Source organism: Anticarsia gemmatalis, chromosome 14, assembly GCF_050436995.1.
Source record: "Anticarsia gemmatalis isolate Benzon Research Colony breed Stoneville strain chromosome 14, ilAntGemm2 primary, whole genome shotgun sequence".
In the NCBI taxonomy this organism is placed as follows: domain Eukaryota; kingdom Metazoa; phylum Arthropoda; class Insecta; order Lepidoptera; family Erebidae; genus Anticarsia; species Anticarsia gemmatalis.
This window is the reverse complement of record NC_134758.1, coordinates 5785329-5844074: the sequence shown is the minus strand read 5'-3', so window position 1 is coordinate 5844074 and position 58746 is coordinate 5785329. Positions and strand designations below refer to the sequence as shown.

The following is a 58746-nucleotide window of genomic DNA, read 5'->3' as shown; positions in this document are numbered from 1 at the left end:
CAATTTATCGATAGCTACCCGGTTTGTATGAAAATTGAATCAGCGCCTCCAGCGGGCGGCGTAGGAACTATTTTGCAGAACATTTGAAACGTCAAATTCTCGATACTCGTTAGAACCGACTGTAGAGAATCTCACTAATTGTCTATTTGCTGCTATAACCATTCCCAAACAGGATAAAATTATTGAAAGTAAACATCAATCAAGTAATATTGTCGTTAGCAACAGATAAGCAATGTCATTATTATTCTCATGCCAGTGACATTAAAATTTAGGTGATGACACGTGACTAAGTAATGTTATCACTTATCGGCGAGTTGTTTTGAAGTGATGAGCGTTTAAGATACACACCGTGAGAGTAAAGTCCATTGTAGATCGACAACTTAGTGGAAAGCCTTGGCATGCAAGATCTATCTTGATTACTGTTAATAATTCTGTGCATTTCCAAAATAAGTAGCAGCAGCTATTGTATCAAACATGCTATCTATACTAATATTATAAACCTGAAGAGTTTGTTTGTTTGTTTGAACGCGCTAATCTCAGGAACTACTGGTCCGATTTGAAAAATTGTTGTGTGGTTGTAAGTGGTTGGACTGTTAAATCGTTGCACTCACAGGTCGGTAGACGATCAGTGGTTTAAGCAACATTAGTGCGGATCTTCTATCGATGGGTGGCCTTGTCACTTGTGGCATCTAAGCTGAGCGTCTTCGTGCTTCGGATAGCACCTAAAATGTAGGTTCCAGTTATTATCAATCAAGATAACAGTCGTTTTGCCATGTCAAAGGCCTATAAGCTTGAATAACTTTGCCAGTAGATTTACCATACGATGAATGAATGAAAAACTTATCAGTTAGTTGTTTTTAAGTGATGAGTGTTTGAGATACCATGCGAGTAAAGTCCATTTACAATTCTAGTGAAAACATATCGTGCCCTTTGACTTGACGTGATTGTTAGATCTTTATCTCAAACACATTGTTTTTATATCGCCAATGTTATGTAATAATAAATAAATAATTATCACTTGCTCTATCGGTGAAGGAAAACATCGTTTTTTTGTCAGGAAAATGCATTACTGCATGTCCCGCTCCAGGCAGGTAACGGGGGTCTGTCAGGCCCTCCCGCCAGCTAGGCGTTCCGGCTTTTAAATTTGGGCATAGCGACTAAAAACCTGACGGTGTTCCATCAACAGTCACCATAAAGTGGCCAGGACGCGGTACATCCAATTGGATACTCCGCGTCCCAGCCGGTGATGGCCCGCCTTGAATGCGGGCCAACCTTCGAGAAACATTGCATGCCTAAAATTTGTTTAATACATTTATTGAGGGGATGCAAAGTCCCCAATCCGCACTTGGCCAACGTGGTGGGCTCAAGGCCTAACCCCTCCCCCGTTTGGGAGGAGCCCCTTACCCCGCAGTGAGACAGTAACAGGTTAAAAAAAATGTTACGTAAGTGTCACGATGTTTACTAGTTCCAATAGTATTATTATCGAGTGGGAATAACAAACTCATAATAAAAGAATTAATAACAATGGAATGGATGTAATGTAAACATATTTTTATATTTTAGTTAACTATTTAAAGAGTGCGGTTTTACTCATTTGTTATTTATATAGGAAAATCTATCCTTGCAAAGGAAATCAAGGGAAACTAGTGCCTGTATAAAAATTGTATAATCATAATAGTTGATTATGAAAAATATTTAAAGATTACTCAATATTTAGATACATTGAGCTACTTACTACAGACATAACTATAGTTTACATGTATTGTGAGGAATTCTAATTTCATCCAAAACCTAGTTTAAAATAGAACTCAAGTAGAATTTACTCATTTATTTAACTACAGAAGTCCAACTCAAAACAGTTTTCTTCTATGATGAACAAACAAACTTAATCTTACACCCTACCCAGTGTAAAATCTCCTTTAAATAAATCGTATTACGACCAATGACAATGAACTTTGACACACTTATTATCTTTCACACAATTGTTTAAAATAGTCAAATCGAAGCGTGACTGCGATATAAATATTTTTGATGATAAAAAATAGGCCATTACGATTGATATATTATAAAGATTGGATTCTGATACAACAACAAACCGTTACAATATTGAATTAAATGGAACAATAATATTTACAACAAAGAATATTTTTATTTATTTTGCGGATATTGACAATGATATGTGGGTTTTCTACGAATTGGTTTAAATAGGGCAACTGCGAATTGCATTATGTTTATAGTATGTTACTGAGATAATAAAAACTGCTAGGCGGGACGCTTCCCTACTTCTATCGAGTACCGACAGACGGGTGGCTATCGACAAATTTGTCATGAAAATCTGATCAGCGCCCCTAGCGGACTCCGGAAGAACTACATTGTTCAAAAAACTTTATATGTCAAACGCCCGCTTGTCTGACTGATTGTAGAACACCGCACTTTACAGTCAAATCTTATTACAATCGGTTAGTTATTTTTACTATTAAGTTTTCTAAAATTTACAATATTATGTACATAGATGATTTTTACGTGTAATACTAATGTACGCGCACTTCCAGTGCGTACGCGCTCTTACATTTATAAATAACAACATGTGTTTATGCAATCAGATGCTGTCTTAGCAAAAATTCTGTTATTAATAACTTATGACTAACAATAAGCCAAAAGTCAGTAGTAATTAAACAATTTTGTAGAATTAACATTTTAGTATAACCCGTGGACGTTACACGAGTTGTAAATGTGATGATAAAGTACTAAAACGTGATTGTTTTTGTGTTTTCATTACTGTCATCGTAATTACAGCTCGTTAATTAATTAGAGCCAGTATCTGAAGTGAATGATTAAATCTAATGTTCTGGAAAGTTTTGATAAACATACAGAAATGTCGAGCAAGAATTGTTAGATTTAGGACCCTAGTTTTAGTTGACAATTGTCAGCAAATAGCTACCAAAACTAAAACATTAAATAACGGCTACAAAAAAGTTGCTGCGGTAAATGTGTGAATAAAAGAACCATGCGTGTTGCATATACCATAGTTTATATCATGGTGTAAGGATTATACCAAGCCCTTCCATTAGATCAAAATAAACAATAGCTCCTTGAAGGGACCACGCATGGTCCCATTATTTCACACCTGCATATTATTTCGAACAACCTTACACAAAACCACAAACCATACCCATTCACGCACCCATCATTTGCATTTTTTAATCAACCCGCAACTGTTCAGTTTCCATCTACGCCTTTCATAACACGGAAATTTCACACACTATACATAGACGCGTATTGTATAGCGTTTATCTGAAGGTGCACGACGTCACCGCGAATATATTGCCGCTCTACATCAGCGGCTGACGACATTCGTGACACTCGCGACATAGCTCTCACTGCTCTCAGGTGAAATTCTGTATTACAGTATAGTGGCATTGTTTATGTAATGCATCGGTGTTACGAGGCCTGTCACACCGTTGGTTTATGCGGGATTATAACTGATGGGAATTGTACTGGAGTACCGAAGGTGTATTTCGTAAGGGAAAGGTTGTATTTATTATGCAAGATGAAGAATGGCATCCTAGCGACATGTTTGTATTGTTCACGTGAAATACTAAATTTAGCGGAATTGTTCAATGAAAATGGAGTTTGAATATACAAATATAACAAACAATAATTGACCCGAAACTAATATGAGTGCCCGCATGATGATGTGTGCACAAATGACAAAGCAACCGTGTTGGTAAAACCCCGACCACGCAGTCAAAAACACACAAAGCAGTCAACTTTATATTTATATAAAATGCGGAATAAAAGCATATTAAAGAGTGTAGTTTGCAAACAAATCACTTCGTCTCCATTTTATTACAATCTCTGTAATTTGTAGAGAACAACGATGTTTTCACTTCACTTCGAGATCGTCGTGGAAAAAGCATTACTCTTGTTTATTTGCAAGGAGTCAAGATAAAAATGTATTTTTATTCCGCTATAAATGTTACAACGGCTGGTTATTTTAATTAAACAAGGAAAAATTCCATTGTCAACACTAAAATGCTTGGGATTGTTTACGTTGCTACTCGTATTATTGTTGTGATAATCGAATGGGATACTATTGCAGTAAGGACTGCTATCCAAATAGAGTACACGTAGTTATTACTATAAAGTGTTTAGAACCTTTAGAACTCTCTTTAGAACCTTTTATATCACCTATATTTTACAAGAAATAAAAGGGCAGTATTTCTCTCTTCCTGACTATTTGTTCCGTATGGTGGTACGGTCAGCCTTCCTTATACTCTCTCTCCAATTCGCCCTATCCTTGATGTCGTCTTCCTCAACCTCACATGCCTTCATATTTAGATAAAAGGGTTGTCTATTACAAAAAAAAGCTTATAACATTTTCGGCGTTTTTAAGTAGTGAAATTAAAAATTTGTTTTAATTTCACAACATAATTACGCCGAAAGGCATTATATACAGCCGTAATATAAATAGAAACAAAACAAAAAGCAACTTAACCTCACAGATCATTTACCGATCGGAGTTCAAGAGGCGTTCGCCGTTCAACGCCTATTCTTGTATGTCCTTCCTTTTATGCCTGCTAATTATAACGACAGCAGATTGCATTGTTAAATAATAATACAACTGTTATCTCAAGTCTAGACAGGGTTTTCTTGCCTGGGTGTGTCGTGTGTCTGCAAATATATCTTTTGTGAAGCAAAATTGCTATAATTAACAACGAACGTTGACTTAAATAGACAGCGGTGCTATAATTGTTGTTTGCTATGCATTTTCATACGCTTTTGTCTGGGAAGATAATTGGAAACAGGTTTTCTATTGAAGTAATGAAAACAATAACTCCCACGTTTTACTTTTTAGTTAGTAAATACTTTACGTATCAGTTGTACAATTAATAATGGTTCGTAGAGAAGAATCGTATAAGTCTATCGACTTCTATCTGTACTTTTAGGTGGAGTATTCCTTAGGATTTATGATTGAAAAAGTAGAAAAGCTTTATACTATACAGTTTGCGCGCAAAACTTGGCCTCGCATACAATCCTTAAACGCTGCGTTGCTATATAAGTTCTGCACTAGCTTTCATAAAATATCCTGAAAACATAGTATATAATTTAAGCGTTAGATTTTATAAGAATACAGCAATTTACGTCTTACGTCAGGTTTATGTGAAACAAGTAATCACTTTTTATTTAAGAGCACAAAGAGCCGAAATGTTCTCTTTATGTTATTATTACAACAAAGACGCCTAAATAAACTCTAAAAAATGTATTAAAGAATATTTACTACCCACACAAATTACTACCCTTTATATTGCCTCTGCTTTTATACGCTATTTCGTCATCATTTTTGCGTATTAAATTTAATAATAAGGGGACTTCTTATTTCGTTATAACGTCTTTTTACTGCTACAAAATAATATTATGTTGTGACAAACTGTTTTTAAATTCAATTACATTGTTTGGTAAATAACCAGTGAGATTCGGTAATCTTGGACGTGACAGTATTTAGGACAGGAATTACTAATTTAAACGATAGTTCACACAATGTTTCAAAAATTTTAGTACAGCCAGTCTTCACTCGTTCAGATGTTAACTCACTTACTTCACTTGGCTTTTAGTTCCCTGAAAAGGCGTAGTCCTGGAGCAGATTCTCTTCTATTAGATTATAATGTCAAAGGCGCTAACGAGTCTTCTCTCTCCCAGCTTCAAATAAAAATGTCAGGCAGTTAAAAATGAAGAACGCACCGTCTGTAGGCATCATTTCACTAATGGACTAACCGCCCTCAAATGTCTTCAAGTCAATATTATGCTTTATTTACCATCTCGTATGATACTTGACATAATTATTAAGTACACAAACAAATTAACTAACAAACAAAAGCGAGGGTCCGTCGTACCAACCACGAAATTCTAAAAACAACTCGTTATCTAAATTCTATAAATATCAAATCGTTACAGACTCGTCTTGACACCGAGGGCTCTCCGACTTGTTGTTTTGAACTTTTGTATGTTCTGTTGTCACCGTTGACACAGGTTATCAAATCTATTTATTCAGAGACATCGCCTGTATCGTACTCTAGACGGAAGCGCCAGTTTCTCCCCCGCCAGTCAGCAGATACGACCTAAACTCCGATCAAAATGTTTCCTGCTAACGCGAAAATCCGTACAGTTATATACGTCGTGTTCTTGTTCACGGAAATCGTTGACGGTGAATCGCTCACCATGGATACGATGATAAAAGACATGTGCAGCAGATCGTTGTCAAGATTGATATTCCACATTTGTACTGGAAGCATGCCGATCAGTGATGTACCTTCGGACAGTCTATCCCGCGTACGTGGAAAGAGAGCTTCAATGGCGTTTACAGGAAGAGTGAAGCGACAAATAGCCGATGCATGTTGCCTTAATCCTTGCACTGTGGCAGAGCTCATCGAATATTGTCCAGATACTTGGTGAGCCAACACGAATAAAATAAAGACTATCAGTGAAATAAAGTGCCACGTGGAGTGACTTATGGACTACAAAATCGATGTGAAATCATTGATGACTATATTTGTGCAACGTTTCTGCGTGCTTGATGATCATATAATACCATCTAAAGTATCAAGCTCGTGCATATAGGGGTTGTAACCCTTTGAATGCTGAGCTGAAAAGCCCCCGTACAGGAGCGATAATTCCCCGAAAATGCAAGTGAAGAGCTTTTAGAGGAGTACATTGGAATCGTACTATTTGAAACACGCGACTCGTGTGGATTTCGTCTGGAGAGGGATTTTGGTGCATGTGTTTTTAAGTCAGAAAAAGTATACGATTTTAGTTTTTTAAGAGGTATTTTTGTGTTAAAATAATATTGTTGAATTTATGTTACTTGCTCAATCCGTCCAAAAATACCTCTAAAGGGTATGTTTCATTCTTATAATGATGTAAACGTGCACTGAAGTTATGGCGCTGTAAAGTCTAGTAACATTTTAAAACGAGTTAGCTCGTAGGATTTTAAAGCGGAAATTATTTTCTCTATAAAGTTCTACGGACTAGTTCTTGAATGATACCAATTTATTAGCTTTTAAAATACTTTGTGAGAGGAAGTCAAATGTTTAATAGTTCTTTTTAAGGCATAAAGTGCACTCCGACGTAAAATGAGAAAAGTTAGAAATTGAACGTTTGCATTTTTTCTGTGGAATATTAAAATTGTGTGTATGAGAATGTAAAGTAGGGATATAAGTTTAATTGCAATTGTTTACAGTCAGCTTTTGCGAAGTACTATGGCATAATTTTAAGGAGTTTAAAGCAAAATGAGCTTATTGTCAACTGTGTATATTGTTTTATTGATATGTATTAAACCTATCGACTTACGAAAGGGACTAATGAGGGTAAGATCTCAAAAAGATTCCACGACAGTATCACGGAGCTATTAATTTACTAGATAAACTTGTAATTACAATAACAATAATTGTGAGTGAACAGATGAGTAATTTGTTATGATATATAAATCCTTGTTTTGTTCAGGATAATGACTCAGTGTACACTTTGTTATAAATATAAAAATCTATAAATTGTATATAATGTGCGCCCTACATTTGTGGAAGAGAAATGTTTGTATTCAAAGCTATTTATAGCTAATGACCGAATTTATTAAATAGCGTTTTAACTGAGCTGTTAACAATATATAACGAAAATGAGGTCGCGATATTCACAATAACTTGGCCCATTCGCTATCAGCATTGTTGAATTCTTTAATGTAATAAATTCAATTTACGTTTTTATATCAAAAGGCTTTGTTATTTGCTCCTACTATGGTTTCTATATCCGACTTCTCCTAGTATAATATTCTACTCATCGATTATAATGGCTTAGATAACGCAGACACGTGTCAGTTGGATAAGAGGCTGTTTCTAAGTAGATCGTAGCAGAATGCGATAACTAATAAAGGGAATTTCCTATACACATATCGTATAAGCTGTGAGATCGGATGACGTCATCAATTCACAGGCTTCATTAGAACGATAGGACAGAAAGGTGGGAGCAAAAAGGGCCTAAGTACATTTTGTCTTTTTAGCAAAGGCGTTATATTATATTAATTTATGCTTCTTTGTAATTAAGTGTATACGAGTATTTAATACCCTTAAGCTTATTTATAATGTGATTTCATAATAAACACACAATTTTGTGTTCATATAACAATAACGTCTCAAAATGTTCTTATACTTTAATTATTCTATTATTTATTAAACAATACATTTACGAACTGTATTACTCTTTATTCTACCAAACCTTTATTTTAATAAACTATTTTGGAACAAAAGGTTATGAAATATTAAGATTAATTGAATAGTTGGCAACAAAGAACGCTCCTGTCAGATCCACGCACGCTATTATGACCTTTATGTCGGCAATACAATTACGATCACAATTGGTTACATAAATGACATCATAGATTACTCACCGTGGCACTTCATGTACAGATTTTTATCACGATCGTCCCATATATCGAAAATGTCGTCTATATAATTCTTTATCTAGGTCATGCATCGCTCTAGAGTCGTCTAATCGGCCTTTAATTTGATTTGCGTGCAGAATGGCCGTCCGATAAAACGCTTAGCAGAGGCAAAATGGGATTTATGGTATGGATAACTCCAGCAAAAAGGGCCCGAATAAATCTTCGCCCTAACTTAATAAAGTCTCCGTTGACGGCTTTATCTGAAGCTGTGACCACGAACAGACTTTTTTGAATAAAGTAGTATCGTATTTTACCACAAAAAGCCGGATTTTCTGATATCGGATGCTTATACAATTTAATTTTGTTTGACACCTATAAAACTTATAACAGACGAACCATGAAATAAATTGACGCTATAACAATATTTTTATCGTGTTTGGAATTTTATTACTATCTATTTTTAAAACTTCAATGATAGTGTTAAGCCAGGCTGCCTGTATGTTCACAAAAAAAACATTTTTTAGTTTTTATTTATTGCATATTGCACGTACTTACATTGCATTTGATATTTTGCAATTGACAATGAAAACAATTATTTTTTTTTTATTTGTGCCCTAAGCCAAAAAGATCGCTCATATCTATATTTCGAAGCTAACGTGTGCCTCAGTTCGCCGTATCGGTAGACATTTTTTCCTATGCTGCAAAATCAAATTCAAATGCAATCATAGTATCCGGGTATTCGTTTTGCGATGCGTCTCTGTGACTACGATTGGATATTTCCAATATATGCCTCAAGGCGAGACATAGGAATCTCATACTTTACGCGATGTAAGGAAAGTTTTAAGAACTTTTCCTTCAGCTGAGTTGCAAATCTTTAAGTAGAAATATGCTTATGAGAAATTCCTGTAACATGAAATATATTTTCAAAGGCACTTTTAACATCTTGACTGAACTAGTCACTAGCATAAAATGTTCATTTATACGCCTCTGAGCAATTTAAACAGCTGGGTGTTTTAATAAAAGTTTGCACAAATTATTAAACCAAAACTAGTAAAACTGTGTCGGCACAAAAAGCAGTCGGAATTAAAATGTCTCGTTAAAGGGGTTGGAAATTAGTCTCGTTCATTCCAACCAGTGATAATCTGTGCACGACGTATTGCTGATGAAGCTTTGCACTACCATGTGATATGGGATTAATCGTCCATTCGTTTGTATGAGAAATGTCAACGGAACTCTTGCAAGTAAGGATGTGTTCACATAGAGCGCAAATGAGCATGTTAAAAATGCATCCCAAGATTCTTGCAGGGATGCTTCAGAGCTTGTGTTTTCATTGATACAATAAATAGTAAGTAAAGCCATTGCCTCTATATGTAGGACGCAAATTAGAAGAACAGGAAGAATAAGTATATTTTTAATAAATTCACTAAATAATTCATTACAATTGTGTGCTTATACGACTCACAGTTTACCTAACTAGTTCTTCTAACTCCATCTTTGTTCAATATTTATTACATTTGAGGGAACACTTTCATCAACCGTTTTACTTCATTTATATAAAAAGTTATTCAATACTGAATTAATCAAAGGAATCCTGATTGCACGTGGATTGAATAGCTAGTTGCAATATCAAAGCATAATCGGGTAATTAGGTCGTAGATACAATCGCGATAGTCGCCTGCTAAGGACGACTAATTTACCTACTAACACAGATTCAAAACAGCTGATAATTGCGGCCAGATCGTAGACTAATATTATTACTAATACCTAATTAATAATAAGGTCTCCTCTTACCTTGTATCTATGGAGAAAATTTTGATGCAATAAGCTTGATTTCAAGGCTTTTTCCTTTGAAGTTTTTGACGTCGTCTCATTTGTTAATAAACCTAAGAACACACAAAATGCTCATACGTCATTTTCACTTGTTCTCTTTGAAGGAATACTTTCTGCTCCCTTTCTAAAGTCCGGCATCATTACTTCCGGATTGCCTATCAGATAAAATTTTGACAGTTGTTTTCATGCAACTGCAGTCACCTTAGTTAGCAGATAGGTTATCTGAATCTTACTCCCAAACTGTTAAATTGATCTTCTTTTAGAAAGAGACCTATGCTCAGCAGTTATTTATTTTGCAATCAACACGCCAGCCGCAAAGTCTTCCTTATACTTTTATAAAAACCAACGACATCGGCGAACTCAAACGCAAGCATTAATTCATGAACCATGTACAACTAAGTCTATTTAATTTAATTAGTGCTATGAACTCAATTAATTGGCTTACATTACCGAAGCAAATGTGGTGCAGGTTAAAGTAATGACGTTTAGTTTGAAATTGCTCGCTATGTAGGTACTGGGATTGCTTACGTTTGAGCTAATAATTAGTTCCTTCGGCTTTGAACCGATGTGAGTGTTAGGCGTTCTCAGCAGATTTGATTATTGTTTATTCCATATATTGGTAGTCGGAAAATCATGAAACCTAAAGGAAGTTTAATATTAATGTCTCCGGGTTGTAATAAAGGTGAAGATTTTTTTTCCAGATTGAGTGATGAATATTATCATATAGGTAAACATGATTTGGGCGTGTTGATTATAAAAATATAGTCAGAAACAATTTAAATTAAGATGTATTTAAAATACACATCGCGAAATACTTGCCTTCGTTACTAGCAAGTTATAAGGTAGGTAGAATACATGACCTTACAGAAACCATGTTAAAATCGCTGCTTAAAAGCAAGCCCTCACGTTGTTATTTGATTAATGTAATCCAAACGTCGATAGATATGTTACTTGTACTATTGGAAAAAAATGTTCGTGCAATTTTTCATCAATTGCTAGATCACTTTTATCCAGTTCTGAATCGCTAGTATATACGATACATCCGAGTAGGAGAAAGGGTCGTTATATCTAGGCCCAGATAGGATAAAAGAAATAAAGATAATGGCTTAGGAATAGGCCGATTGCGTGTCAGACTCACATTATTGAAAGTAAAGATTTTTCCCTCGTGTGAACGGAAAATTCTAGGTCTTGTTTTATGTGGTTTTCGATTAAAAATAGAAGGAAATTAGCAATAATAGGAGGGAATACTATTAAACACAAGATTGAGAAGTAATTTAATTGGAAAGCTCCTGAAAAGTAGAGGACTTCGGGACTATTGAATACCATTGTTTTGGTTTTCTTGTATTGAGGTACCCGAGTATTTGATATCTAAAATTTCGTGGAAATAAATATATTCTTTTAAAATACTATTTGGCATGCTGATAAATTTGCATACTGCATACTGCATGTCCCGCCCCAGGGGGGAAAGCGGGGGTCTGTCGGGCTCACCCGCCGGCTAGGCGTTCCGGCTGTAGCTTGGGCATACCGACTAAAAACCTGACGGTGTTCCTTCTGAGGTCACCATAAGGTGGCCAGGACGCGGTACCTCCAATCGGATACTCCGCGTCCCAGCCGGATTTGACAGAACCTAGAAATCGCCCTTAAGGGGTCAAAGACGAAGTAGAATGTATGTAGATGCTGCATTTCTTCGTATCAAAACACGATACTTTAAAAATCATAACGCGCCACCGACGTTCCCGTGTGCCACTTCTAGTAATACCTCCTTCATTTTGCACCTACAATAAAAATTGTCACACACTAAATCTTATTTTTCTTGGACAAATGGCCTAGGTCGTTAATCTTCTTAAGCTAGAGATCGACCAGTGTGCTCGAGGGTACGTAATTTATACAGAATACTAGGTAGCCTAGCCAAGAGGATAATATAATCAGTTAAAAGTAGCTTGCTGAAGAATGTTGTACATAGAACGGATATAACGGAAACATTATGTATAACTATTATTTGCGTATAGAGCGCAAGGACTTCAAACCAAATACATGTATTATATAAAATTTATAGGGATAATAAAATCGTGTTAAAGTTATGTCCCTACTTATTTAATCCTTACATATTAATTAGGTACTAAGGGTACACAAACTGTATTGGTATTTCAATGTTTAGTTTTTTTTAAAATTATGGGTAAAAACATGGGTTATATTAATTAAAAAAAAACAGTATACTTGACCCAAAGCTATATTATTATTTCTTATGTTTCGTAATTGTATACAAAACTGATACAGTCCACGTGCAAAATGAACGGAACAACTGACAAAGAATACATTAATTTATCGCATCAACGCTGTAGTAAACATTGTGTGGTTTTTACCCACGATTTCCGAGAATTTTATATTTTTTCCTCTGATATAAATATCCAGTTTGATTGATGAATAAAAAATATTATGTATCGGCTATCATTAAGGTCGGATATATCACAAAACAAGAGATGAAATCGACAAAGAAGCAAAATATTATTGTGATTTTATTTTTACTGTTATATCATTTGTTATCTGTTAGGTAAATTATGTAAACGAATTGAATAATATTATTATTGTAGAAAAATCGTATATGGTAACTATTTTCACGTATCATACTTAATTATAAGTATTGAAATATATTTTATGCATGCTACGCTTAATAATACTAATCTCACTTTTGAGAAAACGCGGCTTATACCAATCCAATATATAAAAATTGCTAACCTGATTGGAAAATACTGGTACCTACAAGCCAGGTGGACGTATGCGTAACACAGCTTAGCAAAATTCCGTGACGAAAATTGATAAAAAATATGCAATTGTCTATTGTTATTCACCAGTTCTCTATTGCTGATACATAAAGCTCTGGCGAATATTATAGGCTCGCTGTATTTAACTGAAAGTGATTATATTACAGGTTTGAGTTTGTTGCCAAGGGACTTTGTAGACCCTCGACACCGTCGCTTAGCTACCAACGCTTGGTGGTTTAGTGGTTTAAGAAGTGTTCCGACGAAAATCATTTAATTTATAGAGACTGAAGATTGTTACTAACAAAGTTAAATAGAGGTATAAGCTTCAGCTAGATATTTATTATACTTATTACGTCATAATTGCCACTTTTTTAAGACCTCAACAAAAGTAAAGTCTTTCTCAGCGAAGGAAAACGCATTAAGCATTAAAAATTCATATTAATTTTAAAATATAAACATATTATTTCTATGCCTAAAATGAAGTAAAATGATAAATATATTTTTATAAGTTTTGTAATCCAGTTTTTATAGCTTTACTTTAAATAAATACTATGCCTTGAGTGTTTCTAGTTATTTGTACATAGTAATTTTATTAAACGTTTTAAATCTTTAGTCAAAACATAAACGAGCTCAAGATAAAACGCCTACACTCAAACAATAGCAAATATATTAATAGTGCTACAAATTAGATACTATACTATAAGCCTATTAAGGAAAATCGTTTACGAAATACTATTTGTGTACTTATCAATCTGGTATTTGTGTGCCCTTTCCTATCTCGGAACAGAATGTGCTATTGTTGATAGCTGTATCAGTAAGTAGATTGGGGTCTAGGACTTTACTCGATGTACTTTGACAGGAATAATTAATATTGATAGTCTGTAGGGACGAACAGGATAGTATAGACTTGTGTTCTTGGGTCTTAAGTAAAGATTTGAATGGTATTATAAAGTAATGTTGTGCGTAGTTAAAAGAGTTACTATGCTGCTACCATTACGCACGAGGACCGTGGTTTTTATTTTCTATGAGTAAAAAACAAACGTAATTTATACATTCTAGTTGTTTCGTATCACAATATATTATTATGTAGCAAACTAAAAAATAACTCTTTTTTGTTTTCTTCAAAATATCGAATTATGTACATTATAATATTATGTGTCTTGTAGATCATTTTTAAACAGTTTTCCATTGAAATGGTTTCCACTACATAAAACCGCTAGAACAGTTATCTAACATATCACAATAACCATTCAAATTGTATTTCTTACCCTTCCTCAAAACTTACACCCATATGATTTACAGGCTTCATCGTTTAACCATTTTATTTCCTTCGTAACGGTAATAGTCAGAAAATGAAATTCTATACGATAAAGTTCTCGTATAAATATGTATATTGCAAAACAAGCGGGTGTCGCTTAATGTGAAGTTATGGCGCCCATAGGAGCAACCGTTGTAAGCACGTGGTGCAAAACACCGTTATTTATGTAACATTTTTTGTTATAGTCCAACTAACTTGGTAAAGGCATACAGGATTTATCGCGATTATCTATTTTTTTTACAGACAGCTCCCGCTCTAAGAATTGCTCTTGTGTCGCGGGGACTTTTACAAACATACAAACAATGACCACAAAGCACAACCGGACTATATTTTTTCTAATCGAATCCACGACTATTCGGCGTAATGGTAGAAGCTTGGGGACCTCATTAAGTACTGTGCCACGGAGGCCGTCGATTATAATTGATAGTTATATGTATTTCCAGAGTAAAGTAGTTGTATCAAATAGGTCACCGTCAGCTGCATAAACCTGCGGGTCTCTAAATTTTGAATTTTCTTTGTCTCTGCCGACCGTGCCTATAAAGTTCTCTACTAAGTTGTTGGATTATAGTAACGTTCCATACATGTTCCAGTCTACTTATCATATTAAAATAGAGTTTTCTGTATTAAGATGTTGTAAACAATGGCTTGAAATGTTTATTTGGCTTCGTAACTCCTCCCTATTTTATGGGCAAGTGGAAACAAAGAAAGGAAAATTGTAAGTTAAGATCAACAAATTGTTTCATGCGCATACTAAAATACTAATAGTACACATTATTAATGTATATTCTGCAGCGTATATTCATTTCTGCAGTATTTTTCTTTATAATCAAAATTTCATGATATATCTAATAAGCATCTCTTGCTGTTAATACAAATGGCTCGGTCATACATCGTTACGTCAAAATTGCTTGAGCTGTTTTTGAGAAAAGCAATAACAAATACCTCATCCGACCTCTAGTATTAAACACATTTACCATCGCCGTCGTAAGTAAACATGCGATACATCTTCATTTTCGCACATTTACTCTGCTGCGCTCCTTTTGACAGCCGCAGAATATGACGCGGTTTTTTATTTCAACATAGGAGCTAACATAAAAGGTAAATAAAAGCGAAAAAAACGTCCTGTCCAAATAATCCGAGGTTTTAACTCACTAGACATGTCCTTTAATTCTAAAGTTGGTGTTTGTTTTGGTAACCCGCAGAGGATTGAGTTGTGTGCCAAACTTTTTACGGGACTTTTAAACTTTTTTTTGCGACGTGATCACTCGCTGCGGTGAAACTTATGTGGGGGTCCAAAAAGAGAATTATCTTTGTTGGTGAAAACACGATTTTAGAGCTGTATTTTTAAAGTCATTCAAAAGAGTCGCCTGCGTTGAAATATCTAGATTCTTTGAGCTTGAGTTTTTAGTTTTAGATGTAGTCTAAAAACTTTCAAATTTTTTCTGTTCTTGCACTCTATTTGACTATCGGGCAATCGAGAAACTACATATAAAGAAAATGCCGTCTCTAACCAACCAGTAATCATAATTTCCTTAAAAAATACGCGTAATGTATGACATAATTAATCAAAGATAACAAAGTTGCTTCAACACAAATGAGATCAACGTCAATTCTAATATCATAAATAATATGTTATTTGACGTGATGACTAAACTTTCCGAGTTTGTTTTCACCCCAACTTCAGTTATTACTGTATCTTTCGCCTCTTTATATTCATTCGACGGTCTCGCTTAGGGGCCAACATTATTGGCATCGATATAACACGAAGCATCCCGCATGTCATTTCGTTGCCTCCAGGCGCAAGAAATTGCATGAAATACATCTATGATCCTCATCCAATGAAACACAACCTGCCTCACCTCTCTCGACATTTGTATATTGCGTGTTATGCGGAGTTAGATGAACGTAATCGGGAGGTCTAGTTAGAGTGGTTATGTAGTGTGTTCGTGTGTGCTCCCTGCACCCCCTACAGGGCATATTGGACGCAATCTGTGATACCTGACGTGGCTGGGAATTTCATTATAGTCTATTGACTGCTCATGACGAGCGTCTAGATTGAAGTGTGACGTGGAATTGTTTACTGCAAATAGCAGACGCATTGCTATTCTGTTTGGCTCCAAGATTATGAGATGTGCTTGAAGCGATTACTTCATTAACTGTGTCACAAATCCAATTTCATTGTTACATGAGGCACACTGCATGATTGTTACATACAGAATGTTCAGTGTTCATTGTTACAGGACGGTTCAGAATACTCGGAAATTTCGAAAGTTTACATTAATTTTGTGGTTTCATATTACCTATACATGAACACATATTTTAAACCCGTGATATACTACTTATTGGTGATAGTCGATCAAAAGTTAGAAGAGACTCGACATTTTAGAACAAAATGGGGCAACTACACGTTGTATAAATAGCCGGTTATCTCTGAAACCCGACGATAGTTTAAAGGATAAACTGCGTTAGTTTTCGATACGCAGAACCGTTTCAACCAAAAAAACATACACAGCCGTTTCCAACAATTTGTAACTCCACTGAAATAACAACACAGATTTGTACGAAACGCAACAATATCCGGGAGACATGTCAACAATAGTACAATCCACATACACACATACATAATACTGGGTATACATACGAGTAGGCACGTGAACGTCACCCTAGGGGAGACATGGAACAGCATTTCATTGATTCCCACTACGGTCATTGTCCCCGCACTAGGTACCGCCACAAACATTTACCACTACATTATTTTACTGCCGTTTTATTGCATGCATTTTTATACTAGGGAACGGTAAATGGGGTATAATTTGATAGTAAAAGTCTCTAATCGCAGTCGAGGTTCGTCGTTCGAGCGGTGCACTTTATTGAAATAGTTACTGTCACATTTTCGTGCACGGTAAATCTTGTTTTTATTGATTTCGTGTTACTACAGTTTGAAACTTTCAAGTGCATGCTTGTGTCCGTGATTTTAATATTTGATATCCCTCTCCAATGAGTTTTTGTTCTTGAAAATCGAATAAAAATTTTACAACCGTACCTTCAAGGAAGGTTTTTTCGTGTTACATCGCATTGAAATGTCCATTTTTTTTTCTCCAAGAGCGAGCATTTCCTATAGTAGATTAAGCATGTACCTTATAATCCGTCTCATTCTCACCTATAGTCGAATTGATGGGATATTGTGCAAACAGCTCGCTACCCTCACCGGATATTACAGGGGTCAGAATGAAGGCTACTCCGGGCACACACGGCATGGCTATGACACGTAATAATTCATTTTATATCTACGGGAAATATACTAGACCTGATAAAAAAATAAAAACTATATTAAAGAACTAAATGGAAAATACGTGCGATAATACACAAGAAATAAAAGATAAATAATTTTCTAATTCACATCATGATCAACCTGAATCCCAAAATCGAAACTGCTATTATTCTTATCGTTTCTGCTTAAGTTCGGAAAACAAAGACGCACGTTTCATTTTAGAATTGATGTCAGAAACGTAAAATAAGCTCATGGAATCAGCGATTACATAACAGTTTACGTTTCCACATAAATAAACCGTATGAAGTGTTTAATACCATTACAAAAACCTTAAATTTTATTACATTGGGACTTGGCACTCTTTCCCGAGTTTTATTACTCGAGTCAAGTGCCCACGCACCTTGTAAAGTGTTTGGGAAGTGGTTTTAAGTTTAGTCGATTTATGATTTTGGCTGAATTCCCCCAGCTGTTATTACTACTATCAAGTACAAAGAAACTATTGAAACTGTAAGTTGGTAGAGGAAACTTCAATTCAGGATAATTGCTTTCGGCTCAAACTGCCGCTTGTAAAAATTTATAGTTCGTAACTTAGATATGAAACGTCCGATAATTTTGACGTTTGAGTTCAACTTGTACATTTATGAAACCTTAAGCTTTTAGATTTAAACACTTTTGAATGGAGTCGGTAAATTCTCAACGCCTACCTCTATTTATCCACCGAAAAATTTTGCAGACGTTTAAGTACTTATATCACTAAACATCGTTTAAATTTTATGTTCAGCTTTGTCAAATACTTAAAATACAGCTATAGTAGATGTAATAGTATTAATATTTATTTATTTATTAATACAAAATCAGGCGCATCATTGTGTTTATCACTTAATAATGCTTATAGACTCTACAAGTCACAGTAATGCGATTGCTCCATTGTCTCACTGTAACGTAGATCTAAAATGCAACATTTTTATACATTGTTATAAATCCATAAAAGACATTATCATTGTTAACTGTATTAGACGTTCGTTCAAACACTCTGTACAATAAAATAAGTGTTAATTTGTAAACAGTACGGGGGGAGATGGCTCGCGGCGAAGCGTCTGCATCGAGACAGTCACGTTCGGTTTTGATTTCATTTAATTTTGGCTGAGCTGCAGTAGCCGCGGGCTATCGAATAAATTAAACGACCCTCTGATTGGGGATCTTTTTGACGTCTATATTTGGCTGTATTATAGGATTTATTTAGAAAACGACAACAAAAAACATCAGGGTGGGTCGATTTGTCTTTATATATATAATTCTTCCGTAAGTGTGTGTATGTCACTGAACTTCTCTTAAACGACTGGACCGATTTTGATTGTGTGTTCAAGGGGATCTGAGAATGGTTTACGCTGGACAATGTTTTTTTGACGTTTAGAGAGGACATCGTCTGTCGGGTCCGCTAGTGAAAATACAAAAGTTCACTTACTTAAAGAAAATTACTTATAATAAAAAACTGCCGCATTTATTAATAAGTCAATATTTACTTCATATAATTCAAAGAACTTAAAACATATGCATTTCAAAGTCATTAATTCCAAAAAAATATTAAGAAAGCCTTTTCCACTACACGTTGAAGTTGAAAGATAATCTTCGACTCGCCGTATGAGTTTTCCGCGTCATCCTACACTTTGATTAAAAGCCTTTGTTTCTAAGAAAGCGCGGCTAAACAAGAAATGTTTACTTTCCACTCGCCACGGGCTCTCAAAGAAGTCTCTAATAACTCTATTACTAAGTTTCTAACACCACTCTGCAGTACCAATGCGTCGTATTGCCGTACAAACTGAATTTACAGCTCGAAGTGAACTAGTTGCATTATAGCCGATAGTTTCCGACACTGAAATTTTGAGGTTGGTTCGTGTTAGTGAAAGTGAACGCTTGAGAATTACAGTTTAGCCTTTGAGTAGTGGGAAACTTATAGTTTAGAGCAAGTAGTTACAGTTCATCGTTGAACATTGATGCACTTTAGTTTATTACTAAGTAATGTGCGCATCGAAAATTCTTCCGACGGACGTTTGATCTAAATAGCGGCATAAAATGAGTACGCCAATAACTATTAGGGAAATACAATGCTATTATCCGCCTTAACATCATTTGATTTGTTTAATTATGGATTAAATATCTATTAGTTGCAGCAAACTGATAATAATCTTACTGATGGCTTTCATTAAACTATTTACCCGACATAATGGTCATCATTATGAACGTGACAATAAAATTATGCAGATCAGATATTAGATGATGAATTTTGATTAAACAATTTAATAATTTAGTCTGCTTGCTTAGTTTTATTCAAGGTATAATTTATATACGCAATATATAAAAGAAAAATACGGGCTCAGAAGCATCTGTAATAAAGTTCGCAGACATAAAAAGGCAAACTTTATTACGAGTAAAATGTGTTGAAAAATTATAGTTCCCAAGACTTCAAAAATTGCGGCAGCTCCCGTTAAGAAATTTTACTTGGAAATTATTTAACAAGTTTTCAACAAAAATATATACCTATTATGTACATAGAAGCTAATTTCGAGAACTACTGGGAAAGTTTCTCCAACGTTTTGTATAATTTTATCATTTGAATAGTTTCAAAACTTCGCTTCGTTGTTGTACGTAGCAGATAACTTTAACACCGTATTGTTCGAGGAAGAAATTGCGACATACTTAGATAGTTTTAATGGGAGTCTTAACAATGGCCCAAAAGATTTCTCAAGATGTTAACACTTTCGATTCAGTTAGTCAGTCGAGGGTACAGTTCCCTCCAGGCCGGAGGAAACTTCGCACTCTCGACTTCCCTCTCCGCCCGTAATGACTCAAGTTTTGTGTTTTTCTTGTCGCCGCCGGTTTACAACGATTTACTCGCACCCAGTTTTTTCGAGCTTAAAACTTTAAAGTCATTGTGAAAAAATTAATTGAGTTCTCAAATGGAGCAGCGACAAGAACAAGCTAGCGAGGGAGCGTTATTTTGCTAGTTTTTAGATTAATAGATTCTAAAGGATAGCAAAAAGTAATTTGATTATGCTCAGACTTTTTAGGGTGTCCCTATAATTTACGAAGCAATTTTGTCTTTTGCTTCATTTTTGATGGCGCTTTTTCAGGCCTGAGATTAGATTTTGTGAGTAATTTAAGGAAGCGATAAATATTTTTGGCGATTGCTAGATATTTATTTATTACTGAACAGTTCAGTGAAGATAAAATGTTCTCAACATTTGTATTATAAAGTATCTTCTTTATTTATAGAAAATCTTTGCAGCAGTTAGGATCACGTTGAGAGCAAATAAGCAGGTAAGTATCTATTTTATTAGTTTGCTAGTGCTATCCATTCACTTGCTGGAACACTTCATTCGTCTTCCAACACCCGAGAGACAAGACGAGATGGTCTGTATACTTTCAAAATTGTTGAATTATTTCTGTGGATTTTGTTCTTTTCGTTTAAAAATCTGGGCTAGGAGGGAAATTATTAAATTATTAATTGTATGTTATAGTCAAGTCTGGATTACATTTAGTTGGTCTTTCATTTTAAAGCCATATTCAGTTATTTATTTTTTTATAAAACGGCATTATTATGCCTATCTTTAAAAAACCTTGTACCCTCCCGTATACTCCAACTTATGATACGTAATTCGATTTAAAAGTCAGATTCAATCAAAAACTACTCTAAAGTAGTTGACACATTGTCGACTGAGGTTTGGTCAACGAATTCACAGATGGATGAACCTGCAGGGACCCCTAGTAGTAAATAACTAAACGCAGGGAAATCTATAGCAAAAAATTCATGCGTAACCCCGAAGCCGGGACCTTAGGGTAACACTCCAAATAAACGAAAAATATACGATACGGTCCTATACTATAATTTTTTCGCAACAGATAAAGGAGATAATGTAGAGGTATAATATCCTATAGCGCGATTTTTTACTTCTATAGATAGACTATTGATTTTATATGAAAACTTGATCAGCGAGTGCCGTAGGAACTAGGAACAAATTTTACATAGCAAGCTCTGAATATTCAATAGACATACTGTAGAAAAATTCGCTTTTGGAAATATGTTACTTTTTCGAACAAATATTACATGGTGAATCTTAATCACATTTAGCAATTTGGCATACATTTAGTTCCATAATAACCTAATTGATTGTAAGAATCAATAGCAGATATTCATCAACCAAAGATTTTTCCACGCGAACAAGCTATTATAAAATGCAAAAATAACAAAGAAAACCACAATAAAATACGATTACTGTGAAACTGTAGTAATCCCTATTAATATAATGGTTGACGGAACAGTTTCAAACTTTAGTTGTTTGTTCAAAGAAATTACCTTTATCAAGTATCAGTTTCCTCGTTTAAGTCTGTTGTTTGCACAAAGTTGTAAAATTGTGAAGATGGTATTAAAATTTCTTGTTAAACTGCTCGTGGAATAACAATTTTATTCATAGCCTTGCAATTGCTAGACTACTATAATGAGTCACACCAGCACATCAAAATATGACTATTAAACATACTGCATTTAATTTGTGTACTTATGCTGATAATAATAGTTTTTGTTTTATCAAAATCGGGTCAAAATTACCGAAGTTACAGCGTTATAAAGTTTCACTGCTTTTTTAAATTTGCGTTGCTTCGCGCGCTATGCGCTGACGTCACGTCGTGACAGACACGCTTGTTCGTCTGCGGGTGATGCGGAGTTTTGATTTGAAAAGTGATTTGCAATTAATATTTAAAGAGTCTGTGTATGTGTATGTGCTATAAATTTAATCATCGTGTTTTTGTAAAATAAGCCTCTACTAAGATATCCTCGATCTCGATCGCCACGCACATAATCATCAACTAGACCCAGGTTAAGAAAGTTGAACTCGTATACTACTAATAATATTTTTGTGTGTAGTTAACAATAAAATTGAAAGTTTGTTACAACTGGCATTACAAATAATGAGTGTTACGTACCTACCAAGTGTAAATTTGGAAAACATAGTTTTAAAATAAAATTATAAAAAAAAATTGTCACCCCTGCCTCTGACTTTAGTCAGGTTGATGACTATCATATGAACGCATGAATCTACTCTGTAGGTAGTCTTATATGATTGGGCGTGTAATGAGAACTTTTAATTAAACGAACATTTTAATTTTGATATTATTAGATATAATAAACATGGGTTCTTTTTTCAAAACAAAAAACCAACGCCAACTCAACCGCCGCGCTCGGCTCGCCGCCGCCTTTGAGGTCATTGAACTGCTCATTAAATAGTATCAACTGTTTAGTAGAAGTTCATTGCTAGGTAGGTATGAACATGATATGGCATCTTGATCTTGAGGAAGTGTTCAAAAGGCAATAAACTTCTATTTAACATTTGCGCTTGACAGTATCTGAACCGGGCTTTAAGTTTTAGATTAGGTGTCTTTAGCAAAAATATAAAACAGTTTACATGGTACAGAAAAAAACAATTTTTGGGGTGTTTTTTCACTGGAGTTAGTACACATAGGAACAATACAATATTTTCTAACCATTTTGTTTGTCCAGTATAAGCAAAACAAATTATTTAAAGCGAAACCGCGAGAGCGCAACGAGCCTATGTAGGTATCGGCAAGTACTGACGAAATAGCAGTGTCGTGAGATGACGTCACACGTCCGTGCGGCCGCTTCGCCGGAGTTTGGCGCGAAGGCCATACTTTGACGTTTAATATCTCGGTCATTTTTGAAGATACGAAAAAAATAAAAACAGATTTTTTGTCCTTGAAGTACCTAGTTTTTAAATATGCTCATAACAAAAATCATTGGTGTGACTCATTAGTATCGACGAGTTTTAATAATTTCATTTCTTCTGAAGATATTCGAATTGAGATATAAACTTTCATTAAATTAGGTAGAAAAACAAAGGAACTTGTCACAGAATAATATTTTGAAGCATGTTTTTTAAGCAAGGGAAAATTCAAACAACCCGTTTTTCTCTGCTTGGATCGTTTCACCCGCATCGTCAAAGTGGAAAGCAATCGCCGTCGAGTCAAGTGGAATGGAACTAAGCCAAAAATCAGTAGCTTGTAGTGGAAGGCAGGCTTTAGTCCGGCCTCTCACCCACGTTGCCGATGCGTTGTGGGGTTTGATTTATTCCTATTCAGGCCTCAAGTGGGACTTTTGAACTCCACCGCTTTACCATCGGTTGTGGGCAAGGGGCTCCGTAAATTATGTTCCACACTTTGTTGTGAAACTTGATTATTCATGGCTCACAAGGCCTCTGGACAAATATTTTATTTTTTATTTGCAAATATTTTTCGGTTTCTATTTTCGTAGACGATTAACAAGCCTTTCGGGTTGGAATATGTTTTTATTTTCGAAGCGGTTTACAAAGTTGGGCGAACTGTTCAAACTAATTCTGGAAAAGTTTTTCCGTTATACGGACGATTATAATTTTTTGGCGTAACTTATTAGACAGTTATATATAATGGTACATTAAGTAAGGCAGTATTTTGAGTTATTTTACTTTGAAGTGGCAAAACGAATTCTGTAAGTAAAACCAATAGTTTATAATTTCACAAAATTACATAACAAAACAACACAACAACTTATTGTCGAAACACTATCTTCAATCTAAATTACATTAGGAAAAGCGATCGTAGTACCAAATAAACTACTGTGAAGCAGACCGTTTTACACAAACTAATAAGACACCAAGAAACTAACTACACTAGATTAAAATCAGGGCAAATAAATCTTCCCTGTACTACCATATCCGACACCCACATCCTATAAATTAACGTCTCCGCATAAATTAATATATTAACACTGCCTCACCAGCACTTAATACTTCATGTGACCCTTTAATCTAATTTTTCATATGACCGACGATAATGGAGTCCGTACAACCAGACAGTTATATAGTGTTTCTTCGACCACCCTAATGGACTTAACCAGAGAACTATAAATTCCAACCGCCCCTTTCTAAAAGGATAATCACACAGACAACTCCGAAGCAAATGGGAATTTAGAGCTCCCAGGGTGGAGGCCTAATTGACAAAACATACTCGATTACAGCGCGTCCCTTCAAGTTGGTAGTGAAAACAAATTGCTGTGGGAATGACTTTTGTAACAAAATTAATTAGGGAATGCGTGATTTGGAATGTTTTTTGCGGCATCGGAATTTTCGGGGCATGACACTTTGGAACTTTGGATTTCGGTGAGAAAATTATCTAACAACATTAAAAAGGTAATGTATTATACGGCATAATATGTAGTAACTAGATGAATCTACGATTTAATATAGTTAGTGTTAGGTACCTACTTTTAGATACTATCAATATAATGAAGAATAACCCGGTCAGTAAGTACCTAAAATCTGGAAAAGAACTTTGACCGAAAGAGCACTTTACAACAGACGATACGATAGCTACACTAATACATGTTTAGTGAGTCTTTCCGAAATATCTTGTCAAAATTTACAACGTATTAATATCAACTAATGCTTCGTGTTCATGCCAATTTTAACACTTTCCTTTCGAAAGTCTTAAGTATATTTTCCAGTAAGAGATTCAAAATTAGATCCAGCAACACGTACTTATATGCACCTTGTGGACCGAAGCAATTCGAGATTAGAACTACAAAATGTTCTGCTGTTAAAAATAATAAGTTAGACCGAAATACGTTCGTGACTCCGCCGTTTAAAATTATAGCTAAAACTTTGTCTTGGTTAGACGTTTGCTATGAAAGTTATAAGAACAATGCTGCACCGCGTAGCGTATCAGTTTAGGTGGCTAAGCGAATGATTCAAATTCAGACTTGCAGCGAATTTCTCGTTAGTTTGACTACATCCTTAATAGTGAAGGAAAACTTCGCAAGGAAACTTGCTTGGCAGAAAGTTCTTGAAGGTGTGTAAAGCTTGTCAACCCGCACTTGGCCAGCGTGCTGTGCAGTGTGCATGGCTTTAATTAAACCCTGTCGTTTTGAGGAGTACTGTAACTTTGCATTCGAACAGAAATGGAGAAGTAATTAAGTTATTTAAGAAATCATTATTTAGAAACATTAAGCACGATAATGAGTACATGAAAAGCAATAATGAAGACGAGTATTTAGTTGTTTTGTTTCATAACAGATCTTTATATATATTCAGGTTAAGTTTCGGGTTCACTCATTTTTGACGTTTTTAGACTTAAAGTATACAAAATACTAAACGTACTTAAACGTGGCTTTAAAAATATGGCTAAACTATATTTTAATATACTCTTTAGAAGTTGAAAGTACAATGCTAGAGATATATAAGTATAAGATACATCGTGTGAAGTATTGTCCAATTACGCAATAAATCACGCCTTCTTTGCTAATGTGTCGGCGCCCTTACAATTAAGACGGATACAACGATACAGTGTAAGGGAGAGAAAGCAAAGAAGCCCTTCCTAATCCCATGTCATGTTGTTTTTGACATGAGTACTTTTGACGATTATTTCTTTTTGGGATTTTTGATTACAGACCGATTTTTATGTCGTTAGGTATCTTTTTATTATTTGAAGAATAATTCTGTTCCTTTTTAGGTAATAACATGGTAAATAAAGTGCTGAATTAGAGTATTAAAGTTTAAATATGTATAGGAGCCGCAAATCAGCCAGTCCTTCCTAACCTAAGTTATAATCACTTATCTGCCATCATTTAGATATTTGCTGCACTATTGCTTGTTGGGAAGCAAACATCTCTCTTGCGTCATGAATCTTTATTTAACAATCATATTATTCACTGAAAGAAACTAGGGATCTTATGCTATTTGTTGATCGTGTCGGACAGTATAAGAACTTATTACCAGCGTAATATTTTATTGGAAAAGACGATAAAAAATGGTCGGGGTAGACTAAGTTTATCGATTAATCAACAAACCTTGTTCAATCGTCTGGATTTATGAATTTGATATATGAAGACAGTAATGGGCCGAGAAGGCCTGCTAAGAATATCTTAAAACAATTTCGCTAGAAAATTCGAAACAAAATTTTATTTCGACATGTAAGGATTTTGAAAGGTTAATAACACAATTCTATTCTGATAAATTAAGAAATGTGATTAAGTATCAAAAGGAATGGCAGTATAAGTTAAAGCATATAACTCGCTTAGCAATCATTATAACTAAGTTTCTCAAAAACATCATTGCACTGACCTATACAACAACCTAACCTATACGACCTGTTCAACGGTCACATATCGAGAGTTTGTCATTTAAAATGTACTGTAAAATTAGTTCCGAAGGCGCCCGCTAGAGGCACTGATCAGATTTTCTAAGAAGATTAAAATGTATAGTCGATAGCAGTAGTAGTAGTAATAATTGCCCCCTTATATAAAATAAAAGGAACAATTTCCTGAACGATATAAAATGATTGGCTTTATTTTAATAAGATTTATATCATAATATGTTTCAGTCAGATGTCACAGATCTCTACATACACAACTAAAACATTCCTAAACAACAAACGTCCCCGAGTCCTACTTCAGACTATCAACGTTTACATAATAAACTTGTTTCGTTTAACACAAAACTTATTTAAGCTGCAAACTCATACACGCTAAACACTCGACTTAATACAGCAAACTTTGCTCAAACAAAACTGCGAACTGCAATGTGAACAAATGGTTAAACGGAAAAAGTTCTTTCAAGCGAGAACTGTAATCGATTTAATCGACATGTATTTATATCTACGGACTAGTGCAGTGGCGCGATTTTCTACCACTATCGACTATCGGGAACCGACTATACATAAGCACATTTATCATGCATAAAATAGATCAGCGCCTCTAGCGGATGCCGTGGGAACTAATTTTTTATTACATTTTTAACCTTAAACTTTTGCCTGTAAAAATTGCGCTACGATTCAATCGATATGTATTTATACCCACTACAGCTATCGCTTCGATAAACTTGTATACAGTTTACAGAGGTTTGTTTGTGAATTTATTGGTACTACAGCTTTTTTGTAGCTTGGTAGCATGTGTTTGAAGCGTAGTTTTAATAAGCGTCTGGCCGTACCGGTGCCGGTAGCATTTTTAGGGTTCAACCTGGCGTCGCGATTAAAGTAATGTTCAATATTGTTAGGTATTTCAACGCCCAATGTTTTTTTAAGCCTTTATTGATGAATATTCATAAGAAAAAGTATCAGCTATGATATTTAAAATGAATGTAGAGTAACATCGTTTATTAAACAAGATGACTATCGACCATAAGAACAAATCAAATAAACGAAAGATAAAGTTTAAGTACATACGGAGTACTTTACTCACAAGAAAATTGTACTGATTTCTGTACCCTACGCAATAAAATGACATAACTAAAAGTAACGTATCGTAAACTACTCCCACAAACTAATCAACAACTTTTATTACCCTTGATGGTCCACCAAACATTTTATAGCGGGAGTCCACCAAAAATCAATTTAAGACAAGGAAGTTAAAAGTAGGGGTCGCTTATCTTTCTTCGGCAGCTGCGTTGAAACAACACAGACCAGAGGGTCCAATGGTTTTATTAATATCCGATTTTTGTCTCTCTATCTTGTTTCTTTCGTACATCTTTCATTGAAAATGGCAACTTAATATAACTGTCACATATGCCAATGTAAGGGTCTGTGAAAAAGTGGACTGTTTAAAACGATTTTTTGGCGTCTCTTTTTGGCTAGCGCAGTAGTTTGTGAGCTTTAAATAAACCAATATTAGAAAAAAGTAATATATCAATATTAGAGGATTGTAGACAAGTCCAAAAAGAAACGTTTTTGAAATGGTAGTCCCCTATTTTTTTTTTCTTGTTTTTGGTATTTGATGTTAAAGCGGTGACAGAAATACAACACACCGAGAAAATTTTATCTGTCTCGGTTTCACGGTTCGTGAGATACAGCCTGGTGGCAAACCGACAATAAAGACTTAGTAGTATGGTTACCGTTTTTCCATTTGGTCACCGAACCCTCAAAAGCATCTCAAAATATTTTTTTTAAGCAAACTCTTGGGTTGCCAGGTAAAATTTGAATACACAAAGATTGAAGGGCAATCATTAAATGATTCGAAGTGTTATATCCCTATTGACAGGTTAATGTTGAAAGCAAACCCGCTTGAGGCAATCTTAAGGGATTTGTCCTACGAGACGTTGACTTTAGAAAAAGTTCAATTCTTTTTTATTCAAATTCCCTTAATGATTTAACTTTTCATCTGTCTCTTTTCCGTACGTTTATCTGCGATCCACACATTGAAAGGTTCTCGAAACAATTTTTATTACAAACATTTGAACCTGTAGGGATTTCGTTCGTTTAGACTTTGTACAGAAGTTTGTTCTTTTATTTTGTTGAAATATCAATGTTTTTTAAACGTTTTGTAGGCTAAGATATCTACGAATTTAATTTAATATTCTTAATCTGTATCGTCACACTGCTGATAATAATATAATGTCTGAGCTAAAAACATCTAAGCAATATCTTGTTAAGAGGAACTGCGTAGGCACTAAATAAAGATGTTTTAAATCCTAACAATGGAAAATTTGCTCTGGTTTAAAACTTGAACTTATTTGATAGTATAATATAGCACAGTATTGTTAGTTGGCTAGAATATTTATTGATCATGGTTGTAATCGTTGATATCTACCAACCCATATGAGAAATAGTCGTGATTTAATGCATGTTTAATTAATGTACATGTATCAACAATTGTTGTCTTGTAATAAAAATTGTGACTTAAATGTTAAATAAATATACGAATATTCACTTCAAGATTAAAAGCTTATAAGATGAGACTGCAAACTGCCAAATAAAACCCTTTAAACTGCTAATAAAATAAATGAAACGTTTAAACAATGGAAACGCCTTCAAACAATGTTATATTACTAGTTAAAACAATGTAGCTAAAATGTCTTCAGGAACTTAAACGTCGGATCGTCGACGGACAGTAAAACTATATTGCACAAGTGCTGCCATAGTGAAGATGAAGACGGATATTAAATCTCTAAGGCTCGTTATGTAAATCAGAGGTTTAGACGCCTTTTTGGATAATTGTTGTAATTATTCAAATATTTTGCGGCGACTGCGACCGCTAGGATTTGAGCTATACGTCTGAAATGACGATTGAAAATAAGAGTACAGAATTATAATTGTTTCCGGCTGCCAAGCTAATTACTTTTATGTCTGTATGTTTCATTTGTACCTAGTAATAAATGCTAAGCGTATAATTTCTTATTTTTATTATATCTAATATCTAATGCGACCCAAGTTATGTCAAGAAATTACTCTTTATGAGATTACGGCACACGAAACGTGGGGTAATATACAATTTATTTACATAAAAACTTACTTTATTTAAGACAATCCAAAATCACCCTCTTGAACAAAAGTAAACAGTAACAAAGCACAAATAGCGAGGGAAACCCACATAAATACGCATAAAAAGGCTATAAAGGTATTAAGTTGGGGTCGACATAAATACTGTTCGATAGCCAGATAGTGACGTGAAAATATGTCTACTTTATTTTGTAGTGCGTTAGGTGAGCCTCCGCGGCCCCCCCTACATCACCTACGCACCTTAGTCCCGATAACATTGAGTTCTGAAAGAACCAACTTAAAACTTTCACAATAAAAATGTCTGACTAGTAATTTTCATTCGAAACTTTTTCCCACTGACAATTATTTACGATAATAGTCCGCAATAAAGTCTACTCCTGATAAATGTATTATACAAACCGGAACATCAAAAATTATTCGCGTTTCTCACGACAAAGCAATTATGCTCCATCCAATGAACAAACATTCGTATCTTTGTCAACAATAATTACAAATACCCCAAACAATTTAATTTTCATGTTCCGAGTATCCAGACATCGAAAATGACAGTTTAATCGTTGTCATACAACATTGCGGTTTAATTACGCGATCCGAGTCGCGTCGCAAAGTGTTTAAGTATAGCTGTCACATCCAAATAAAACGCCCTTTCCCACATCCAAGAGGAAAAGTCATTGGGGAAATTCGTGGGGTGCGACGCACCGGCGTGTTTTCACTCCAGCCAGTGCCGTTTTCGCCTACGCCGCGAGAGGGCGCCGTCCGCGCGCTCCCGTGCCGACCACGTGACTTGTTGCTCAAAACACACAACCTCCGCTCGCACACAAACATGCATCCCGATGCAACGTGACGTGTTTATTATGGTACCGGAAACGTCAACACCTCACTGACATGAATTTTATAGCGAAACCCCTCTACAACCATGCGAAACTTCTCATGCTATTAAGTTTCGTGCTCGCTATATTGCTCACCGGAGTTTTTCTTCGTACAAAAAATAAGCAATCACAAATCACGAGTTTGGACGAAATTCAAGAGCTCGAGGACAGCACTGAATACGAGTCTATGATAAATGCGAGCGCAACGGAGCCGCGGAAAACGAGAAGAAAAGAATACCTGTACCGCCTTTTGACAAATACGACCCGTTCCCTCATACAAATGGAAATAAAAGCTAGGAGACTGGAGGAAAATATGCGTAGGATTAAGGAGAAGACTGCAGATTTATTGTGGAAGAACAAGGACAAAGCTTTGTGGCATATTCTGTTCAAGAACATAAGCAGACATATTTCAATCCGACACGAGTTCCACCAGCACGCGAGTCTGAGGCGAATAATGCAAGACACCAACACGCATTCACACAATAGGAAAGCGGGACGAAGAAAACTTCTATTTCGCCGATAAATACAAGTATAGATAGTAGCTAAGTTTATTGAAAAACATTTGTATACATATTACGTGGGAGACTTTAAATTCTGAACTGACAATAAGCGTATTTTAAGTCGTATTGTGTTTCCTCGGAGTGCGATTGAAGCGGAGTGCAACGCGTTTGTATCACAAAGCACGTATGTACCATGTGTCTGCCTTATTTCTTCATGTACTATTTTATTTCGCGATGCTATATCTTCGCCTTGTACGTTGTTAACGACGTTACGCTCTCTGAATGATATTATTGCTCACATAGATCTTGTAGGTAACAGGAGGACGATTCGGTTTTGTCTTATGTTTTGTTCAGGTAGGTATATCTTGATTGATGGCGTTCGTGATGACTGTTTGGGAGATAAAAACGAAGTTCGACGGTTTTCCCGGAGATCTACAGACCGAGTTAATTTTGTTTGACAAGATTAATCGGTGAAGTGTCTGTCATTTTACTTGCGGAGAATAGGTACCTAAGAGGAAATCGCAAACTAAATATTTTATTTGCCAATATTTTTGCGATATTGGTGTTTATTTTTAACTGGCTACAGTGATACTGATATGAAACTGTACACAATATTGTACGATAAAAATACAGTAACGACAGCAAAATAAAATATTTTTCATTCATCTCAAATCCTATTAAAGTATTTGTTTCATTATAAAATGCTTTATAGACTTGATATTTCATTGTTATAACTTAAACTGGCATTAAACTTGAAAGGCTTCTCTTTGAACAAAGCTGAAAGTATTTAATCGTATGAGTTTCAGTAAATAGATTTATCAACTTTATATACATTTTTGCTAACTTTTTCTTTTAAATTGAATTTGTTAAGTTGAAGTTGAAACGTAGCTGAGTTTAGAAAGAAAAGGACATGATACATTATATATTTTTTTAACAATTATTATGCATAAGTCGGCTGTAATTTTCAAAGATGTTTGACTTTCTGGACTGGATGCCACTAATCAGAAGCTTGAAATCCAGTCTTACCGAGGGGTAATATGTTACAATCCAGGTAGGTAGGTATATTGGATGTGTTACTTTATGTACATGCTAGTATTCAGCTACATATAACGAGACTGGACGCCAACTCCAACATAGTTGGAAGAAAGGCTAGGCTAATTAATTATGTATAAGAATCATTCGCTGTAAGCCTGTAATTATATAAATCCTAATTAGATACTAGGTATATATTTCGCGGGCTCTAAGACTAAAATAGTAATGTTCTAGAACAATACTTCGAAAACATTCCCAAAATAGTTGCTTTTTAATATACATAATATATTAATTACTTAACTTTTTTTGAGGAGCTCGTGGCTTAGTTAACAACAGCCGCACGGGTCGATCTCTGAGGTTAAGCTACGCTTGCCGAGGTTGTTCCGTGGATGGGTGACCATCTTATACATATCGAGTTCCTCCGTGTTTCGGAAGGCACGTTAAATTGTGGGTCCCGGCTGTCATTTTCGAAGATCTTTGAAAGTCGTTAACAGTAGTCAGAAGCTTGAAAGTCTGACAACCAGTCTTACCAAGGGTATCGTGTTAATACCCAAGTAACTTGGGTTGTGGAGGTCAGATAGGCAGTCGCTCCATGTAAAACGCTGGTATCCAGCTGCATCCGGTGAGACTGGAAGCCGACTCCAACATAGTTTGGAACAAAGGCTAAGCGAATATTAATTACTTAACTTTCGCAAAAAACATCACTTGATCTTACTTTCAATAACATTTATATGTAGATAAATAAATATAATAAGTAGATCACGTGAATAATTTGCGTAAAAAACTACTAAAGTAACCAAGTAATGTTCACATAGAAACAAAACAACTTTAAATTCATTGGATAAAGATGTTTAATCGGTTCACGGTACAAGCGGTCAGACAACATCACTGTATACACTCAGTGTAATGAGACAAACATAGCTAAAATCTTCAAGAGCGAAAGAGATGACAATATAAACGTATTATCATATAGCTGATATTTGCTCATCAAGTCTTTGGCTGTCAGTGTAGTTGGACGCCGGTATAACTATTTTGGATCTAAAATGGCGTGTTGTAAGTACAAGATTTTAAAACTTCTTTAATAAGTATTTAAATCTTAAGAGTATTATGTTCCACAATGCGCGTGAGTTGACGTATGTCATCTGGTTTTGAATAGGTATACATAATATTATAGTTCTTTTGCGACGTTTCGCCAAGGTTAAGTTTGTTTACTTCTTGCTTTTGAGTACTTATTTAGCTTAGTGTAGTTTTTATTAGCTCTATATTATAATTGTATCGTCTAGAATTGCTACAGCGGACGAAGTTTTCTAGAAGATTGTAGTATTTTTGTACATCGATATTGCATTGTCTGTAGTGATTTGCTATGTCTCTTCCCGTGGTATCTTAAAATCTATAACATTTGTATCAAGTCTCAGATACATTAACATGGTACTTGAATCGTCAGATACCTAATCTTATCATTTCAGATTGCAAGGGGGCGATTGTTATTGTTTTTTTTTCTGGAACATCAAATATGAACAACGTTTACTATTGTTGCTATACATATATCAATCAGAATTAATAATACCTGTGTATTACTATATTTTACTTGGTTCAAAATACTGTATGTAAGTATACAATTAATACATTATCTACTTTTTACAAGAAGATACTAGGAGTACTTTGTAAATGTACATTTATAATCTTTACAAAATGACTCATGATGCATTATAATTATATTGCATTCAATAAGAATACTTAGAAATAAGTATAAAGTGCAGCGGCCTCAGTAGCCGTTGATAACACCATTCCTTATTTTATCGATCATAACATAATTATTTACACTACAGTTCTATAAAAAAAACATCTTAACTACTTAGTAACATCGTTTAAATCATGTGCTATAAAAATAATACAGCTTATATATTATGTATGTATAATTAGCAGCTATGTACTTCAAAAACTCACTTTCGACTGTCTAACTATCACAGTTCATGAGATATAATCTGATGACCGACAAACAAACAGACAGCCAAGCTACAGGAGTAATGTCATTGGCAGTGCCATTTTTACCCTTCAGCTAAAAACCCAATAAATTAGAAGAAACAAAAATAATTACGAACAGTCAAATTTCAAAAACACAAAAATAGGAACCCGATCTGTAACACTAATAATGAACATTGTCTTTACAAGTTCATCCTAAGAATACGTAATACATTGTTTGAATCATAATAATTTTACGACGTCTGTTAATAAGTGTTTGCATTCTAGTAGTGTTTGAGATGTTCAAATGCATTGCGTATATTTGTCTCTATGAGTATCTACGTGACTGAAATACATGATAACACGTCAGTAAAAAAATTAATATGGTGCAGTTATATAATATATGATTATTTAAGGACTGCATTATCACTGCAACAAAACAAATTATATTGTAGAAGTGTAAAAAAATGGTTTCAATATTTTCCTGTTCGAAAACAAATCCTTACATTATACGATATTGTTTTTTCGGCCAACATAGCTAGTTTTAATTCCCGAAAATAAAATAATAATAATTTAAAAAAATGTGGAATTGAATCATATACATTATCGCCACCATAAGCCTTAGTTTAGCACATTTCATGATTTAAAAAAAAAACGCTGCCTAAATATAGTTAGGACATACAAAAAATTATTACAAAATAATATTAACACACAAAATACCAAGATTTAAAGTGTCGAGCTATAGTTTATTATTTTTAAAATAAAAAAATAATTAACATTTTCTACTCTTTCTAAAATAAATAATCAATATGCTTTATCACTTTGCATCAAAACATTCCTTCTAACATTCAAACATAAAATATATTTCAAACAGAGTACCTAATATTCTTCAACTCCTTTAACAGATCCTTCACGTTTTCGAATTGCAATCACGTCAACAGGTGTAATGAGATAATTATGCCAGACAGGTGTCTTGAATGATTAAGTTGCTAATTACTAATCGCATGGAGCACACCATGAGCGGCGAATAATCATACTAATATCGTTAAAGGAGTTACATACTGAATTCACCATTATATTAATGATCTACCTCTTCCTTGCGAGTGTAAACTAGTGCAATCACGAAGATACGATATTGATGTTAAGTTTGCAGTTTCAAAATTTGAAATACAGTAAATTACATTTATATTTTGGTGTTAATCTTACGTTTTTCTTCTAAATAGAAGTCTATCTCCAAACGATGAACTCACAATAGGTCGATATTCCATCCACGTTGTTAACAAAACCGTAGTTAGGCTACCTCAAATTAGATAAAATGTCTTACAAGAACCAAGTAATGTCTAGCACGCCAACATTAAATAAAGATACGTGTCAGCCATCCAACCATTTTTTCCCCAATCTGTTAACCACATCCCTGATTCCGCACGGTTGCTCCTATTACTATTTGTCAGCTCTTTAACAAACTTATTCGTTCGTGTCACACGATAAGCGAAATAAAAGACCAGTAAAAGGTCAGGCTATGAAAAAAGTGTCAGGCACATCAAGCGGGTTGCAATTTATCATTCTTGCCTAGAGGCACGGGCTCAAAGCGCCTTAAACGAGATCCCTCAAACGAACCCTAGTGATTTTAATCTCACTGTTTAGATAAAGAGCCTTTTTGTCGTAGAAAAATTACAAGAAGTTCTTTGAATATTAAAATGCGGTATTGGACTTAACAGGTCTTGTCAAAGCTACGGAAATGGGTGGAGATGAAGTACCTGTATCAATTTGGGCTCCGATATAATCTTGAGTGGAAATAAGATTGAGGGTCGTGGCTTGTTTTTTAATGTTGGTACTGAGATCAAAATAAAGCTGTGGTAAAAAAAATGTGTTAATTTCATGCGTAAATTAGATTTAAGATTTATTTTGTTTCGTTAACAAACCACGCCTTGTATCTAAGTCCAAAACGCATTTTTGTTAGAAAACAAAACATGTAGTTATTACTTATAGTAGAGCTTAGGTAGATATCCAATTATATAATAGAAAGATTCCCGAACTATAAATTAAATTTCATATTTTATTAATAGTATATTTTAAACACTGTAATATCACTTATTTGCTCTCCTTTTTGCAGCGGATAGCAATTTAACCATAAGGTACTTTTATAGTTTGGTTAGGTCCTATGGCTTGGAGCAGGGTGGGTTTCAGGGGTCAGTCAGCAGTTGTTTATTTACTCAGGCGATACTTGACATCGAGCCGCGTTGAAAAACGGTTTGGGGATAAAATAAAATTGCAACATACTGTAGTTTCATGAACTATAGTTTCAACAACACTTTTAATTACAATTTTCTGTCTAAAATTCACATATTTTACTGACAAGACTGTGTAATTTGCATTACTTGCTTATAACAAAGTATTATCATATTTATCACTATTCCATAAATAAACATAATGACTATTAACACCATTCTAAAAACTAGTATAATAAAATTGAAAATAATCAGAAAAACGTTCTACGTTCCCATTTTTTTATAAAGTCATACAAGTACGTTTAATTAAATTATAAATCTAAATTCCACTAACAACCATTAACTTCGGCGCGAGAATCCATCAAGAAAAAGGTTTACGGTTTGATCGCGTGCCGATACTCTAACAAAAAATGCTCCAATATTACAAGGGACTTTATAAACTGGACAACTAAATTATGCAACGAGCAATTACCGAAACAAACAAGTGGGTGTGGACTTTTGGTCGGCACTAGATGAATAATGTGAGAAACAAGCGGCCGGCTATGTGTGTGCGATTTGTATCTCTACTCCTTAAAGGACTTGTATGTAGTTTTAAGTAGTAGAGAGATTTTGTAAAAGAAGTAGTTTGCTTTGGTTCACAAAATGTTTTGTTCTTATGTTTTTACACAATAATATATTAAAATAAATGACTTCAGTTTAGAACTATATTAGTTAAAGTTTAACATAAGGCTCTCTTTAATCAAATATTCATATTATTATTACAACAAAGCACATAATTGTTCGCGAAACTTACCCCGAACCAACATAAAATAACATCAATAGTTCTAAAAGCGTAACACAATATAATATTCATAACCTATTACAATAACTAGTTACAGTAAACCAAAACAATAGGTTATTGATGAGATTAAAGGAACAAAGGAGTAATTTATATGCAAGCATTACCTGACGTGATTACCCAAATTGCGAGGGGTGGCATCCCCCGTATTTGGCCGCTACCCTCGTTTGTGCACGGAAAAATAACGTTTTGATGCCTATCGACGATTTATTGAAACTGACAGTTCCTTTTTCCAAAAGGAATTCGGAAAAACTGAACACCCCAAAATAAATATCAAGAGGGAAATGGAATTGGTTTTTATTATTATTCGCTATTACATGCACGTAATTTGCGGCTTATTCCGCTTCTTGGTGAAGTATTGGTAAAACGAGTCGAGTTTTTTCTTAAATAATAATAATAAATGGGAGACAAACAGGTTTTATTGAACGTTATCTAAGTTATATACATTCGTTTTGGACTACGAATAAAAAAGAAAGTACAAAGATAAGAATTGAATTGTTAAACTATTATGTAAATACAGTTTTTCATATCGTTATGCGTATAAATATATGTACATATTTAAATATATATATAAAGATATATAAATCTTTTTTCTACATTATCTAATACTACCTAATTTTCTCAGGTAAAGGCAAAGGCCCGGGCTACGCGTCTCCTCTGGACGCCTTCAAGAATGGCCCCCGTGAGGAACTGATGTATGTCGTCTGCATCCAACCGGACAAAACCAAACAAGACTATTTGGCTACTGTCGATGTGGACCCCAAGTCCCCGACTTACTCTCAGGTTTGTATAACACTAACATATTGTATTGCAGAAACTGTTTTGGAACGTTAAGGGGATCTTTTTAGCATAATTTTCTAATATGATTGTGGATGAACGGCTAACAATCGCCTATGGAATATCTTTTCAATACTAGCATAAGCGTTTTTTTTTTGTTCCAACTGTAAAGATATTTTCCAACAAAAGTAATTAACTCAATACAAATTGCGACACAAACCAAAACAATAACCTAAATTGAAACTGAACAGCACATAATACAGTGAGTTAAGACAGCGTAACAGGCATTCAGAAAGTAATTACCGCGCGAAGCTACGACGGCACGATTTTCCCGGAAAAGATAATATTCGTCCGAAAAGAAAAGTACGCAATTACGCACTACTTTTATATATTAGCGAATAAAACCTTACATTCTGCCATTTAGTCCGGGGTTGTCGTAGCAAGGCAATAACGTACCGGTAATCCTGCAGGATTTCAGGATTCACCCAGGAAGTATTATTGTGTACTTTGCGATTGCAATACCAGCCGGGAACTAAATTAACAAGCGGAATGCAATATATCGCCGTAGGGATTTGTTACCCGGATTATGGGACGTGATTCGTTTTAGATGTTCTAAAGTTCTTTTTAAGACCGATTACTGAAAGTAGGCTGCTTTTGATGGTCATTTTATAGCTGCTTTATACAGCGACTAGCACATTTTTTGTTTTAGGTCCCATTCCCGATTTACCAAAAATAAACTCAATTTTGTTTTGTCTCGTCGCCTGATTGTTATTGAGTAGGAATGAAATTGGCTTTATTTCCTGGAACACATTATTTGATTTCCCTCACTCAAGTTCTAAAAATAAAATATTCTTATCACTTTTTATCGGAATTTGTTATAACTATGTATGCGTACAATAACACCTCAATAAGGGAAGGCAAAATATGGTAACAATTTGTCATCATAATAAGATATTATTACACTTTGTCGTTTTGAATTGCGCCTATTTTTAGAGACACCGTTTAAATATATTTGTTAAGATAAAAGTTTTTAGTACGTAATAACAGGCATATGCATGTCTATTATGTACACGACGCTTCACGTATATTTTCAACATAATTAAGTTTTTAACATGAAACTTTGCTGCCATTAATCCTCGTCAATCATAAGTTCACGATTATGTTCATTATAATTTTATCTGTTAGCGTGCATGCATTATTTACTACCGTAGCACAAATTTAGACTTCAGAATAAGTGATGCCATCAAAAACATTCTGTAAAAACCTCAAGTCTCGCCGTAAAAAGTTGTGAGATCTATATAATACCAAGTCGATTAATCTATTTAGTCTCTACTTAAAGGACCTTCTGTCTTAAGTTATTACGTATGTTATTATCATGCCAATTTAAAAAAAAATACCTCTAAAACAAATAGACCGACCTGGCCATCGCATGATTTGATTATTAGTATGTATAACACTACACAGCGCGACGAGAAGTTAATGCTCCTGAAATGTTAATGGCGAATTTGTGTTTTCTTGCGATGACCAAGTCGATCTATTTGTTTTAAAGGTATTTTTTTTTAAATTGGCATGATAATAACATACGTAATAACTTAAGACAGAAGGTCCTTTAAGTAGAGACTAAATAGATTAATCGACTTGGTATTATATAGATCTCACAACTTTTTACGGCGAGACTTGAGGTTTTTACAGAATGTTTTTGATGGCATCTCACTTCTTTTTGTAGAGCGAACATAAGTCCAATTTGTATGGAAAGACGTTTTTTTCGTAATTCAACATATTTTCCTATGGGAATGTTGTTCAGTTTCATGGGCTAAACACCCTTACCCACCCTATATCTCCTTCCGTTATGCCTCATATAGTAGGTACCTATTTACACCTATTTATTTTATTTTCTACAGTAATAATAATTCATTGACTGCAAATGTAACCTTGTAATCTTATACATTTATATGGGATTACAAAGTTATTGTTGCAGTTGGTGTATTTAGAAAACTGGACCGAAATTAGAAAATATTAAATTTTTCCCATGATTAAGACACTAAACCCTATTTGTATCCTAAATTTAAAGCTTCTAAGTCTGCTGGAAGTACCTTAGACTTTTGATGATCGGTGAGTCAGTGAGTCAGTGAGTCAGTGAATCAGTGAATCAGTGAGTGACAAAATTCAAAATTTTAACAAGTCGTCATTCTTAAACTACTGGTTCAAATTGACTGAAATTTTAAATATACCGTGTTTATACAATGACTGATTAGTTGCTGAAAATCCAGGTTTCTTGTTTTATCCACAACGAAATTATAGGGGTGTCAAAAATAGCCCGAATTGCTTCGAGAAAAGGATGTTACGGCCGTGCCGCTTTTTTTTGCTCGACTTGCGGGGGCACTTCCGTGCCCCCAGATTAATATTTTCCATCATATCCTTCACTTAGGTGATTCACCGCACGTTCACCGGCAGTCCTGGAGACGAGCTCCACCACAGCGGGTGGAACGTGTGCTCCAGTTGCCACGACGACCCGTCTCTGAAGAGAGACCTCCTCATACTGCCAGCACTGAATAGTGCTAAAGTCTTCGCAGTCGATGTCGGCAGTGATCCAAGGAAACCGAAGATGCATAAAGTAAGTATTTTTTTTATTTATTCTGCAACGTTTGTTTATTAGGTTTTAGATTGTGGCCATCATGATCACTAGTATGTTAGCTATAGCTTATTATGTTGACCACTGGGTAAGAGATGGGTTAAGATTGGTAGTGCAATGTGTGGTTTACCAGACCACTTAATCCTGTATGTAAGCAATTTGGCTTCAAACATTAACAATGATTGCTTTAAGGTAAATTAATTGCAGTTCATCATGAAGCTCACTTTATGTTTTTTATAGGGTTTTAATCAACAATTCTAAAACAATTGTCACATGCTCCAACGGTGAATGAAAACATCGTGAGGAAACCTTGCATGCCTAAAATTTGTTAAATACATTTATTGAGGGCATGCAAAGTCCCCAACCCGCACTTGGCCAGCGTGGTGGACTCAAGGCCTAACCCCTCCCTCATTACGGGAGGAGACCCTTGCCCAGCAGTGGGACAGTAATGGGTTAAATTTATTTATTATTTTATTATTTTGTATATTCGCACATAACCACGCAAATAGCTACTTCCCAACTAGCACACAAGCTGCTTATACAGTCGTTATACAGCCTGATAGTTGCATAAGAGTCGTTCAAATGCTGTACAATTCTCTATAAGTTGTATACTAGCTATTTAAAAAACCCTTTAACAGCTAGGCGGGACAGTAGCCGTTTAGTAGGAAACTAATGACTTATAGTGATATATGAGCATGTAATTGCATCGCTAGACAGCCTAGGGAAGTATAACTGAGTTAATGGAATCTTCTATAACACCGTTAACTGTATAAGGGGACTTTAGGAGATAAAGGAGTTTAAACGGAGTTATGCGTTGCGCTTATAGCGCTCAAGAGCGTAAATAAGCTTTTTGTAATGCCTTAGGTTCTATAACAGATTTTTTTAGGGCTAGTGTATTACTCATCTATAAAAGAGTTGCGTAGGTCTTTAATAGCGCCTTGAGCGTTATATCAGATATTTATATGGCTTCTGTACGGCAAATAGATGTATAAGGTATCATTCGAAACATTTTTACAGCCATGGGGATTACAGAATTATGTTAAGCACCTAAAGCGCTATAACCGAGTAATATACCTTTATACTAAAGCTTAAAATTATTATCATAATATATTTACATAGGTGCAGTGGTGGTTCAGTCTGTCAACTGTTTTTAAAATAAAATAAAATAAATAAAATAAATAAAATAAATAAAATAAATAAAATAAATAAAATAAATAAAATAAATAAAATAAATAAAATAAATAAAATAAATAAAATAAATAAAATAAATAAAATAAATAAAATAAATAAAATAAATAAAATAAATAAAATAAATAAAATAAATAAAATAAATAAAATAAATAAAATAAATAAAATAAATAAAATAAATAAAATAAATAAAATAAATAAAATAAATAAAATAAATAAAATAAATAAAATAAATAAAATAAATAAAATAAATAAAATAAATAAAATAAATAAAATAAATAAAATAAATAAAATAAATAAAATAAATAAAATAAATAAAATAAATAAAATAAATAAAATAAATAAAATAAATAAAATAAATAAAATAAATAAAATAAATAAAATAAATAAAATAAATAAAATAAATAAAATAAATAAAATAAATAAAATAAATAAAATAAATAAAATAAATAAAATAAATAAAACAAATAAAATAAATAAATACGAGTAAAATGCTGGTGTGCGACCAAAACAGTTATATTGAAGCACTCCTATGCCACAACTGCAAAACCTTGAGGTCTACAACAGCAAACACTAGAGCCTTTGTACAGCTTAAGGCGCTAGAGCAGATGTAACCAACTCTGAGAGCTGCTTGATCGAGACGCCATTATAGCATTTGGTAAACATATTTTTTGAGGTTATTACGATCTTTTGAAGATCATATAAATCTATAGCCTGGTAACGTTAACATAAGTAAAATCATTTTTTATTACCTATAACCCTAATTAAATTATCTGTAACCCTCAAAGTCTTATTTATGTTCAAAATACGATTTCCAAATCCACATATCTATATAATTTTTGCATTTAAAACTGAATATTTTGAGGGCGCATGAAAATATTGACGATAATATACATATATAAGGGAGGTTGTTAAATAAAGTTCTCACGACGTTTAGTAGCAACAAGGTATATATTGAGTAAAGCGACACTGTACAGAAATTACATTAACTTATAAGAGATTACAATAAGAGGTATGAGAGAGCGCGTGCGTATGCGCCGCGTTCGAGCGAGGTAGGCCGACTGACTGCCCGAGCGGCGAGCGACGCGTGGTATGGCGTGGCGGAACCGGACGCGAGCGAGACCGGCGAACATTCGGAAATGTTCAACCGTTATGGCGAACGTTGGGAAACGTTCTCGCGTTACACACTCCCCCTCTAGTTCAAACTAAGCGTCCTCGCGTTTGTACTAGCATTCGTATCTACGCGGCCGACCGCGTCTACGTTTTGGTCTGACCGGGGTGACTACGTCGCCTACATACGGTGTGAGGTGAGAGACGTGATAACGACCGATATGTTCTCCTCTGTCGATTCCTTCTATAGTGTAAGTGGTAGGGCTCACCACTTCCTTAATGCGGTAGGGGCCATCTCTCCGAGGTATGAACTTCACGGATTGCCCTGGGCCCACATTGTTCAATCCTTGCGTCTTTAGCAATACCAGGTCACCTACGTTGTAGTCCGGCGGAGGTCTTCTACCTTCGTCTGCATACTTCTTTTGGGTGCTTTGGACACGTTCGTGGGTTTCTCTGGCGTCGAGCAGCACGGTTGATAACTTGCGGAGATAAGGAGTGATGTTGTGCACGAAATTATCATTGTCTACGATGGTCTTCATATCGGCAATGACATCCGAAGGCGTACGCAGTTCCCTCCCAAAGGTAAGGTAGGCAGGCGAAAATCCAGTGCTCGCGGTGGTCGCAGAGTTCATCGCGAACCTTATGGCTGCGAGGTGAGTATCCCACGAAGCATGGTCCTTTCCCACCAATATGGCCAGTTGGGGCTTTAGGTCTCTATTCTTCCGCTCTACGGGGTTCGCTTCGGGGTGATACAACGGAGTTAGGGACTGTTTAATACCCATTACGTGACAGACCTGTTGCATCACTTCGGCGACGAATTGCACTCCATTGTCGCTAACCATCCTGCGCGGGACTCCGAATCTTAAGAAGACCTCCGGGATCAAGGTCTGAGCGCACTCAACGCTTGTCGCGTTTTCCAGAGGAAATAGCTCAACCCAGTGGGAGCATACGTCTTCTATAATTAAAATCCAGCGATTACCTTTCGACGTCCTGGGCAAAGGGCCGAACAGGTCGACGGCTACTACTTCGAATCGTCGGGCCGGTGCTGGGGTCTGTAAGAGTCCTGCAGGTTTGCGATTATCTACTTTATAACGTTGGCAAGCGGTGCATTGTTTCAGGTAATTAGTTACGAAGCTTCTCATCCCTGGCCAGAAGTACCGAGCTCTGATGCGTTGTAAGGTCCGTTCGGTGCCCGGGTGTCCTGCGGTAGGGGCGTCGTGGAGATCTGCGAGAATGCCCTCTCTCTCGTGTTCAGGAACAACCAGGCAAGCGGCGTCGGCGTCATCAGGTTCAGGTGTGCAGCGATACAAAACACCGTCTGACATTAGGTATCCTCTTTCTGACCAGCTCCTCCCCCTAAAGGGGTCGTCGGTTGCTTCTAAGTCTTGTATTATTTTCTTCAGCTCGGGATCTTTCAGTTGATTGACGCGGACGTCCTCAGGCTTTCTGTGTGGCATATCAACAGTTACTAGGCACACTTCACAACCACCTGGGTTCTCTTCGCAACAGGCGGGGCGGCTCAAGGCGTCAGCAATCACATTGACTTTTCCCGGGGTATATTCAATTTGTAGGTCGTAGGCTTGTAAAGTCAACGCCCATCTCGCTAGTCGACCGGTGGGTGACTTCAAGCTCATCAGCCAGCGTAGAGGTTGGTGATCGGTCTTGACGATCACTTTTGATCCTTCTACGTACCCTCGAAACTTGGTGATAGCCCAGACGACGGCGAGGGCTTCTCGTTCAGTCGTGGTGTAGTTGCGTTCGGCTGGAACTAACAGGCGGCTGGCGTACTCGATAGGCCTTTCGTCAGAACCCTCCCCCTGCATCAAAACAGCTCCGAGGCAATATCCGCTACTGTCTGTACGGAGAGAGAACGGTTTCGACTGGTCTGCTTGACGTAGAATGGGTGCGGTGATCAGGTGTTCCTTGATACGCTCAAAAGCTGTTTGTTGCTCTTCCTGCCACTTCCAAACACTGCTCTTCTTAAGAAGGTCGGTCAGGGGTTTGGCGATCGCGGCGTAGTTCGGCACGAAGCGACGGAACCAGCTGGATGTAGCTAAGAAGCCTTTCAGTTGTCGTTCGTTTCTTGGGGCGGGCATGTCACCAATCGCCGAGGTCTTCTCTGGGTCTACTTGCAGGCCGCCAGGAACGATGATGTGGCCTAGAAACTTCACTGAATCTCGGGCGAAACAACTCTTCTTACGATTGACTCGCAGGTCAAACTTTTCGAGTCTGTCGAGCACTGCCTTGAGATCTTCAATGTGACTGCCGTAGGTAGGTGACAAAACGATTAAGTCGTCCAGATAACCCAAAATTGTCACAGGTCTACTCCTGGTGGGTTCAGGAACTGTCTGCTCTTCAGGGCCTTCGGGGTCTTCACGCTCCGTCTGTTCGACGACTGGAACCATCAAGTTCGATTTGAATCTGTCGATCAGCCGTTGAAAGGTAGCGCCGGAATTTCGCAGGCCCATAGGCATTCTCTTGAATCTAAAGGTGCCGGAGGGGGTAACAAAAGCTGTCTTGTCGCGGTCTTCTTCCGCCACACAAACTTGAAAATACCCTGAGTGGAGGTCGAGCGTGGTCATGTAATTGGTCGTCTTCGCTGCGTGGAGTATGTCTTCTATGCGCGGTAGCGGGTAGCGGTCTGGTTCTGTTACTGCGTTGAGCTTCCTGTAGTCGACACACAAACGGACTCCGCCATCTTTCTTCGCGACTAGAACCACGTTGGCGGCCCACGGCGACTCACACTCTTCTATAACATCGGCTTGCAGCAGCTTCTCCAACTCGTGGTCTAACAGCTGTTTTTTCATCTGTGACATTCGGTACGGCGGGGAAGCGGTCGGTTCCTGCTTCTCGTCGACTCGAATGCGGTGTACGGCGTAGCTTGTTGGTGGTCCCTCGGTTGCGAAGCGGTCGGCCTTGTCGATGATGAGCTGGTTAAGCTGCGATCTCTGCGCCGGTGACAGCTTCGTCCCTTCATCTTCTCTCAGCGCCAAGCCGATGGTATTCACGCTCATTAACTCGGCGTTGCTGGTGGGCAAGAGGTTATAAGATTTAATAAAGTTAAACTTTGTTCCGGGGGAGTCATTAAAATACCAACAGCTGTGCTGGAGGTCCAATAATATCCCAGCCTTAGCGATGAAATCCTGTCCTAGAAGTGTTCTATTGTCAGCTTCTGGCATCACTAGGAAAGTTGTAGGTATAACACGACCTTGGATCGTGATTTCGGTGTCGCACCGCAGCAGTTCGCGAAACTGTGGAATCCCATCGGCGAGGGCGACACTCCGGCGCGTTTCTGTAAACTTAGTACCTCGATTAAGTAGGATGTGGTACAACCCTGGGCTGGCGAGGTTCTCGGTGGCACCGGTATCTAACACCGCAACACCTACTAAAGACGCGATCTCTACCTTAACTGTGGGGTGCGCGTTGGATTCGTCAGTGACGGCGCTTTGGAAATGCGCATTGTCGGAAGAGGGGACGCTTTTACATGATGTACACTTCGAACGAATCACTCCCTCACGGCCACAGCCGTAACATGACAATGGCGCTTTTGCAATATTCCGGTCACTTTGCTTCGAATTTTTCCTACACTCTTCTACTGAATGCCCAAAACGTCTACACGATGTACAACGTGGTCTAACACGTTTTGAAACCAAATCGGTACTTACGTTTGAACTAGAGATGGGTGTGGCACGCGAAGGGTTGTTTCGAACAACCTCAGGCGGTAGAGGGTTAATGTTTACATTTTGTGAACACGTGGAATTTTCGTTTAACGTCTCCTCAACATATCTCGCTCGCTCGAGCAGGCAGTCGACGCTACTTACGCTATCGCGCGCCAAACGTTTGCGGATTTTGCGATTTAACAAGCCGTATACAATATCGAGTATCATTGTCTCGGGTATATCGTACGGTAAACGTGACACTTTTGACCGCACTCGCGAAATGAATTTGTCGGCACTTTCGTCGTCACTTTGTTCACTTGCGAAGATCTCTCTGAAGATCCGGTGAGCGGGGCGAGGGGCGCCGTACATGAATCGCAGCCGGCGTATCGCGTCGTCCCAGTTCTCCACCGTTGATTTGACGCCTTGCCACCACACGGCGGCATCTCCCGTCAGCAACATCGGCAAACCTCGTAGCGCGTGTTCGTCGGACACGTTAGCGCACTCCTTGAACACGAGTACGCTCTCGACGAAAGCTTCCAGGGTTTCCGCGCCGCGTGCGGCTCCGTCGAAACGAGCCGTGCACCGGGTGAAGTTGCTGTGCAGGTTCGCCACGCCGGCGGCGTGCGTGGCGGCGGGTTGAGTCGGTCCCATCCTCTCGCTGATCGGCGAATCCGGCGTCGGTGCCGGCGACATGACGCTCCTCATGGCGCTGGATAGCAGTCGCGTGAGTTGCTCCTCGGACATTGAGATCACGTTGCTACTCGTCGTAGGTGTGGGCGTGGCCGCGTCGATCGCGCTCGCGGGGTTCGCAACCACGTGGCTTTCCTCTTCGCTGCTGGAACCATCGTTGTTGGAGGCACGTTGGCGTGTTTTCGGCGGCATCTTCTCGCCGATATATAACGCACGACGACTAACCAAACGATGAGCGGTAGAACAGTCCACTGGTTATGTGCGTACTCGCGTCGGTTGGTATCGTAATGGCTACCGTTTCCGAGCACGTGCCACTAGTTGGGCGCAATTTATAAGGGAGGTTGTTAAATAAAGTTCTCACGACGTTTAGTAGCAACAAGGTATATATTGAGTAAAGCGACACTGTACAGAAATTACATTAACTTATAAGAGATTACAATAAGAGGTATGAGAGAGCGCGTGCGTATGCGCCGCGTTCGAGCGAGGTAGGCCGACTGACTGCCCGAGCGGCGAGCGACGCGTGGTATGGCGTGGCGGAACCGGACGCGAGCGAGACCGGCGAACATTCGGAAATGTTCAACCGTTATGGCGAACGTTGGGAAACGTTCTCGCGTTACACATATATATTGACAGCAAACTGGAACTCGCACTTTCATATCACGTACACAAAGAAATAAAAGCGATAGACTACTTGTTATTTTAATAATCCAATCCGTAAAAATAAAATGTCTCCTCATTTGTCACTGATGATTCATTTTAAAAAAATATATTTAGTTTACACCATAATAAACCGACCATATTACTAATTTAGAGCGTTAGCATTTATAACCGTTACACAGTAGCGCTAAAATAAGGTAAAGGTGGTATAATCGCGCTGCAAGAGCTTTTTCGAACGCTCGTGGCGCTAACCACCTCTGTACAACAGCTGGTAAGCGCCACGAAGCTGCGAAAAAGCTCTTGTAGCGCGATTATACCACCTTTATCTTATTTTAGCGCTCCTGTATTACTACTATACTACGTACTATTATAATTACTTTTTACGACCACTGTAGATCCAATGTCGAGCTATAAGCTGGACAGTATGGGCCTATTTGACGCTACAAGAGATCTGTAGCCGCTTATAGAACCACTATACTTCTTACTAAGGAGCCTAAGGCGTTATAAAAATCCTTTAACCGGCCATAGTGCAGCTTGTTATAGCGCTTGTGTGCTAGTTGGGTTACTTCTTTACACAACGTAACAGAAGATTATAGTTTGACGACCCACACTAATTAGCGAGATGCAATAACCGAAGCATACAAATTCATGACCTCGTTTAAAAATATATCATGGAAGATTATTATATGCATTTTATGAAGCCCTCGTGTGCGGGGCCGTTATGACCTTAATTACCTAAATTGACTCTTCAGCTAGTCTATACAGTTGACTAGTAATTGAAGAGCTTATATTTTAAAATGTAAAGCTTGTAACTTGTTAGGTAAGTAGAGTAAATGTTTAGTTATTTTTATTCCCATAAGTGTTTTTATAGTTAGCATTTGCGTTTTTTAGAAAATAGTACTTCCGCGTACGATTGGGGCCAAATCAATTTTCAAATTAAATCAACGATTGCTTGACGATACATTGCAATAATTTGAAATCGTCCTTCTGTATAAAATTTTGCGTTTTATAGTAAAAAATATATAATATTAAATTGAATTTCATGAAAACACCGATGAGATTGTCTTCCTATATCGCATTTCTGTTCTTTGATGCTACTATCTACGAACAAAGGTTTCAGCAAAGAATGGAACGTTGAGGAGAAACTTCAACAGAGTAGTGAATAAACTTCCCGTTGAATACTGTGAGGGTACACTCTGTATATTGAGTACAAACGTGTAGAGGTTAACTCAAGTGTGTGCAAACAAAAACTTAGCGAATCTCACAACTTTAGAACCAAGTCAATGCACACAGTACAAAGTTACTGGGTTTCTATTCTATTTAATAAAATGGGTCACAGTTTTGTTTGATTTTTTTAAACAATCGCGATGTGAACAAGTTAAATATTGATACGTAAAGGGGGTTTAAAATGCGATGAAAATTTACTTCGGCGTTTTAATCAGAAGTACATTTAGCGGTAGTTTATCTATTCAATAGCGTTTAAACTCAGATAAAAAAAATGAATAGATAAACTCCCGTTAAAAGTGCCTCAGAAAGCGGGAATAAATAAGTCAGTTGAAACAACTGGTATTTAATAATGTAACCTTAAAATTTCCCTGCGCTTTAGACGCTCAAAAAAAATTGGTCTGGCTGGTTCACACTAAGCGCCATCATAGATACTGGATGGTACGTAAAGACGCGCGTAAGAAGCAAAGAGTATCACACTTCTATAGAAAAGATGCCATGAAAGCGTTCAAAGCCGTTCTAAACACAGTTTGTGTATACTATCAACACGCGTCGACGGTCCAGCGCAAAGTCTGCACTAGCTAAGCTCATCACACCCGAGCGAAATCTAAAAGAAGCTATTACATACGCTACACATCATATATATTTCGTATATTGATAACTAGCGAACTTGCCCGGCTACGTCCGGGTATAGTACAATTTTAATATTCCCATGAGAATAAAACTTACGGGATTTCAGGTCCGTTACAAATATTTTTCCGACAGTTACTGATTAAAAAATAATTATCCGTTTTGTATTAATTGTCCAAAAGTTATGCCGGTGATTCATTTTTATTTGTATAGATGTACGATGAAATTGTGTTAGCACTTCATTAAAGTAGAAGATTTTCTTAAATAAGATTTTAAAGTTACTCAAGATTAAACTAAAACAGTTGATAAAATAGGCTGTAGAATAAAATATAAAGTTCAATCAAATAAAGAAAATGTATGGGTGCCTAGAATGAAAATGGAATTGCTCTCATTCGAAAACTTCGTTTCTGACCGAATAGCTACTTACAATTCCAAACCGGAGAGAATGGTTTCCTTCGATAAATCAATAGTGTTCGTATAAAAAAGGTGTGAACGAAATGGATAAATGTAAATTTTAAAAGCAATTCAAATACAATTTAGTGAGAGTTGTTTTCAGATAGTATGAGACAAGGATTTCTTTTACTATTTCTTGTTTTACTTTATCGGAATGAAGTTTTTTTTGTATGAGATTTCATTATTTTGACAGATTTAGTTAACCTTCTCATAATTATCTAAAATTATATTCCATTATAATATTGCTGGCTGAATTATCGTTTGGAAAAAATACCAATCGGCCGCAATATAATACATTTCGTCCTTTATTAAAAAAAAAGAAATATGAAGCCAATAAAAATAGCCAAGTACTTATCTACGTATTTTATAAATCGTTGTAATAGATTTATGGTCCAGTTTTACGATCGACTTGGCAACCAACCGTCTGCGTTCAAGATTGAAGAGTAAACAATTTGTTTTGGTCCTTAAAAATGCAGTTGCGGTCGTACAAACTTGGGGAAGTCGGTACGTGCCGATACAGTGAGGCTGGCGGCTAGTCGTAAAACTGAATTTTTATGTCAACAGATCTCCGAAACTTTTTTAATTCTTCGCTTTTTATGTTTCGGATTTTCCGCCAGCAACTACAAGTTTATTGCGAGAGCGTAAAAACTGAAACAAACGGCCGCTCGACGTAGTAAATTGTTGTTTTACGGTGAATGCAGATTTACGAAGATATTTATACACACAAATGAAAAGAGCCTGATGTTCAATGCTGTAAATTGGTTTTGTTATCTTAAAAGGATACTCTTATCTCAATACAAATACATATGTGGATCCATTTCCTGTGCATTTATACAAAAATGAAACATATCAAAATAAATTATCAATATTTTCTGTCTGAGTGCCTTCACATATCAGCAACGAACGAATCAACAACTGTCACAAAATATAAACTAAGCTTCTAAATCCATCAAATTTGTTGAACTGACGCGAGCAATTTCACTACTATGGCATAAATTGAAAAATCCTCACAAAATATGATATTAGCTGGAGTAAAAGCTGTGTAAATAAAAATATGTATTTTATAACAAAATTGCATATTACGCGAACGTTCTTACGTCAAAGGGATTCTTGGTTCCATCAAATACTTATAACATGCTTCGTTATTATAAAAATGTATCAACTCCGTATTTATTTACTTTGCTCTTGATGTGAGGGAAATTGGTATAATATGGAGCTGTTTGAATATTGACTCTTGTATTTGATTTTCCTTATTTTATACTAGATGTTGTTTAAGGTTTATAGAAAATCAACATCTCTATGTTAAACGTGCTATAATATTTCAGGATCATAGTAGAAGAAAATTTATTTCTAATTTGTTGTTTGTTTTTTCTTGTAACAATGTAGCAAGATTATACCCACCTGTTCATAGTTCTGTAGTGTACACTACTTGTGCCAAATAATGTGCGGACGATAAACCAACACAGTCTAATTACTATGATGAAAATGTGCTGAACACATTTTATGAGACTAATTACGCAAAAACTCAAGTCATTGAATATAAATTCTTAAAAGTTACGACCGCGCGAATAAAAGCTTAATTAAAAGTTCATGATCTTAAGATAATTCCACTCTATTCAAATTGTCTTTAAAATTAAGTAAGTAAATTAAATTTTAAATTATTTTAAGATATCTTGGGAATTAAATTAAAATACTAAACATTTTTCATAGCTAGTATATTAAAATTATTACCAACATATAAGACAGAACAAACGAAATATTTATATTGAATAAGTACAGGAATAAATCCCATACGAGAAACTCTACGAACAGAAACATATTACCGAAATAATAGGACCAATAATGCAGGAAACTATTTGCCGATTCAACTCCATAACCTCTGTTGTTCGAGGTAATTTACCAAACTATTTCCTCCTTCGAATACTTTCTGTCTCGCTCTATCATTGGCCAGTCCCACCATAATTATCACCGAACATCACATAGTTCGATGGCGAAATTTTCGCTACGAACTGCCTCGCAAACTCATCCAGAATCTGTCGTCAAACTTGTAACATTCCAACTCTCACCAGACAGTTCGCGAACTCGTTATATTGGCTGTTAGACCTTTGCTTGTCCTTTTCACACATACTTCACGGTGTACCGTATATTTGGCATCAAATATTCCGTGAATTCTAGCTAAAAAATACCACTTTCCATGAAGGTTCGGCCAAATACATGTTATCGTTTAGGTTATTATTTATTGACAACCCTAGTAAATGGACTGTGATGTTAGCGTTAAAAATGAGGCCTAAAATCTAAGGTACGCATAAAACCTCGGAGGTACTTCACCCAAAAAGTTTATCCCAAAAAAGCTAACTTAAATGTAAATCCCTCACTATCGGCTAAACTGCTAAAGACCTCATTCTCTCAGCTCCCTTGTATAGAGGGTTCATAGCGAAAATCTCATTACCAGGTAATCGACGGCTCCGAGATGAGGTCATTCAACTGCAGTTACCCGCACACGACGCACTGCCTGGCAACCGGCGAAATCATGATTTCCACGATGGGAGATAAAGACGAAAACGGAAAAGGGGATTTTGTGCTCATCGACTCGAAGACTTTGAAAATGACAGGTGAATTGTAAACGTGCCTTTACAACGATTTGACAGGGGAAGAGATCGCTTAATATACTCGACATTGAAAAAACACGCGATTTATCTTGACTTCGCTCATTTTTTAGGAACTTGGACGAAGGGAAATAAAACCGCCAATTTCGGCTACGATTTTTGGTACCAGCCCTATCACGATGTGATGTTTTCTACGGAATGGGGCGCACCTAAACGATTTAAAAGGTGAGTAGTTTATGAAAACACATTACGTAACCTTTTGTTATTACTAGCAATCTCTGTGTCTATATGTATAAAAGTTTGCCGAGAAAAATGCTTTGTTTTTCTGATCATAATCTACCTCGTTAAGCAGATTAAACATATTAAAACGATTATAGTCTAAGCTCAACTGCGTCGTATGGTATTTTCGTTGTTTCGCCTTTATTACAGAGCTCGTTTAAAGACCAACCTGTAGACTTTTAGTATGCTCAGTTTAACTAAACAACCTTTATTCCTATCTCGCTTTTGTACACCAAGCCCAACGAAATTAAAAGCCGCTTTTTTATTCTCCTACTTACTTTAATCTAGAAACTGAAATCTTAATTAGCTTAATAATACGAGTAAGTTTCATATTTTTTCGAGAGAAACATGCTTATTTAAATACTGCCTCACTGCCTACCTGACCTTCACATCACACTCATAAGGTTTTGTGTCTAGAATTTCAACATATTAAGAAAATAAAGAAACATTCTACATTTTTCGAGTCCCTTATGCAAACATGAACAATTTTCCCCACAGCGGATTTCACGCAGAAGATTTAAGTGACAAGACACTGTACGGTACGTCGTTGAATATTTATAAGTGGTCAACGCGCGAGTTACAGCAGGTCATAGATTTGGGGCCCGAAGGCTGCGCCCCCCTAGAGATCAGATTTCTCCATGATCCCAAATCCGCGCAGGGATTTGTCGGATGTGCGGTGAACGCCAACGTTTACAGGTACGAGATTTGTAAGGATTTTAGTTACGAGAACCTTGGAAAACTTTTGAACGTTCAGATAGTTTTGTGTGGTATTAGATTGCGTTTGTTTTGTAAGCTTTTATTTTATTGTATTGTTACTTCGGCCTTATTTTATTTGCACATGAAATGTATATGTTACTGTAAAATCCCGAACGATGGTAAATCCTAAGATTTTCCGGTATAACCTAAGATTTACCAACTCGCAATGGTAAAAGTCCGAACAATTCTTTTAATTCGAACTTTTACCTATACTCACTTGATGATGTCGAGATGTCGCCGGAGCCCCGCTTCGCGGGGCTCCTCCTTCTGGGTGGTTAAAAAAAAATAACCACGAAAGCTAAGGTGGGAGCTTCGCTTCGCTCGCTCCCACCTTAGCCTTCTAACCTAACCTACCCATGTCGCTTTGCCCAAAACTCCTTCTTTATAACTATGTCACAGTATATAATTATACCGTGAAATAGTTATAAACATAGTTATGAAAGAGGATTTTTTTATATTTCGTAACATAGTTTTTAAACTCTGGCTTGTTCGAACTTTTACCATTGAGAGTTGGTAAATCTTAGGTTTCACCGGAAAATCTTAGGATTTACCACAGGTCGGGCTTTTACAGTAACATATATTTACTTTACTGATTTTATTTATTTCAAATGCTATTTAATATTTGTTCCCTCGTAACAAAAAAACGTAACAGACTTAATAAGTATTTATGAGTATATTATTTTAAAGAAAAAGTAACGGAGCGATGTGGACTGCAGCGGCAGCCGGTCTTGAATAAAAAATATTTCGCTGCAGACTTAAAAGGGATAACTAACTAAAAGCTTTGAATTAACTTTATTCAGGTTTTACAAAACATCAGACGGAACGTGGAAAGCCGATAAAGTCATCGACGTACCAGCAAAAAAAGTTTCCAAAGACGGCGTAGAGTCCGAGATTAACGGTAACTTTTCTGTTTAGCTGTTATTTCACTCTAGTTTATCCTACATTAACTTTTTAGTTGAAGCTTCTTTTGTTCCCACATTACTTTGGATTAACTGAAAAAGGTTTTACCATTCCACAATATCAAAATCCAATTCTCAAATGGTTGAAAAATGATAACCTCAATCGACTCGATTCATAAAAAGTGATCCCCTATATGAATTTTCAGCTAAGACTTTTCTGGCTTCAATTCAATTTTCTTCGCGTTCACCGGAAAATGACAGTTCTATTAACTTTTTGTTCTAGGTTTATTGGGCGACATTATTATTTCTCTAGACGACAAGTATCTGTACTGTTCGTGTTGGATGCACGGAGATGTCAGACAATATGATATTAGTGATCCCGAACATCCAAAGCTGACTGGCCGCGTTCAACTGGGCGGCGTGATCGCCTCGGACCCCGACATTAAAGTCCTAGAGGACAAAGAATTGAAGGCAAGAAATTCCTCGTTTCCAATATGAATTGTAATAGTTAAAATTAACGCTTCATGACTTCACACAATTACGTTCCGCCGTGTCATTCTTTTCATTTCGAGTTTTTACCCCGTGATGTTTGCTAAATTACTTTTCAACGTTTTTGCCATTTGTGTAATGTTTCACTGGCTTTGGCGTTACGATTTTATTAAAATTATATTTATTTTGTTTTATTTTTACAGAAGCATTATCGTTGCGTATGAAAATATTTTCTTGTAGGGCATTTATGTAAGACATAATTTGGTTAAATGCTTGATCGTAAACATTGTCACCGTCTTTATTTTTATCGTATATGTTTATGTATTGTGGTCTTATTAGCCATATATGTTTAACAGGAACGCCCAGAACAAGTGACAGTAAAAGGAAAAACATTACAAGGAGCATGCCAGATGTTGCAGCTATCTCTCGATGGCAAACGCCTCTTCGTCTCATCATCCCTGTATTCTCCTTGGGACACACAGTTTTATCCCAAAATGGTTAAAGAGGTAAAACTTTATTGCAGTATTATTGCGGGTGAATTTTTTATGAAAGGTATAACACCAAATACCATTTACGCTCGAGGCACGTAAGTATCTGCTTAGCTTTTTATTTTATTTACCTTATACGAGTATTCTTCGAATAATAAGTGCTTGTCTGAAAATGTTGATCTAATTGTACATCGTTCAGGGAACGACATTTTCTGCAGTAAAATGCAGTATAAAATGCGATATATGTTTCGAAATATATTTTTTAACGGTCCTGTAAATACAACATTCTTCAACTCATAGCTACTCCCAAAAATGCAGAGGCTAGAGACCTTATTAAATGTCACGCCGCCAAGTATGTGAAGGCTGTAGACAAAGTATTTTATTGGGTTGCGTCCACTTTCGCCTAGCCCAGACCGCAATAAACAGTCCTTATCTCTTATATCAAAACCTTCGACCCTTGTCTTATTTATATCTACGCCCTTTATATAATGTTCTATAAAGTTATTTTTCTAAGGTACGTTTTGTGAGACCTACGTCACCTGGGGATGTTGAATAATTCACGAGCCTCATCGCATATTTTGTCATACAAATAACAGACAGCCGTTGTAATTTTAAACCAAGTAGTACCGGAACTTTTCTTTTTTCGTAAATATTACATGAAACATGAATGATATTTCGCAGAGAAATATCATTTTCAACTTCAATAAGGAAGGAAGGATATTGTTACAAAGTACAGTCCATCGATGCTGCCATTTATTTAATGAAAATTTTATTTAAATGTGCCTCCGGGTGTTATTCTTTTGGAAGGATAAATATTTAAAATCTTGCGTCGATTTTATTACTTTTCAGTTATTTAAATTTGAATATAAATTATTTAATTTCGCCCGTGAATATGGAGATATTTTTGTATGCATTTTTTTATTTATGAATAAATAATTGCAAACTGCATTATTGAAAAATCTGCGAGATTTCTTTTGTGGAATTCATACACATTTGTATTGTAGGGCGGTTGGATGGTAAAGTTGGACGTGGACACAGTGAATGGAGGCATGAAGTTGGATCCGGACTTCCTCGTCCACTTCGGGGAGGAACCGGACGGGCCCGCGCTGCCACATGAAATGAGGTACGAACTTTATAAGTTAAAAAGGTATGAAAATATGTTTTGCGAAGTTCGTGTTTGAACTTTGCAAAGTTAAATTTAAGTAAACGTAGGGTAATAGTTTTTATGCAAAAAATTGTAAAGGATTATGTTAGTTACTTTTGTTTAATGCAAGTTTTTAGAATAAAAGAGAGGTATTAAACGCTCATTTGACTTGATTGTCAGTTGTCTTTTATGAAGTCATAAAAAAATGTTTGACCATTCAATTTTACCCCAAACTTTCACTTAAAATTTTAAATGAAACATGACACATTATGTTCATTTTAAGATTGTTTATCGTTATATCATTTTCACAGATATCCCGGTGGGGACTGCACTTCCGACATCTGGCTGGCCAGTGACTAACTCCGATAATTCGCTTATCGAATGTGCCAATATTTTTGTACGCGTAATATCAGTAATTTTTCATAAATATGATGTCTACTACGTTTTCAAGTACATTATTGTAAGGCGTAATTATGTTTGATTAAAAAATAAATTTGTGAAAATGTATTTTGTATAAAACAAATGTAATGCTTATAGATAATAAACGATTATATATCAAGAATGTAGTTTTATTCCAATAATAAAAGAGCTGTGTAAAAGTTTCGGCATATTTTTTAGATATACCAAGAAATATAAAAGCAATATAATTTTTTGCCTAATAACTTTCTTACCTTTTGCTTTTCCTTTTTATCATCCTTTTGATGCGTCGTTTTATCACATTTCCGTGTTTATGTTTTCAAGAGGTTAACACCTCGTACATAACGCATCTTTAATTAGCTTTAAATAACATTAAATCTAACTTCAGTTTCGTATACATAGTATACATATAGTATAATAGTAAGAAACGCTACTCATTTAATAAACTAGAAGCATAATGAGTCTAGTAGTATAATACTGCCTACAACATACAATAAATTCTACAAGTCTGCCATATAAGCCAGACCATATTGATCCGAGTAACATAAACAAATACATCCCTTATTTTCCTAACATTTTATCATTATTTTTCCTCGTACCTGTGAAATTAGTCACGCACGATGTCAGCGTGTTGTCATTGCTCTCGTACCCATCTCGCTACGTACTCTCATCTTTGACGTGAGTTGCACCCATAATTTAGTATGTGTGCAGTATTTGTAATGCTGAAAGATACTTTTGAAGGAAATTGAAATGTGCCCTTTGCACAAAGTTAAGTTAGCAACGTCTTTTCTAATTATTAAAAGTTTAGATTATTTATTGGTGATAGAAACAACTACGACTTTTAGAAGCTTGAAATAACGTATTTAAAACTTTAAGTATGTTTTTTTTACTCTGTATGTCTTAATTTCTTACCTAAAACTAAGAAAGCATTGATAAAATTATTATAAGTATATTAACTGTAAATTAGTACTAGACAATATCGTAGAGACATCATAACAGGAAAAACATCCCGAAATGGTTTATTATCGACATAAGCAGTTGAGTACACTGGTATTTCCCTCTTTCAAAATCCACATTAAGCATTCAATTACGAGAAGTTACGTAAACACTAGGGACACGTGCAGTCGTGGTCGAATTAACAACTTTTCAATGTAATTATACGGAAAATGTTGTTCCCGACTGTTCTATTAGTTTTGAATGTTTCGCTAATTCATGTTTGCATACGTGGGTGTTATATTAAACAAAGAGGTTTATTGTGCTAATGTTGATTTTCATAACAGCGGATATCGAATTAA

The 58746-nt window shown here is 36.0% G+C and overlaps 1 protein-coding gene across 3 annotated transcripts; it reads left to right on the top strand.

Moving 5' to 3' along the window:
• The first annotated feature begins 30681 nt into the window (after positions 1–30681).
• Positions 30682–57587, top strand: LOC142978248 (methanethiol oxidase). Of its 3 annotated transcripts, none has more exons than XM_076122603.1 (11): positions 30682–31477; positions 37979–38136; positions 40559–40744; positions 52826–52985; positions 53093–53204; positions 53757–53954; positions 54815–54912; positions 55197–55384; positions 55759–55908; positions 56895–57013; positions 57346–57587. In XM_076122603.1, exons 2-11 carry the CDS (start codon positions 38047–38049, stop codon positions 57392–57394), a joined length of 1350 nt encoding a protein of 449 aa, XP_075978718.1. In that variant the 5' UTR covers positions 30682–31477; positions 37979–38046; the 3' UTR covers positions 57395–57587. The 3 variants fall into 3 exon arrangements, with proteins under 3 accessions (XP_075978718.1, XP_075978717.1, XP_075978719.1); XM_076122602.1 differs by lacking the exon at positions 30682–31477 and adding an exon at positions 33254–33378; XM_076122604.1 differs by lacking the exons at positions 30682–31477; positions 53757–53954 and adding an exon at positions 33254–33378.
• The last annotated feature ends 1159 nt before the right edge of the window (positions 57588–58746 follow it).

Bases quoted from the DNA above. Each gene is read 5' to 3' on its own strand.
- LOC142978248 (XM_076122602.1), top strand. The intron at 52,986-53,092 runs GTGAATTGTAAA...CTCATTTTTTAG, and splicing joins GAAGACTTTGAAAATGACAG to GAACTTGGACGAAGGGAAAT. The intron at 57,014-57,345 runs GTACGAACTTTA...TCATTTTCACAG, and splicing joins GCGCTGCCACATGAAATGAG to ATATCCCGGTGGGGACTGCA.